Raw genomic sequence first — 71508 nt, 5'->3', positions numbered from 1 at the left:
CAGAGCCATAAAACTGAACCTGTTGGCTGCTCATTAACCTGATTACACAGTAACCTGGTGTCTTCTGCCAATATTTCCTTTGGCTATGTTATATCTGTATGAGTGTATAGTTTGTTTTGACTGAGGGGGATCCTCTCACCTAAGATAACAGATCACAGTTAAGACTTAAGGTCATGTTAATTAGGACATTGTTTCATCCTAAAGTCTTTCAAAAATAGCACTGACCTAGTTATGTTATGAAATGCACCCATCGACTTATCAATGGGTTATGATTGTCTCATTGGTTTCTTCGTACATACCGTATGTGCAGGATCCTCTGGGAAAAGGTGAACTCCTTCTTGCAAATTATTAATCATCTCATGAATCTCACCAATCTCTGTATAAATGACAGAACAATTTGTAAGGCCTTTTGTGTGCAATAAACATGCCGGCGTTCTTCTTTTTGTCATAAGTACGCCATGTAGTCTGTACTGAATTGAATGTAAACGCATCCGCATGAATATGCGACGCTCTGAACAAGAGACAAAGTATGAAATGTAAGAGAAATATTATGGTGGATGGTTCAAATAAACACAGGACTTGTAGGAGACCAGTGTTTGAGACCAGTGTCCCAAAGTGTTTCTGTTTTTGTTAAGTTACATTATTGACTTTAGTGACTTTAACGACGTTTGTGACGTGTTTTCCTGTTATTTGTTTCCGTACACAATTTACTTAGTTAATGTACTTATTTTAAGCCCAACCATGATGTTTTTCCTAAACCTAACCTACCTACGTAGTTTTGTTACTTAATCTGCGGCTATTGCCATAGTTTTGTTGACGAAACATAATCACGCCTGTTCTACAATTGACAGCATTGCGTAATAATGACATGTGTAAACGTGGTGCTATTCATATGCCTTCCCATGAGATCAGGTTGCTTGAATTATCCTCCCAGCAAAAATGCATCTTGTTCCCTTGCATCACTGCTGCCATCTTGCTTTAAGATGAGAACCACCACATAACACTCCACCCATTACTAACCTGGATGTAACATGGGACCCTGTTTGGCAAGACTGCATGGAGCTAAGGAGAAAACCAATATGTGTCATACAGCAGGTACAGCCTTTTTAGGTCATTATTAATGATTGTGTTGTGACGTCCTGATGTTGTGAGTTGGTATTACAGCATTCATTTGTATCAATCAAAATGTGATTGAGGGAAGGACAGTTAAGTACATCTTCTTTCTGTACTCAACACGTTAGTGTTCGGACAAAAAAAGGTTACCGTTAAAAAGAATAGTGTATTCGCTAAACATGTCTGAGATAATTACATTTTCTGACAAAGCACCAGCACCGATATGTATATGAGAAAATAATTATAGAAAGGGTATGTTTTTCAATTCAACTGACTTGAATAGCACAAAAAAGAAAGACATTGAAAGAACCTCATTGAGTTTCCAGCTCACGTCTTTTGATATCAGTACTCAGCCGTATCATTTTCTTTTCATTATTTTGTAGAGGGATGACACTGTCTGCCTGATCTCCAACACAAATACATTTTTTTGAGGGGCTCTGCGTATTCTTACATACTTCATGTATACATCTTGATGATACTGTATGTGCAACTTGCAGCCACTGTGTTGGCTACAGCACAGCACTTGAACTGGCTGGTTTGAAAGCTGCAGTTGCAACAATTCTGCACAGCTCGGCTTCCTTACAAATTCATTCTTCTCATTTTATCACTGAAGAAATGAATGAATAACAGACACTCTTTCTTTGAGACCAAGTTAGTTACAAATGAAATGCATTCAGTAATAATCTCCTGAGGGATTTCTAGAAACTCCTACATGCTCTTGAATCCTCACTGAATTTAAAGTTGTGGTGTTTCTGTTTTTTAAAGTAAAGGCTGTAAAGGTCTTCAGCACTCGCTGCCAGGAGCCAGGTAAATGCATTTCGAATGACATTTTGTCTTTTGCAAATGTCTTTAGTGATCGTTCTACAAGACCACCATCATAGTCTTTTTCTCCTAGAGGGGGATGAATCTGTTAAAACTAAGAGAAGAGTGCACCCATACTTCTTTAGCACACCACTCACAATTGGCCTCGTTCAGACTCCAATAAGAGAAATGATGCCCACTCTCTGCTTTCCAATTTCTACATTCGTCACTTGACCTCAGTGCCCACATCTGTAGGAAGCCTGACTGCCACTCTTTGTCATCGTTTCAAGAATCCAACGACAGACTATACAGCTGCCATGCTTTCAAAGGCAATTGCGGTGCTGGTACTCAAGAGCAAAGCCAGGACATTATGTGGTGTGATAAGTGTTGAGAGGCGTTTTGACATGTTCCACATGTTGCTAAGACATTGCTAGTTTGAAGTGTTCTGCTTACTTCCACAGTTCACACACGTTATTCAGAGGTTTTTGCAGAAATAATTGCCCCTGTTCACATGGAAACCAAAGCTACATCTATTTTTACCAATAAACTGCCATGTGCTTCTGAGCATTGACTGGGTGAGTTGGAATGCTTGACACATTGTCACACTGGTTACATGATCTACATCAGGGGTGGCCAATTATTTCCCCAAGGGGCCACATGAGAAACAAGGACTGTTGTGGAGGGCCGGATCAATAGACTGAACTTAATCCTGCTCAATATTATTCCACCTCTTTTATAAAAAGCAGTAAATTGTATGGTTTTTATAAGCTGTGAGTGGTAAGAGTAAATATTATGGTCAGTGGTGGAATATAACGAAGTATATTTGCTTAAGTACTGTACTTGTGTACAAATTCAAAGGTACTTTACTTGAGTATTTCCATTTTATTCAACTTTGTACTTCCACCCCACTACCTCTCAGAGGGGATTATTGTACTTTAACTCCACTACATTTGTCTGGCAGCATTAGTTACTAGTTACTTTGCACATTAACATTTTTCAAATCCTTCCTAACTACCCAAACCGAACAACAGTGTATACATTTAAGCAGTTAAAATGAGCTCCACCTTAAACATCTGTAGTAGGAATAATGATCCAAAAATGATATGTAATATCAATATAGAACAGTAAAACACTGACAGGGATCATGTTTCTGCAAAATTAGTACTTTTATTTTGTAGTCCAATTACCTAATTTTCTGTTTTTCAGTTCAGTGAACGAGTGCAGGTTGAATGTCTGAGGTGGACATGTGAAGGTGATTGTCAGTGAGAGAGGATCTGGATATGCTTAGTTAAAATGAATAATTAAATAAGTAAATGTAAACTAATATGCAAAGCTCCTGGCTAGCATAAAAAAATCTAGTCGTATATTTACAAATGTTTTATATCCAGCCATGTTCTCCTGAAGGAGAATGTCTTTGTTTGTTTGTTTCTTACATGAAGTAATGGCTGAGAGGTTTGTATTTAGCAGTATATTGTTTGCATCTTGCAATAAATATTGATATGTTCTTGATCACTTTGTGTTGTGTCTATTTGCCTTTTCTGTTCAAAAACTATGGGTTTTGAGGCACTGCTGGCCTTTCAATGTCATTTATAAATGCTTTGCAAGGCATATAGTCCCCACTTTAGATGAGGTCACACAAAATACTTTACTAAGGACTAGTAACTACCTTAATAAATCATGAATTAATCATGAATTGCAGTATTAATATGCATTTATAAAGCATATATTAACATAGTCCCTAACCATTATATATATAAATGCATGAATAATGTACATCTAAATAAATTTATAAATTATCTTATTAATGATACAACTCCTTAATAATTAGTTTGTAAAATATATAATAATTAATTTACAAATGGGGAATCCATAATTTATAAAGTATAAAAACACAATAATGAAACACATAATAGACGAGCTTATTAATCAAGAATAAAACATGTTATGAACTGCATACTAATGAATTATTAATGTAGGAACAATGCTTTATAAATGATGAATTAAGTGTTTACTCGTACTTAACTAATGCTTCATAGTGTGTAGTCATTATAAAGTGTTACCGAATCATTCATTGAATATTAATCTAAATACTGAACTATTCAAATCTAATCAATGCGTATGAACCTGTCTAGATATGCACCTCTATGATAGACACTGTTTTGCCTTAGGGGCAGTCTTTGCTCTACCCGACATTAAATAGCATTTTGATGAGTTGGGGAAAAATTTAAATGAGACATATGCTGAGGTCAACTGCCCCATAATAAACTATGGATGTTAGGTTGTTATTGAGTAGGCATAGGAAAATGTTCTTGAATAACACAATATGTATTTTTCATGAAACTTGTGCTGTCGGTGGCCTTGGACTCAAATCAAATAAATGTCACCTTTCTCGCTCACTGTATAGTTTCACTTTTTTCATCTTATGTTCCAAGAGCCGAAGTTTTCCATCATCACTATGCAGGAAGGTTGCCAAATATGGACTACTGTTCCTCCCTGGGTGATGCCTTTTAAAGTTCAGCTTAGACTTGAAATAATGCAGACTTGCCTATAGCATTTGAAATACATGTGTTGGCCGTATGAGGATAATTTAGTGCCCGTCTGTTGGTAGTGACAGGAATATTAAATGAAAAAAATTGCAATTCTTTTAATCAAAGGATAGTCACAAGTAGTGCACATATTGCAAGGTCTAAATACAAAACCTCTGTGATAAATGGGCTTTGTGAATAACATTAAATGCAGGATGTGGTTTCTTAAATTACATTTTGTGGAACTCAGAAAAGGCTCAGCTGTGAAAAAGTGATAGTGCCACAAGTATTTTTAGTCTGACACCACAGAAGTCGGTTGCCACTGCAACTGTTATTTCTCTCAGTCTCAAGTATGCAGACACCCAACACATGTGTGCAAGTCTATTATTGAGGTACACACTACATAAAGCTGGTGACTCTTGCTGGCATGGTGGACAAACGACACAGATACATACTGCTGGAATACAGTGTTTAATTAAAGTTCAAGGATTGTTCCACGGTAAGATCAGACCTGCAGTCTTAATGTTAAAGAGAAATAAGAACATCTCAGCTCCGTTTGTAAATTGAGCTTGTTTCTACTTAACTTTGACAATGGGCGGAAAAATTGCTGCAGGAGCGTGTTTTCGGACGGGATCGTCTGCTTTAATGCACAGCAGAATTAACGAGAGGGATGCTGCTGAACTGAAACGGCTGTCAGGTGGTGCTCTCCAGTAGCCGACACAATAGGTCGATCGTTGAGACTCGCCGACCTGACACAGACCAACACACGAAAGCAGCCCACTAGCAGTGATACGCGGAAACACCCTGCACATGTCCAGGGGTCTTATATTCTGATTTACAAAACCATACTTGCCACAATGCGTAAATCCGCAATTGACCTTTTATAAATCCCAAATCAACTTGGAAATGTGGTGGTCCCTGAACACCCATTGCAATGGTGAAGAGGCCATGACACAAAATAATAGGGATCTTCAATAACAAGTTTAGGAGATTCAAAATGTTCAGTAAGAACTCGAAGACTTTGAAGACAGCTATAATATGCAAAAGTATATGCACCAATGAAATGAGGCCCTGGAACAAAGAGTCCTTGAACAAAGAGTCTCCATTTTTGTTTTGAAATGAGAAGGAGTGACAAAAATACTAAATGAATGGCTGCCAAAGTCTCAAAGTCTGATGCATCGCATTCTAATCTTCTGGTTGTCACTCATTCACTCAATATCTATTTTAAACAGCCTGAAATATACACCAGGCACCATCATTTCATTGGATTGGAATCCATTCGCTGCATTTGAAGCTGCACAGATTTCATCTTTTTTTATTTTCTCCCGTTTAGAAAATCGAATGGTCTTTTCATTTGTCTTTTGGTCTTGGTTCTGGGGGGATTTTGAGTTGTTGCTATGGTGCCATGGTGATGTCTGTGTGCCACAAATTAATGACAAGATAACATGATTCATGTTCATTTGTAAGTCCTGATAACAAAAGGCATAATAAATGCTGAGCAGTGTATCATAGCTTTTGGTCTTCATCAGGCACATAATTAGTTTAGATAAAGCTTCATGTTCTTTTTTCCATTGCACTGCAACATACATTGCCTGATAGAATATGACACATAAAGCACAGGATCCTTTTCATGACAGCAACATACTGAGCCACAGGTATTCGAAGTGATTACAATCAGTGTGATGAATAGATGTCTGAGTGGAGCACATCTTTTTTACAGAGGTCCTCAGAGACATAAGATAAGTTATTTGAAAGTCAACCCTTTCTCACTCCCAAAGTGTCAAATAACGCAGCTTGGTCAGTGCTCCTCTGCGTCTGATACTGACACTTATGTAGTGCGTGTATGTGATGCACCCACCCATGGCATTACGAGCAACTGGCGTAGTATAACATTCAAAATATGGGTCAAACAAAGACAGGTCATTTGTCCAGCAGACCGTTATTCGTGTCCTGTGCAAAACTAAAAGAAAAGTTGACACTGACTACAAGACCCAGGGCATAACAGGAAATGCCTGGCTGTCGTCTGATCAAAGAGCTGATTGGCTTTTATTGTTGACAACAGCACATTTTGTAAAATAAAAATCTGTGTTATTGTATTATTTACTGCTAGATTGTAGGCTATTGCTCTCATGTTGTTCAATGACACATTTACAAAAAAATATCTGCAAACTACAGATGGATCTAACAGGATGTAAATATTTTAAAATGCCACACCATTTGTTCCAGCATGGCGCTGTTGCTAAAATGAACAGTCCGTGCTGAAAACAACACAGCTATCATGCAAGTAAGGTGCAGTCAGAGAACACAGTCAAACCAACATTTTGCATGCCCACATTTACTCAAGCGCAGAGGAGAAAAACTCTGTGATAAACGAACAAAGCAGGTCCAATTGGCAACTGGCAACAAATTTGTCCGGCTCTGTCAACATAGAAATTAAAGGGGAGCGAAATTTGTTTGGGTATGACCACAAATAGCATAGGCTACTTGCGTTGCGTTTGAAATCAATTGAATACATTACATTTTAGTTTAAATTTATTAGAACTTGATTTATTTGAAAACGTAGCAGCCCCGCTGGAAAGTCACTGCCAAAAGAATGCCAAAAAGTATCCTTATATTTTTTTTTTTTTTTTTGTGTGTATGCGGACTAAACAAAAGATCTAACATGTTTATTACGGATATTTAGAGGTGCTGGTAAGTGGATTTTCTTTACTTTGGACAGAGACAGACTACTTTCTTATCCCTTCCACCCTGGGCATGAAAGGCAATGACCCTATCGAGAGCCAGTGTTTATTTTGTCTGTTCTGGGCTACTGTAGAGAATCCACTCTGTACGTAGATATAATAATAATAGACAGAAATAAGAAAAGCTAAAAATAATAATGTGGGTGTGTATTTCAGTGTGCACAAAAACATTTCACTTTGAAAGTGTTCATTTCATAAACATCAACAGCGTTTATGTATATTTGAACCAAAAACAACATATTTATTTTCGTTTTTTTTTATCTAAAACTCAAGCACTATGATACTCAAAGGTTAACCTAGTATATCAAATTGTGCTAGAGGTAAGTGTGCACCATGTCTACACAGGAGGCATAGCATTAACAGCATGTTAGCAGAGCAGCAGCAGCTTACAGGATAGTTCAGGCACTGTATTGAGTGTAGGTCACCTGTGTTTCAGCAGTGCTCAGAGCCAACACACATCCCTGACCTGAAGCATTAAAATAGGCTACGGGTCATGTGTAGTGCGAGTGAAACGCTTGCTGTTAGATATCATATTGACCACTGGATTGATTGTAATCGGTGCATATGAAAAACACGACTGACCCTTAGCTGCTGCTTCTGTGATCAATTGTATTAATTGCAGTAACGCTTGTTCCTGCCATTTTGCCCCACCCACCTGCTCACCTGTTCTCACACCCCTTGTTACCCCAAGGCTATTTAAGAAGGCTGGGACACAGTCTTGAGCTATGGGGTAAGGCGTAGTGTAACTGGAGCTGCGATGTTTGATGGGTACAGCAGACATAAAGGGAGGTGTTGGAGTTTGATTCATCATAATAGACTAGCCTCATTGATTATATCTAAATGTTTAAAACTCACATGACATCTGCATACAGAAAACTAATGTGAATACAGTGTGGCGTGAATGGTTTAACATATAACCTGTTTGATGTAGTAAGGATTAGAGTTTTTTTTTTTTTTTAAACACCCTCCAGTAACCCTGGAGCTACTGGAGTCACAGCAGGTGTGGGGATCGGCTCCTCTGGGCCAGGGCTGGAGAAGTTTTTCTACTACCAGTAGAGAGATGTTATCTAGGAAAAAGGAGCATTGGAATGATGTATTTAAGGAAAGGAGATATGAACAGGGGAAGGTTTGGCACACTCTGAGAATCCAACAGAATGAGGTAAACTGGGTGTAATTAAAAAATATTGTCGTATCCAAGGAAACGGAGGAAGAGCTTAAAGACCAAAAGGCGATGTCAGCCACACTATATAAGACTGTGTAAAGAATGGAATATATCACTGGCTCGCCGGAGAGTGAACTCGGGTTGAATTCTTTGCTTGAAGAATAAACTCTATTGCATCGAACTCTGTCTGATTCCAATGCTTTCTTCAAACATCATTGGCCCATTTCCACTCATTCCCTGCCAGATTGTCAGCGTTGCTTTATGCCTTTGTTTTCCTGCTCTTTGTACTCTGCAACCTGTGACCTGGAATGTTAATCTGAGCCTTGCAACCTGTTTCCTGAAGCCTGTATCTGGTTATTACCGGTGGATTCTCAATCACTTCTGTTTGGACTTTCAGTAAGCTTAGATATCTTCACCTGCTCAATTAATCATTGAACTGCATTTGATTCCTCCTCCCTCTGCTGCCTGCATTTGTGAATCAGCAGTTCGTTTCAGCTCCTTTCTCTCTTAGAGTCTTTGGTTTTACTGTTATGTTTCAAACTCACTCTCATTATTGTGATTTCCAGCCAAAGCAGTTATCCATTTCTAGTCCAAAAAACTCAAATAAACCGACTGTCCACTAACCTGCCCAGCTCCAAATGGCTGACGTGCAGTTAGTTACTAGCTGGTGAACATAGTGAGAGGAGCATTTAGCTGCTAAAGAGACAGATATTTTTCTCAGGAGTTGGTGAAAACTAAATATTGAATTTATATTAATCTGGTGGCCAGAAGCACAACACCAAATGTCTGGATTGTTGCTCCTGGTCAACTGGATTGGTAAATAGGTAACTGTTTGCTGACACAGTCTCCATATCAACTTTATAAGGTGATTACGTCAGGTGTTTTTCTCGTGTGTTGTATCTAAGCAGGCTGCAGCTAATCCCTATAACTGCTAGACTGTGTAGGAGGAGACCAGTCTGTTGATATGCCTGAATTCCTGGGCAGTCAATGTTAGTCCTTCATTACTAACGCTCACTTATGCGTGAAACTTAGGTAAATAACTGAGAAATTCAATTTCAGATGCGATCCAGTGACCTTTTCATTCCTGTGACAGCACATAAAAGAGCCCATTGATCAGGAATTCAGAAACATTATACAACTGTATGCAGATGTAGGGAATGTAACCAAACATTATACTGTACATCTTCATCTGGCTCAGAGTCCAACACCTCAGACCTGGTTTCAACGCTTGTTTCTCTCTGTTTTATGAAGTATTTCTCTCAAAAAAAGACTGAGACAACCAGCTCCTGTCTCTATTAGATTTCTGATACACATCGATAGCTTTTTCTCTTGTTCGTTATTTGTTTAATTTGATGTTTATGAATTGGCTAACACTGAGGACACCTGTGGTTGAGTCGGCAGGTATAGGACCAGCATGCCCCGGGATGAGCCTATATGTTTTTTTTATTTTTCATTTATCAGAGCACGAGAGGCAGCGATATGGCTTCATTTAAGAAACAACAAAAAATGCTGGAAATAGTTTTTCTCTTGGAGCGTTGGAGGTGTGGGTGCAGGAAATGATGACAGTTGTTGTTTTTCAATTCATATTCTTAGTATTCTCAGAACAGGTTGACTTAGTTCTTGCAGACGTAAAGTAAACAAAACCAAAATAGGTTTGTAGTGGCCGTTTGTCGGAAAAATCACAGGACTAACTAAATACAACCTATTTAGAATGAATGGTCTCTTACTGTAGTAATTTGACAGTTTTTTTCACTGTAAAATCTACAGACATTTTTTACAGTGCAGCTGAATGCAATATTTGTTTTGTCTTTGTTTTCCTGATGGAATACTGATGCTTTTAGTATCTATCTTTTTTTTTTTTTTTTCAAGAAAATATATGACAAAACATTTTCAATTTTTTTTGCTGAATGTCGAGTGCCCAAAAAATAATTACACTTGGCCAAAGGAAGAAGCCAAGTTGGCCTCAGTGGAACTTAATCAATATGTCAGTTCAAAATGTAATTGTAATTCATTATGAGGAAATAGTTTTTGCTCTTATAATAACCCTGCTTGCGCTGGAAGCTATTTATGTACTTCGTGTCAGTGCCGGTAATTGCCTCCCCATGAGTGATAAAATCGTGATGTTTTCTGTTCTACAGGGTCTGACCTGACCTATAATACTGTGGCAGCACCAGAGGCTAAACTGATTCAATAATGCAGTGGTGTTCATACTGTATATAATCTGAATTAAAGAAAAAGACTGCAGTAAATTGTTGTTCCTCGGATCATTCTTAAGGACAAGCATTGAAAAAAAAACAGCCTTCTTACAATCAGAAATCAGAAATGTTTATTTCCTAATTCATAACTTCAGAAAGGTATAGGCTATATACTGCCAAAGACAATTATTAATTCCACTTATTAAAGGTATCTTCTTTTAGTCTTAATAAGCTTTTCTGTCTTAATGACAGACAATGACGTCTTTCACTGACGTGACTGGATCAAGCTGTGTTCTTCAAGGAAAACTAATTAACAGGACATTTAAGAACAGGCAGGGTGAGAGAGATTTCTGTGAAGTCCCTTCTTTTTACATGGACTGTGTTTTATAACTGAAATATTCGTCTTTTTCTGTTCACTCATAAAACTATTTCTGAATCGCCGGAGGTTTGATCACAGACGTTTCATCCATTTTTTTAATGAATTTTGGGCTGAATTTGCCTGAAGGCCATGTGTCTCAAATAGTGATAGATATCATCTATAAAGCTTTTATACCCAACCCTGCTAATTAAATATACATGTACCCTGCTGTGCACTGTGCTTGTTGACAGACTCCATTTACAGAAAACCGTTACAGTAATGGAAACACACTAACTACAACTGTAACTATATGCGTGGTTAGTTTGGGTATTGGAACAGAATTTAAAACATGTAATTGAATTTCCCCAAGCAGGATTAATCAAGTACTTTTACTCATCGAATCCAACATACTGTTTAAGTATCATATTTAAAAATATGAGCGCATTTACAGTGGTGTATACTTACTCTACAGAATATCTGCGCTTACAAACAAAGTCTATGCTTTGTCTGAATGTGCAGATATACACTTTCTTTCCTCATTTATAAACTGTCACTGTGACATGATGGGGATTGGCCATTTTGAATTGTTTGATACTAATGAAGCTCCTACCAGTATTCACAACGGCACCTCGGCTGTGTATTTGCTGCCAAACCCTCTTCATTTTTCAAAAGAGCATTGTGAAAAAAGTTTAAGGAAATTGATAGATTTACACTTCAGGGCCACTTCTTAATCTTTGCTATATCAGACTTGGGTCCAGGATTTATGAATTGTTAGTTTATCGACATCCACTCTAAGGTCATTTGATTATGGATAAGATAAGATCTAACTTTATAATCCCGAAGGAAATTCTTGTTCCAGAGCTTCAACAAGGATTGCAACAGAAGAATAGCAAAAAAACAACAATATAATAAAAATATGACCATATATGAACAATAGAATACCAATTATTAAGTGTTAAAGAAGCAATACAGACACCATTGCAAAATAGAATAGAATAGCAATAAGGTAAATAAATTAAGTAAAAAATGCGGCGGCTCTGACCATTCTTGGTTTTGAGTTGCATGTGATTCAATTCACACCACTCAACAAAGCTGTCCACCCCACGTCTGTACTCGGCTTCCTATTCCCTGCTGAAACAGCCCACAATGGCAGAGTCATCCGAAAACTTCTACAGGTGCCAGGATTTTGAGCAGTAACTAAAGCCTAATTTCACAGGAAAATAAATGCTGGCTGGTGGCTGGAAACCAACTGCATGCAGTAATTGTTACAGCTGCTGTTTATTAATGCTATTGTGTGTTATTTGTAAACTAGTGGTCATACAGATGCCATGTATGCATCCTATGTATTTTTTCTTCCTATGTATACTGTATACAGACCTTCGACCCATTGGTTAGATGTATAGACTGAAGATCTCTTGAGACAGACTGTAGTTTAAACTGTTTATGGACTGCAATGGCTCTACATGTATTGACTAATTTGGTTTAAACAAATAATGTAAATTGTGTACGTTTTGACAAGCCTTGTGGGGGGAAAACGTTTTAATTATCTCCCACACCTAAATCAATAAGTCATTAAAGGTGTGCCTCAAGTCATTTCTGATGTAGATTCTGTACAAATGCATTGATTTTTAAAGGGTACTGCGGGCATATTCCGTTTCATGGATCAAGCTCCATTCTGGTAAAAGAATATCAAGTGGAGGAATGACCTCGATGATTTCATATTACATTTTTTTTTAAACTATGAGTTTATGAGTTATTTGCACCATAGACAAGGGTTAGTATAGGGCCCTACTCTACCTCCTAGTCGGCGAATGGGCTGTAGTATAGACACATGATATGCAGCATATAACTCAAATGAATCATATGTATTTCGCGTATTTCGATAAACCTGAGATTAACATAAACTGCCTTGTTCCACATTAACAAGTGACCAGCTGCAGCGACTACCACAATGTAATTGGCACTCACTCTGTCTTTGCGTGTTATTGTCCATTGATTGAAGTGTATCCCTTGGGTGTGTAACAGACTAGCTTCCTGTCCACTTAAGTGATGAAGAAAATGACAGCGTACCTCTTGGCCTCATTCAAGAACAGCTGTTAGGCTGGTCAAGCCTTTTGCAATTGTTCTTACATATTTTATCATTCAACAGACCAATGCAGTCTTTCAACCGGTCCCATATTGAGTTTCTGTCCTTTGCACACATTCATTTCAATGCACCTGCATCAATATACAAAGAAATCAAATATAGCAGAAAGCAATACTGGACTTGGTGTCACAGCTCTGCCACTACTATCCAGTTTTTTCCATCTCTCACTCACCTAATCAGTTTATTCAGTGCACCTGCCAGTCACACCCACCTCATCAGCTCATCACTCTCACCAGCTCACTCTGCTGCACCCACTTTAGACCCCAGTTACACACACACACACACTGCCAGATCGTTCTCCGCTTTCATGCAAGACCTTCCAGCGAATACCCTTGGACTGATTACCCGCTACCGACCCTGCCTTGCCTCGGTAATTCACTCAGCCTTCTGTCCCCGACCACGAGATCCTGCTGCTGTTTCCCTGTGATTATTCTACCCGTTTTGTGTCCAGAGGAAAATAAAGCTTTGATTCAAACTCTTGTGTCTGTCGTACTGCTCCTGGGTCCTTACTATACCCGTTACACTTGGTATTCAATTCAGAGCAGATGAAACTCAAAGCAAAAAACAACAGGTCGTAGCAGAGGAAAATAATTGGCATTGAGATATAAAAATAGCAGAAGATTTTAAATCCACTAAAAGCAAAGCAACATAAATTTGAGTTTGATTTACAAATAATGTGGCTAACTTGAGTTAGAATGAAAAATAGAGAGACAATTGAGTTTATTCTTTAATGTTGAAACAGCAGTTAACAAAACAGTCTCATCTCAAGCTCCATTGAGTATAGTTCTGGAGCTTTTGATCATATCAAATGATCTTCGTCATGCAGATGGAATTTGCCCAGGTGTTGTGGAAATGGTAACTGTTCACTTCTCTACTGGGCACTTTAAGGACTTGGAAATGTTGTCATGGAAGCTTCTAAGTTTCTGATCAAACTCCATCTGCTGAGAATGACATCACATGAAACGATTGAATTTCCCAAAGCAACTAAATGTTAAATTTCAAGCTTAAGAATGAACTTCCATGCTGAAATTTCAGACGTATACTGGAGTTTTGTTCTTTTTATTGTATGAGTGTCTAACTTGGATTTAAAAAGCTGACATTCTCAAATCACAAATGAAGGATCATTTTCAGTTCACACCATGCAGCAGCCAGCTATTGACCTCAATGACAATATTGTTTGTATAAACCATTAATCCTTGGTGATAATACAATTGGGCCTTTGAATAACATTGTGCAGCTCTCAAAGGTCAATTGTCAATTTTACCAAGTCTTTCCAAAGGTAGTAATTTCATTATCAAGACAGTTCACACCCACCAGAAGAAGAAACTACTCCTGCATGTTTGCACCATAGTTATGATTCAAAGTTGCTGGAACAAACAGTAGCCTCTAAATACTAAATTTGCATACATTTGAAGAGGGAGCTTAAAACTCTCATACTGTTAAATAATTGTATTCTATTGCAGTAAAAAAGGGCTATTTTTAACAAAACGTGCGCCTGTTTGATAAAGAAGACCCTTCACTCTCTTGCTCTCAATTTCATCTTCTAGGATTACAAACTGCACTTCCTGGTCTGTAACCAATAGCGGTACAAGTATTGGGTCACGTGTGCTGCTCCTCCTGCACGTTTTTGACGTTCAATGTGTCGGACCTGACTAGAGCAGAGGGTGAGTTTCCGTGGGTTTTTCGTGGCATTTACTTGACTTTGCAACCTTCGAATGATAGGCTTAATGTACAAATTCCACTGTGGAGGTTGTCACAATGTGTTCGGCTACAACGTGCATTTTGTCCGTGCTGCAGTAAATACGTGTAGAGTTGTGTAGAAGCACGTTAAAATGAACGTTTTATGCACCGATCTGAATCAAAGGAGTGAGTGCAGGCTATCGATCCAGAGTTGTACAGTAGCAGAAAAAACACTCAACTACTCTGGAAAAATATTACTAGTAGATCACAGCAAGCAGCACGTGAGCAGCACTCAAGTCCCAAATCAACATCACTGCGATCAACCTTATTCTGAACTTTACGGTTATATCAATGGCTAAACATAGTTGCGACTATATTTAGACCTTTCTAGATCCATGAATCCAATGTTTTCACTACTAAAGTAATCCAGTGATAGTTGACTGTTACGGAAGCCCTACACGGACATGATTCAAACATTTTAATATACATAATTAATTATCTTTAACGAGAGGACATTGTGACTTTAAAATAAACCCAGCAAAATAATTACTTTTTTTGATCATCTTTGCTTTTGAACCACATTATGTGTTAATAATCCCTCCAAGTGCCACTGAGGCTATCAACTGCAATTCATATCTGCACCGTTACTGCCTCAGTCCAGACCGAGAGCACGACTTCACAAATCAATATAACGTTAATTAGTTGCGGCCCACCTCCTGTATGACATCATTTATACTATTACATTGGCACCTGTTGATATTTATAGCACCTGCATGTGTGGCTATAACAGCTAATGCAGTCTGCAGAGCAAAATAACAGAACCACCTTAATAGGACAAGTATGTGTGAACACGCGAGACATTTGACTCACAAGTCAAGTGTTGAAGTTGTAAACAACAACAATAGTGCTAAGAATTAAGTACCGAAGGGACATGCATGGATACACATTTTGCACCACTGTGTGCAAGATTGTGTGCTTTTTGTTTACTTGGCTTTACTTCACCGGTGTTGTCAGCCCACAAATGTTTGCTTGTTGAGGCAGAAAAGTAAAATCAGAAGTGGAAAAAAAACAACTGTGACATCAGTCTCCAGACTGAAAACACAGAAACAGGGTGAACAGCGCCGCCCTCGGGTAGGAAGGTAAAACAGCAGTGATACTTCAACATACATTATAAAACATTTGGTCATATCAAACATCTATTTGTTGAATGTGAGGACATCAGGGAAATGTTGCTCCTTTCAGCCATAACAAATGTAATAAGGGAGCACTCATATTTTGAGAGTGCCTATTTGCACTGAGTTTTGTTCTGTACACTGAGGTTTATCATAGCTAACATCCATATTTATTATAGAACAATAAAATAATACAGTGATTACCCTGTCCGTGCAGATATGAGATACAATGCCACATTTCCTCTTAAGGCCCGTTACTGTCGGCTGCGTGTCTTCATATTGTAATAAAACTGATTTGCATATTTATGGCTTCGCACTTAAGAACTATTTGTTCCAGTGTACTACAGATTATTGAAGGACTGATGCCCTGTGAATTCAGATAAATAAGATCTGATACTACACCACTTCATCTCCGCTGTAGGTTTCATAATGCTTACTAATGCATAATGGTCTCGATAGTTGGACATTACAACAGTGCACCAGATATTTGGATCAACAAATAGTTTGTCAACATATATCATGAGTTACAGCAAATATCTGTATCTGTATTGTATATATCTGATGAATGCTTACCAGGAGATTTTTTTATTATCGGAAAGACAACCTTTATTATTAAAATGAACCTGAATGCATACCCTATTCTTTTTGTTTTGATTACAGCAGCAGTGCAAGGTGCACGATGGGTCGCCTCGACGGGAAAGTAATTGTGTTGTCAGCCGCCGCGCAGGGAATTGGACGTGCTGCAGCAATAGTAATAAGCTTTAATCAACATTTCTCACTTGACACTTTTCCTACAAAATCCCAGAGGAAAATTGTATATTGAATAGCTTGTGTGTGTCACAGCAGTGCACATTTTGACTTCATTACATATTTCAACCATTTTTTCATCCAAATGGAGGATTTAAATCGTGACAGCCCGTCTTATCATCTGTAGCAGCCATTTGAAAGGGTACAAGTGTACAGTAACGCGGATCCAAAACATCTTTCTTCCAAATGACTGTGCTACAGAAACACATGCTATGTGCATATATTTAGTTGCCTGCTTAAGTTCTAGTTTTACCCCGTTATTATAGCAAAACACTTGAAGTTCACTCGCACATATCCTTGTAGAGATGGGCTCATCATCACATCTATTCCCTTCAAGTGATGTCTTTAAAACCACACCTTGTACTACAGGGGTTTGTGTTTTGTGGAGCAATTCAAATACAGAGAGGTCTACTTGCGTCTCGGATCATTAGGTTCAAATCACATAGTGTTCAAAGTTGTACATGGTGTGAGGGGTCAATTGAGCTTTTTTCCATTCAGTGTTTAAAATGTGCATTTTGCTGATGTGGTCTGCTCTGTGGCAAATGATGCAGTCACTCCATCAGCTAGCAGCTGACCGGAGTAGCATGGATTTAAAGAGAGGGTTGAGAGATTAGGGCTAACAATTAATTTTGTGTCTATAGATACGTAGTAATAAGATTGTGGTGTCTGCACTGTGTCCCGAATTATTGCCTGAAGTGACTATGTGCATTTAGATGGAAAGAAGTTGATCAAAGTTACCCACCTTTCACTGTTCCCAATCTTTTTTTCATAATGAATAGCTTATTTTTACAAAACAGCCATAGCCATTTTAGAATTAAAACAATTTGTTTGATTCACAGGATCATACCAAAATCTTTTAACTGTTTCTACAAGGGAATACCGGCCTACACGTTTCATAACATGTGCAGACATTGTGTAACTGCTTCAAGTTTTTTTTCACCTGTGTAGGCATTTGCAAAGGAGGGAGCTCAAGTCACAGCGACGGACATCAATGGAGAGAAGCTGAAAGAGCTGGACGGCATTCCGGGTAAGGCTCATTTCTCAGGTCTGAGTCTGCCACCTGCTGGGTAACCGGTGTTAAAAGATGAATTTAAAACATCTCCAAAGTCTTGTTTTTCAATATTTTGTAGGGCTGCAACCAACGATTATTTTCATTGTCCATTAATCTGCCTATTATTTTCTTTAGTAATCAATTAATCAGTCGTTCTATAAAATAGTGAAAAGTGAATCACAGTTTCTCGTAGCTTTCTTATGACAGCTTAGCTACTGATAATATAAAATGACATGTTTTAAATGTAAGAGCTTTAATGTGTTGCTTTTGCTTACAGTTGTCACAAACCGGGCCGAACGGCCATGACAACACAGGGAGACGCATTCAATGAAACAGTTGATTAATTATTTATTAAGTTTAAAGTAATATAAAAGACAAACATAAACTAACAGTGACATGTGAAGTCAGTCATTTCAGCAGTGTAAGTGAGTGGGTGCGTGTAAAGTGTATATGCAGGGTTGTATAGTGTAGAAACAAACCATAACCGCAACCAAAACCAAAATGGGTGTCTCAGGAAGGAGAGAGAGAGACCAACTAAGAATCCAGAGGGTTTTTATACTGAGTGCTCTGGCACACAGGGCCAGTGTTGCAAATGGCCTCAGGTGCTTCCACTCTGCCTGACGACCCAAACCAAAAAACAACAAACCAAAGCGCTCTTTCTCTCTTCACCTACAGGGATCAAGACTAAGGTGGTGGATGTAACTAAGAAGGACCAAGTTGAAGCCCTAGCCAAGGAACATGACCGTGTGGATGTGCTGTTCAATGTTGCTGGGTACGTTTTCCCTCTGTTCTGTATGAGGTGCTGAATACCTGAGTAGTAAGACTGACATACTCTGCTTAATGCATTAAATCAGGTGATATTCTATTTTATTTTGTCAGAAAACCTCATGAATCAATGAGCCACACTGTTGCACTGGATGACATGTTCCTTCATTACACATTCAAATCGGCGATAAAGTTTGTTTTGTAAATATTGGTTAGCACACCAAATAGTCTATAACAAATTATTCTCTAATTGCTCCTGTTTAAGTGATATTTGCTATAAGCTACAAGCGGTTTGAGACTGGATGAGGAGCCACAGGTGGGTTGCACAAGATTTTATGCGGGCCGCCAAATAAATCTGCAGAATTTCTCAAAATTTTATGTAGCACTTATATCTGCAGTACACCTTTGAGCCACAGGGGGGAGCCTGAATGTTCGTATTTTCTGATAATTGTAACCTACTTGAAACATTGAATCTAATATGAAAGGTTAGCGTACATCCTGTTGGTTTAACTGATCAGAGGAAATAAACGAGAGCCCGTTAGCTCCGCCTAAGTGCATTTTATAAAGTGTTTATATGTTTTTAGTAACACAAGTTGTGATTTATCAAACGTATTTCTCTTTTGAAAAGGCTGGTTTACCTATTAAAAATAACATAAGGTGATGCAGAAATGGCATAAAACTTGTGAGGAACATTCATACACGCACAAATTTGCTCTTCTCGCTATTTTTAGGGCCTATTGTGAATTGGTCGCGGTGGTTTGTCATTTCTAAGAAGTGGGTTAAACGGTTTGGAAACACCGTTTTAGATGATTACTTTTTTTGGTTTTTAAACGTGACGTTTATATTCAGCACCATTTGTTTAAAAGAAGGAGATGTCGGAAAGTATTGAGCGACATATTTTTGGTTTATACTTTTCATGGGATTTGTTGACAATAACAAATTGTTTTCTTGTTTTTCTGTCTCCTCCTTGAGCACATTTATCCAACCCTTAAGGTTTAACCTCTACTTGACCTTTTGTCAATCTCCTTAACAAAGGTCTCTAAAGTGACACCTCATGAGGCTCAGTAAAATGTTGAGGGGGTTAACGCAGCATTTGGACCAGCATTTATTTACAGTTTAATACTGATATCTCTGATATATAAGTCAGTATACAGTTTACATGTCATCTACTGTCTACAGGTTTGTGCACCACGGCTCCATCTTGGACTGTGAAGAGGCTGACTGGGACTCTACGATGAACGTGAACGTTCGGAGCATGTACCTCATGAGCAAGGCTTTCCTACCGAAGGTGACCCACTTTACCAGACGCTTAACCCTGTTCCTCCTCCTGTCGAGAGAATGGAATAGGTGCTGTTGTAAATTGAGCAACATATGCTTTTAATTTGTTCTCATCCTTTTGTCCGCTGGGATTAGCTGTATTACACTTGAGCCTGTGGCATGATGGGCGGCGACTGCCAAATCACTAATCCGGCTTTAGCCGCAAACTAACAAAACTGTCTCAATGGGGAGTTTTAGCTTGAATCCTGTGGCGATTCTCATTTATCCGTTACATAAAAATGAAAACCGAAGTCCGTTGCACTATTTTTACCAATTACATGCTGTTGATATGCCACCTTCCGCATTTATTTTGTCATTCTAGATGTTGGCAAAGAAGTCAGGAAACATTATCAACATGGCATCTGTTGCATCAAGCATTAAAGGTAAATAAACTTCTGCATATTACTACATATTCTGCCCAATTAAAGGGACATTGAGTCGTTGAAGTATGACCATGTTCATTGTAATCCTCTTAGCTCAGATAATTGCTCTGCGTGTGTGACTTTGTGCGAGTGACATTATGTCGTTTCCTCGACGCAGGTGTTGTGAACCGGTGTGTCTATAGTACCTCCAAGGCTGCTGTGATTGGGCTCACCAAATCTATAGCGGCTGATTTCATTGATCAAGGCATTCGCTGTAATTGTGTCTGTCCTGGTAAGTTTAGAGCGATCTGCAAAAACAAAACCACGTGTCCTTTAATTCTTCATCATGTATTACTCGAGGTTGCTGGCACTTTAATAGATAACAATGTACTGCAGACATCCTTGAAAACAAATTGTCATCAAAACTGTTGTTTTTAGAAAGATTTAAGGGGACATTGTGCATTTCAAAGATATGCAAGCCTTGAGTTTGCCCCTTCAAAGCCAGTCTGAACTCTTCAGGCTTTTATTGACCTGAACTGATCCCAATCATACCTATTTAGTTATCATAATCATTTAATTAGTCAAAGGGTATCTATATTTCTGTATTCATTAGTGTTGTATTAGTGAAGGTTTTAGAAGAAATTCAGGGTTTCTCTATATCTTCTCAGGTACTGTTGATACTCCATCATTGAGGGGTAGGATCCAGGCCCAACCTGACCCAGAACAGGTATGGAAGGCTTTTACTGACATTTTCTCCAATCTTAAAATGACAGTAATGCCTGCATGGGTCATTTAATGGGTACATCTTATATTGGTATCCATTGGAGATAGTAAATGCTTCAACTGTAACTCCTCTCTCTCTTTCTCTCTCTGTGTGTAACTCCTCAGGCTTATAAGGATTTCATGGCACGACAGAAAACTGGCAGAATGTGCACAGCCGAAGAGGTGGCGTACCTGTGCGTGTACCTGGCCTCCGATGAGGTGAGTGCTTGCAGATAATGCACCCAAGTCATTCATGTATATATGTTGCACATTACATCACTAGTCAGGCAGAGCTTGCAGGGCCGTAGCTACATGGTGGTCCAGGCACTTTGTATTTATTCTAAAAATGTGAAAGAAAAACGTGTTTCTCGGCTCCTTCACAGTCTGCCTATGTGACCGGGACGGAGCAAATCATAGATGGAGGATGGAGACTCTGAAGAAACTGTTTCAAGCTCAAGCTTTTTTTTAAGCCCAAATAAAGTGCACCAAGAATGACTTGATCATTTTTTTTTTTTTTTTAGCATATTATGTTTATGATTCTGTAGGGGGGACCCCCCATGTTCAAATTCAAATCAATGCCAAAATCTATGCAATGCCAAAATATTAATATTATTAATATGAAATTGTAATACATTGACTTAATCACAGCTGCAGTGTACTGGTGTCATCACCTTATTATAAATACATCTATTATTAAATATTTGGTATCTGGTACTGTGATTAATATTGAAATATGTTTAATAAACATCTATCAAAACGTCTTCTTCTTCACAAACACCCTTGAGTGGCTTTTCTATGTGACCCAACTCCCCCCCACCCCCCCCCCCCCGCCCCCCAACGAGGCACTCCTGGGCACGGTACTTACTTAACGTTACTTGGCCATCACTAATCCGCCTCATTCCCAATTCCCAGCTGCTCTATCTGCCTCATGACTGCCAGGAACGCTGCACACTGAAGGTTAACACGCGATGACTATGTTTACGATATGAGGTGAGCTGTTTTTTCCCCTTTTAATGTAGTTAACGTTATATATTAGGGTCTCTCTAGCTTAGCTACCGCGCGTGTGGAGAGTTCACTGACAGCTGGTGGACGGAAGCACTCAGTCGGCTACTGGCGAGGAATCCAATATCGGACAAGGCTTCCCTCTCGAATATCGATAATTAAACACGTGTCACAGCAGCAAGTCGAACTGTTATCCACACGTTGACTGTGGCAAGTTAAACTTGATGCTGAAATAGTTTAACGTTAGTGCACGTTACGTTTTAGGGGGAGTTAACGATAGCTACCGCTACCTAAAGCTAGCTGACAGCAAATCAGCCTGAAGACGGTGTAGTACATCGCGACGTTCCGACGCTATCTCCCACCTAACGTGTCTGTGCTGTCAGTGAAACGATGGGGTAATATTGTTAAATGAGTGAACATGAGGGAATCGGTAGTAAGCGTTGGTTAGCTGCCGCTGCTGAGAAAGAACGTCCGTGTCCGATAATGGGTTCAACGTGAGGCGTTGGATTTAACGTCTCCACTAACGTTAACCCTTTACGGTTGTTCCGTAAGTGTACGCCTCTCCAGCAGTACACTGAACCAAACGCAAGGACAACCCAACCTTTGGTGGCCAGCTAGCATCAGATGGCTACCGGTAGCTCTGTTGTTGACATTTGCCAAGATAACCCTAACCTACTTTGCCCCCACATCCACGAGCTAGATGAGCCATATGGTGGAGCTGTAAGCATTGATTAGTGTGCGCTGTTCACAAGTGGATTAGCTAACGTCTGTTGGCATAAGCAACTGCACATTGTAGTAGTGTTAGTTTAATGTATATTGGTATATATAACCTGATTTAATGCTATTAAGAGTTCAGTATTTGTCCATTGTAATGAGGTACAGGTTAAGTGAACACAGCACGAGGTATCCAGCGTGCAGCTATATATGCCTCACAGATGATCATTTAGAAAGGAATCGTGTGGCTTGAAACCTTGTTAATTCCCCCCCCCCCCCCCACATTACACTAAATATAACTATTTGAAAAATTGACATCTTAACAGTAGCGCCTGTATGGTTGGAAAAACAGGCCATGCCATATTCTACACCTGTACCAACACCTTTGTTATTAATCATGTATTAAGTAAACAATCATTTGTTTTCTCTCCTGATCAAACCATGTGCTGTGAATAGGAGCCTGCAGTCAGAGCTGGACATCCAGAAGCAGAAGTGAAGGAACTGCCCATCAATGGCCAACCCAACCCCTCTGCTGGATGTGCTGTGAGAGAGAGAAGTGAGAGGACCAGAAAATCTGTCATGGAGGACACTCAGCCCAAACCTGCTACCCCGGAGCCCATCCTTGTACCCAATCCGGCACCCAGTCCAGTTCCCAGTCCAGTACCCAGCCCACTGCGGGACATAATCGCTGTGCCTGCAGCAAACAATGTGGAGGTATAGTATTTTTACTAACAACTGTTCTCTGGTGTAACCTTCTTATATTGTAACAAAACTGATAATGTGTTTATAAGCCTGATATAATGTATTGTTTGTTGATAGGAAAATGACATAGCCTTTGTGTTTTTTTTATATTCACTAAATAAGATATTTTAGGCAACATATAAATGATGTGGCTCTGCTTCTTTAGTCCGCTGTGTTGATTTACTTCTATGTTTTAATATTCTGCTTTATAACCTTGTAATTAGTTATTCGCCTGAGATCATTTGTTCATCATTTATTGCTGTAATTGTAAAAGTCAAAACTGTGAGTTAATGTACCATGACAGTATGATAATGAGGGTGTTCTGGGAGTCACATTTATCAGCAAATTCATATCTTCACCGTATTATTTGCCAAGAAGCAGCCTGTAGCCTGTAATCTGCTGGTATGCTACAGATAGGGCACGATACTAAATAAGGGTTCGGCTATTAAAACGGCTCCAGGGACGTCTACCATTTTCTAATCTTTCCATAAGAAATGCATTCATATTTGTGTCAAAGTGACACCTTTTAATCTGGTGCTTTGCGTAAGACATCCCATTAATGTTGACTGCTCAGCTACTTGTGTAACGCCTGGATATTGATAGAAATGTACTGCATTTAATATTGCTGTGAATAGGCATTTTTAAGGCATTTTCTTACACTAATCTGCATATTAATCCAGCTAGTGAAGTCATGAGTTTAGTTACAGTTATAAAATATTGAAAAAATCCAATTTAGAATTGAGGTTGTTCAGCCAAATATCTCTTTTATCGTGTGTTGCGTCTCCAGATGTGGTGTTAAGGCATCGAACAAAACATTATGTCCACCGGGCAAACATTGACCTCGTGCGTGTTCTGATCCTCCTCCTGCAGCACCTGACTGTGAACCAGATCCAGGTGGTGGTACGGCGCTGCTCCAGTCCAAATGTCACAGAGGAGACCACCTATTTTATTCCTCGGAACCCGGTGGTGGATGCTGGCACGAACACAGACCCGCCGCTGGTCTGCTGCCCCTTGCTCCACCGATTTTGCCCATGTCCACCAAGAGGCCTGCTGGCCTCTCTTATTACCAAAGGTAAAGCAAGTGAGGTCTCACGTTGGCTCAGTGAGTTCCTGCCCAGGACATCTACTGCAGGCCAATCCCTTCTTTCACACTAGACTGTAAAAACTGCCGATATGAGTATCTTGTATACTTTGAACTACTAAAATTGAGCAATGTTGTCGATAAATAAATACATATACACATACTATTTTATTTTATGTTCACATTACAACACGCAGTCACAGAGAAAGGCAGTCAGTCATCAACAAACTGGTAGTATTTATTAAATGACTTAAATGAAGAAGTTTTAGAGGGTAATAACAATGCCTATAGTGACTTCTGACATGACACAGTAGTCTAATGTCAGTCCCCTGTGTCCTCTACAGTCTTTCTGGCAGCTGTGCTCTTTGGCGCGGTGTGGTCCATCACCGAGAACGAGTGTCTTCCAGGGGGAAACCTGTTCGGCATCACAATCCTCTTCATCTGTGCAATCATCGGTGGCAAAGTGGTGGCTCTCATCCGTTTGCCCAAACTTCCACCGTTCCCACCTCTCCTTGGTAAGGCTGATGCGCAGGTGTGTCTGTACAAGCCTTTCTTTTATTTTGGTTACACAGACAATACACCATCTTTCAGGGTCGGTGTTAAAACTGCTTAATGCCCGTCATATGTTTGTTCAGAACAATTAGCCAGATGACACAAAGGCTCACCTGTGGAATCATTATTTAACACTATAGTTCTACTGTTGGAGCCGATTGATCAGTACACAAAGTATTCCAAATGTACAGTACAAAGAATTGTATAAATAAGCAGTATTAGAGCTATAGTTGATTTTAACAACTGCTTTTCAAATGAGACTCAAATCTGAGTTTTATGAATCACAGTTGAAGCACTTAATCTAAACTAAAATGTCTTTGAAAAGCATTCGATTTACAAGCAAATATTAATGTTGTAGCGTAAATACTGCAAGATATTCTCTGTTTATGAATTGACTACAGGTGTATTGCACATTAGCAGCCACGGGCGTATTTATTTGGTGACTTGTAACAAAGTAATCTACAGACTGAGTCATTTCACCTTTGTCATTGATTTTAAAAAAGAACACGAGGTCGAACCAGAGTTCTTGATTAACTGAACAACCATGTTACTCACTTGTTCCGTCCTTGGTTAAGTACACATTAGCTGCTGTTGGTTTGAATTCTGTTTGTCACTTTTAGTATTTTGCTGGTATTTTGTTATCGTATAGCCCACGGTAGATGGAAGTACAGCGTGGTTGTTTCTCTATAAACTTCATCTTCCTGTGTGGTTTTCCCCTCAAAGAGTATTCTTGTCTACCAGTTCAGTGTCTGTTTCTGATAACAATAGTAAAAGGTTGTGGTGAGACCGAAGTCTTCTCTCCCCACTCATTAACAGTGTTAGATATGTTCTTTATGTATTATTTCCCTGTTGCAGTTCATCATTGTTCTTTGATTTAATTTAAAAACTCCTTTGAGAACCCATTTATCATTGATTTATTTATCATAAAGATCTTAAACTCAGCACAATTTTCACTAGTCTCCATAATGTTTTGTAACTTGGCAGGTGACTTTTTAGAGAAGGTTTGGATATTGTTGAAACTCAAGTTATTCGTGTTCTAAAACAGCAATCGCAGTCCTACAGTGGGTCTCAGTGTCTCAGGTGTCCAACATGAGCAGTGTAAGTTCAAACAGCAACAGGTGGTCTTGATTGTTGCTCTGTATGTGTGTGTGAGAGACGGTCCTAAAGGATCATCTGTCCCTCTCTCGCTCCCTCTGCTGTGTTGCAGGTATGCTCCTGATGGGTTTCATGCTGAGAAACATCCCAGTCATAACACAGGCGGTGTACATTGACTTCAGATGGTCTGCGTCACTGAGGAACATCGCTCTGGCTGTCATTCTGGCCAGAGCTGGTCTGGGGTTGGATCCCACGGTACGCTACATACTCCACTATCGAATCACAGGAATGAGGGAAAAACAAGCACATCTGAGCCTTGTAGAAGATGTTACTAGGTTATACAGCAGTGTTAGCAAGTAAATGTCCAGATGTTCCAACCAAGTAATGACTACACGAAAATCCTCTCGCTGTATAAAAGTGAATTGATGACTGTGACTCTGTAATGATGTCTGTGTCGTCAGGCTCTGAGGAAACTGAAATCCGTGTGTTTACGCGTGGCTGCTGGGCCCTGCATTATAGAGGCTTGCACCACAGCCCTGATCTCTCACTTCCTCATGGACTTGCCCTGGGTGTGGGGCTTCATACTCGGGTAAATACAACACTACTTACTCTCCCACTCCATCTCCACTCTTCATTTTCTACTTACAGTATGTCTTGGACAGACAGACAGGCAGACAGGCACAGTTCCCTTTTAAAGAATATATTTCTTTTTTTTCATGAACCAGTAAGAAATATATTCATTATATAAACTTCACCATAATTTTTTTGCAATTTCTTCTTTTTATTAAATGTGGCCGTGAGGATACAGATACGACATGTAGGGAGAAAGAAAGGAGACTGATTTTGACTTGACTAGGTCTCGTTTTTGTGTCAAATTGAAATACAATCAATCATTTTTAATTGACAATTTATTTGCTGTATGAGCAGACGTCTCAGCTGTTTATTACATTCAGTTACTGAATGGAGAGGACATGGATAAGTTAGACTGAAGCCGGGTTCACACTGGGGGCGAAAGCACCGTGACCGCCACGGTTTTCTGAGAAGCGCTGACCGCATGCTTTTGGCGCCCATGTAAACCAATCGGGTTGCTCCTCACAGAATGCAGCACGGAGGTCCGTGTCTAACTCCTGATCACACTGATAAGCTTCTATAAACAATCTATAGGATGTATTTGTAAAATTGTATATAAATGATCTCACTCAGATAAATGCTGAAATAAGCATCCTGTGCTTTTGACTTTCCTCTCCTCTCTTCTGAACAACATACTGTATGAACAAGAAACATGTTCCCACGAAGCAGACAATAGAAAACTGCTCTCCAACAATCACTAGATCATATTACAGCCTCTTATCCTCTCGATCACTTGTTGTCTAACAGGGTTAAAAGATGAGAAAAATGTATTGACTTTTGACAACAAAATGATTCTAGTGATTTGGATTTTTTTGCTCATTTAACACTCCACAATAAGTGCCGTCATATTTGTGCCTTGTCAGCATTCATGTGACGTCGGTAGGTGGAATGGAAAGTGCAACATCAGGTTTTTGACACAGATGTTATCAGTGGATGGGGGCTGATGCAAATATGTTTGTACTTTTCAGAGGGCTGACATTTTCTGTTCATTCTTTGTTTAAAGATTGTTAGCACAATTTTAATTATGATGATTGGAAATTTCTGAATTCTAAAATTCCGTCTGTATTTCAAGCCCAGCCAAATGATTATTATGAGATAATCAAAATCATTGCGATCACATCTCGTCTGCAGTACAAACCACACGTCGTGCTGCAGGAATTCCTCCCTTTTGCATGTCTCCAAGCCTATTTAAAGGCTAATTAACACTAACGTAACGTAACACTAATGCTTTCCTAACTGTATCAAAGGCAATTCTTGTATCTGTTTTCATCTCCTCCAAACTGCAGCTTTGTGTTGGGTGCTGTGTCCCCAGCAGTGGTGGTGCCCTCCATGCTGCTGCTACAGAAGGACGGCTACGGCGTGGAGCAGGGCATCCCCACCCTGCTGATGGCTGCGGGCAGCTTTGACGACGTTCTTGCCATCACAGGGTTCACCACATGCTTGGGCATGGCCTTCGCCACAGGTAAACCAGTGGCTGTTTGTGTTTGCGTGTGTTTTAGAAGTGAAAGGGAAGAAGTTCTGACTTGAAAACACCACATTTACCTCCAGGGGAGTGGCAGACAGTTCAGTGCAGGTCAGCACGGAAAAGTATACGGAGTAAGTAACTTCTATCTGTAGTTTGTCAGGAGCTCAGCAGAGGGTGTGAGTGGGCCGCTTACTCTCATTAAAAAGGTTTTTTGTGCCGAGTCACAGTGCATTTTGTCTGTCATTACTCCAGTTTAGCACAGTGTAGAGCCTCTATGGGGCTATACTACACAACATAACACCATCAATGATTACCCTGCTATTGTCATGAATGGTAATTGTCTACACACTTTTAGGACTATTAGTTCAGTTTATTCTATTTATTTTTTTCTGCTGATCCTTTTAGGCTCCACTTGGTTCAACCTCCTGAGAGGTGTACTGGAGGTGGGCGGTGGGACCATTGTTGGGATTGTTCTTGGCTTCCTCATCCAGTACTTTCCTAGTGTTGACCAGGTAGGCATGCTCTTGCACACATTACTATATTGCTCAGTCATCCTGACACCACTTGACACCACATTCTGTGTGCGAAACATCTTGGGAAGAGCCAAGAAAGGCTAGTTTGAAAAATCAGTGAAGTGTTCCACTTAAAATGATAAACACTTAAGACTTTTTATGAGAGCACTTTGGATTCATCTAAGTGGGGAAGTATTCAGGGATAACATTGGAGGAGATGTTTTTGTGGGTCACAGATTTCCTTATATAACAGAAATGACTTCACTATCTCAACTCCATCAATGTGTTTTAATAGCCTGTCAGACTTCTGTTTGAATCCGTGTTTGTTAAATACACGTAAACTACATTTAGAGATAAAACACTGGTATAAAACATCATGAACTACCTAGGCCTAGTATCTGCCGACACCTTACAAGTGTTACATAGGGCATTCTGTATTTATAGATTTAGGTATATTACAGTGTTCTATATTAAATTATTGACTGTCTTTTTCACGTAGAAACACTTGGTCATGAAGCGATCCTTCTTGGTGCTGGGTCTGTCCGTCTTCGCCGTGTTCGGCAGCAGTGTGGCCGGCTTTCCCGGCTCCGGAGGCCTCTGCACCCTGGTGTTGGCCTTCCTGGCTGGACTCGGCTGGGGGTCAGAAAAGGTAACAGCGTATGCAATGCCATACATGTAGTACATAGATAATATTTGTCAGCTCTCTGCTCACAATAATCCACCTTTTTAGAGCTTTTGGCAAGAGAAGTACGGTATATTTCACAATTATTGAATTTATCAAGCATATACTTTTGAACAACCTACTGGGTTGTACAGTAAGTCCTTCATTGTCTACACTACTGCATGTCACAGATGTAATCTTCCTAAAAAATGTCTGTGTTCTGTCTGTCTAAAGGCCCGTGTGGAGGAAGTGGTGGGGTGGGCGTGGGACGTGTTTCAGCCACTACTCTTCGGACTTATAGGAGCAGAAATTCGAGTCTCTGAGTTGGAGGGACTCACAGTTGGTAAAACGACCACACACACACACACAAAATAACAAATTCAGGTGACTGCTTTTACTGTGAGAGATTCAAATGTGGTATGGATGTAAATCGAGTATATTTCCATAGGCAAAAAGAGGCCCCAGGAGATTTAAGCTCTCTGTCTGTGTCCAGTAAATACAAAAACCTGATTCTGCATTTGCACTCATGCACTGTGTACTTCCATAGACATTCCCATATGAGAGTTTCCTGGGAAATTTCTCCCCAAAAAAATCAATCTTATTCAAGTATATAAAATATATTTTGATGTTCTGCAAGTAGCAGCTGACCACAACACTGACTCTAAATTGCTGTACTGTCCAATTTATGACAATAAAACTCTTACTGTTCTGACAATATTGTAAATGTAATATAATATCTTTAACAAGTTTAACAGTGTTTATTTTCTGTTACTGTACTCTAACAGGTACTATTGTTGTGCTTCAAAATGATGGCAATCTATTTCTACAATTGTTTTTGTTGTTATTTTCAAACAAAGGCCACATGCATATCTCCTCCACACTCTTGGTTTTATTTCCTTGTATTTTACACTATAAAATGAGTCTGCAGTGTAAGAGGACATGCGGTAGCTATATGAGTACATTCAGCCCCTCCTTGCCCACAGCAGTTAAGGGGAAGTGCTGGTGATGTAGTAATTGTTGTTTTTTTGTATCGCAGTATAACCAATATAGTGTAACACCTCTGTATGACTGTGTGTTTTAGGTCTGGGTATAGCCACGCTGCTCATTGCCCTGCTGGTTCGATTACTGTTCACCTTTGTGTGTGTGTTGTGTGCGGGCTTTAACATGCGGGAGAAAGTGTTCATAGCCCTAGCGTGGATGCCTAAAGCCACAGTGCAGGTATGTCAGCGGTACACTCATGTTCCTGAGAAATAGACGCTCTGCTCCGTTTAGGATTTTTACAGTAAATCATTTTGGTTGTACATAAAAATACGCACACTCAAATGTTTTTTCTTACTATCCTATCATTGCGAGTGAGTAAAGAATAAACCCTCGTGTCCTTTTCCTCATCAGGCAGCGATAGGCTCCACAGCTTTAGACATGGCCAGGGCGAAGGGGGACAAGGAGCTGCAGAAGTACAGCATGAAAGTGCTGACTGTGGCTGTGCTGGCCATCCTCCTCACAGCGCCTGTAGGAGCTCTCATCATAGGGCTCGCTGGACCTCGCCTCTTACAGAAACCAAAGAACTCTGCCTGTGGTGAGCGAGTCAAACAAAATTTATCAGCCGTTTTCTTAGGTAGGTAAAGTCCTACATTCAACATTTCAACTCAGCTCAACACCCCCCCCCCCCCCCCGCTGTGTTTAAATAGTGAATATGCTTTTCCCTTCCTCACCTTTGTGATATTCCTCACCTTTGTGATAGATGCATCCACTCAGAAATGGATTTGCATAGTTATAGGTTGCTTCTGTTTACCCCGTCAGTTATGCCCTCAAGTCTTTTACATTCACACAACACCGGCATTGTTTCCATTGTAGTTTAGTACACGGTGCAAAAGTGCAACTCAAGGTTGCACACCGTTGTATGTTTCCTACTGAATCTGACTAGCATGTCATCGGGCCTTAACCGAAGCGTTTCTCATGACTTTTTCCTCCCTCTGTCTCCTCTCCATCTTTCCTAGGTACTCCAGCAGGAGACGACGAGGACAATGAAACTCCCGTCACCTATGAGAGCACACTCTGACATCACCTGTCTTCGTCTAGTAAGCGAGGACATTCAAAGAGACTTCCGAGGTGCTTACACACTTGGGATATCTGAGCTTTCCTTCAGCCACCGAGTGGCCGCTTCAGTCTCTCTATCTGCCGGTCAGCTCCTGATGTTTGGCGTGCTGCAGGAACACATGAATCACTCTGTATTTATAGCCTGTGGTGCTTTCCAGGCCTCGGGCTCCAAACAAATGACCCACACGGTCACGCTGTATGACAGCATGCAAGAGGCGCTTTTGGTCCCAAATTCCCTTTGAATCAGCTATATTAGTGTGAAGTATGAATATGTTTTACATTTTTGTAAAGGTGGATATTTTCAGTGAATCCACCTTTTTGCCCATTTTTATGACAGCGTCTCCGTTAACTCTTTACTGTATTTGGACTTGAACAGGTAGTAATGATGTTTTTGTACTAGACGCTGTTTCCTTTGAAAGGCTGCACCTTTGAATGCACCGACGGTAGCAATATTTTATTGTTTTAAATTAGACCACAAAGTTGACACACAAGTCTTTAGGTGTTCAGTACTCGGTACGATGTTTGTATTTGTTTTAATTAAATGTGTATTAGCTGCGTCTTGGTGATGAGAAGGGTTTCTGTAGTTAACAAATACTCAGGAGAAAAATAATTCACACCACTTTCCTTTGGTTTACACAGTCTGCTAAATCTACCGAAATCTGCTACAATCACCATGTCGACTGATTATATTCAAAACACTCATGTAAACCAACTGTTGATTGTAAGGGGAAGTTGATTTCACATTTGACTTTTTTTTTATTGCAGAAGTATGCAGTGTAACTTTGATGTTTGAATTTATTTACATTGCCTCATTGTGTATTAGTATTGACTATTTATGATAAAACAGAATTGAGCATTAGTTTTTTACCAAATATTCTTTAAATGATGAAATATACCAAGATCTGTTCTTCTCTTGCATTTTGAATACAATTTAAGTTGTGTAGTGACAAGATAATAGCTTAAATTCTTACTATGCAAAATATTTGTACAGTTAGACTTAATGTGTGCTTTATTATGTCCTTAATTTAAGTCACTGTCCCTTTAAGTTTGGGCTTCCAATCTGTTTGCTTTCTACCCGCGCTAGCAGCCTGGGTCTAGGGATGGCTCAGTTGGTCCAGACTGAAATCTCTAAACCACAATGGATTGGATTGTCATGAAATGTGGCGCAGATATCCACGCTGTCCAGAGGAACAATCCCACTGACTTAAGTTGTCTCCATCACCACCATGAACTTCACATGTGTGGTAACGATTAACACTCCTGCAGAAATATGACCCTGAATGCAAGTTCTACCTGAACAAATGAGTAGACGATTCGATCGTGATTAGTACTGTTACCTCATCACTCATTTCAAATAATTTCAGCTCAAGGTGTCAAAATGTTACCCAGTCGTAATATTGAAAGAAGAGAATGAAGCTACAGTTCTGTTTGCCAAAAACTGTTTGAGTTTAACATCCCGACTGTTGCTTTTTACAAATTAAACAGAGTAGTCGATGCAAGCCATCAACTTACAAAAGTTCACAAAGACAGACATTCATAGGCATCATTGTTAAAGTACAGATCTGACGATACAAGCCGTTCATGTATAAAATAATGCTGATGAATCGAGGAGGAACATTCCAGCAGGTCGTCGACGATGCACAGCTATTGTGACAATACAGAAGCAAGAAGAGAAGAAACGGTACAGAGCTAAAGTCTGATGCTGCAGAAGTTACTTTGTGAAACCTCAACACCGTACTGAGGTTGAAACTGTACGACTGGATATTACTAAACGGTGTAGTGGTTTGAAATGTTTGGAGGCAACAGAGTTGAAAACAAAATTGAGAAAAATGTTTAAAGGCTATGAACAAATAAATATTTGACCATTTCCCATAAACACAATAACTTAGTAGAGAATAAATCACACCCTGAAAGAGTGAACAGCATGTTGATATTTGGCACACAGACAAAATCAAACCTAAGAATCGTCCAAAATGAAGACTTACAGTACAAAATGTTGGTTACGGGTTGGACTACTATCAAGTATTTCATTTTAAACAACCCAAAAAAAAAAAAAAAAACAGTTACTCTGATGGGTTCAGAATATTTAAAGTCATAAGATCATCGCATTTATGTTTCAAGCTTTCCTCTCAAAGTGGTCCCGATGATTTGTAATTGATTCCAAAAAGAGTGAGACATGACTACAGTTTAACTTGGTCATATAAAAAGGCTGCCCTGTTAAAGTAAAAGTAAACCATGAACAAAGGCCCCAAAAAGAAACAGAAAAAAAAGCTTCCTTGCTGCTTGATATCATTACAGAACCTACAATACCGTTTTCACACAATACAACTGGAATTTTATATTTGTAGGTGTTTTAGGACCACTTCAAATAAAGACTCTGGTCGTCCGCATTTCTGAGCAACTTAAACACAACACCAAGACCAAGACTTTTGTTAACAACAAAAGACAGAAAACTAGCTGTGAACTATGAAAACCAAAGACTGGGGAGGTGAGAGGAAAACTCCCATCAGCGGCCAATTATAGTATCATCTTCTTCTTGAGTATGAGCGGTCCCACGTTGTCTCCAGTTAGCTCGTTGTGCTTTAAGTGCGACATGTCACACACAGGAAACTAGAACAGGGAACAACCTAATATTAGCTGATAGGCACGATTCAGACACATTGAGCTCCTTCTTATCCTGACTGTAAAAAGAAATGCCTACATTTATAAATGACTGGGTTCAGTAATAAAAGTACAACTTATTGATCAGATATGTAGCAAATGAAAAATGACTGCCAGTGTACCGTTACCATGAACGGGGATATCCCCATGCATAGAGAAGAGGTACAACTTACCGTTTTGGAGCGCCAACAGCGACAGTAACACACCCTTGGGCTCTTCAGGTCCTCGATGTCTATCTCGTTGACCACTTTCGGGTTCTCTTTCTGGATCTTCAGGTTGATCAGACTGTCTTTCTGCTTCTTCTTCTTAGGCATGAACGGGCGAATGGTCAGATAGCCCAGCAGAGCCAGGATACCCAGGAGAGGCAGCAACCGGAGCCACTCGGACACTACAGACACACCACAGACATCTGAGCAAACAAGAACTACAGCGTGGACACTGGCACACCTTGTGGGACTACAATATAAACTGAAACCAGCGTTTGCTTCAGGTTGAAATGCTGTTGAGGGGACAGAAGCTCTAAAGACCAGACGCCTCAATTCAGGGCAGAAACGATCAGTTGATTAATCAACTTGTCAACTGACATAATTTAATCACCAACTATTTTGTTGTGTATTTGTGGAAACCCTTTGTACAGTCCACATGGAGAGGACGGACAAATGAAGTGAGGATTAAGCACAGTTATGTAATTTTGCTGTTAGCGATGCGTTACACCCCACCTCCAGGAACTTTTCATAATACTCTTATGGCAATTAAAATACTTTCCGTAAAAGGATTTGATGCCTAATGGGACGTCACTAATCCTTAATCTCTTTAAGGAATTATATATCACATGTAGGAGCGCTTGATGAGTCGCCCATCTTCTAATCTGCACTGACTGACTAAACTCATTTTTGACACAAAACACAACTTCAGAGACAAGTTTTAACATCTGGCAACATCTTAAATCAAAGCAGACATATCCGGCTCATTTTCAGGTTTATACATGTCTTTTTGGTTTCTACTAGAACATGATTTCAAGATTAATGACTCACTAGCTGCGTTCCAAATCACCGCATACTTTCTCTTTTTACTTTTAGTACAGCGGCTGCTCTGACAGAAGTACTTACTGGTGCATGCTGGCTTGCATACTGCAAAGTGTGACCAATGTAGTAGAACATCCTGGTATTTTTTGGCATACTGCATTTGTCATATAATGCATTGGGACATACTAAATCTTTTTTTCTGGCATTCTATATAGTATGTTAGTATGGGTTATTATATTGAGTATGGTAATATGGATTATTATATTTAGTATGGTAGTGTGGACCCTGACGGCTCGATTTAAAGGCACAGTGTCTGAATACGACCTGTGTGCATATCTCTGGATGATTTGGATTGAGCATTTTGATACGTTCACAGTATTTATACAGCACCTAGACCTGCTTTATTTTACATTTAAGAAAATCTCACTTTCTACATGTGACTTGTATAAGACTTTCACAAGCCTAATCAATTAGTACTAATTAACTCAATCACTGAAATCTTCCATCTGTTGCGTTTCATCTGTGTTTTTGCTACTCAAATGGTTGTCGCTTGTCAATTGTCACATGGAGCATTTCAGCAACGCAGGGCTAGCTCAGCTTTTCTATACATTTTGGGGCTATTTTTAGGCTAAATGTGATACTTTGCACAGATCTGTGTTGGCTGTAAGGTCAAATTGAAGTGGAAAATCTGCTTCAAGACGGACTTTCACTTAGGTTTTCTAAACCACTATTCTTTACTTCCTTCATTTAAACTGCACACCTGCGCTTAACTAGAAGCGGAGCACATTTGTTCTTCAGAGTATGATTCAGTCTCGTTGTTAAAGAGTTGCAAATAACCAACAGCTCATGATGTTGTCCAGTAGAGGCTTTCTGAGAACACAGTTTAGTTTCAAAAGAATATCAAAGTTTGCCATGCTTCAGTTTAGAAGAGCAACTAATGTTTATTGTTTTTATATATTTGATTAATCATTTCATCTGTGAAAACACCAGAAAACAGTCCACGCCCAAAGAGACATGCCAGGTTGGTAAATCTACTATAATGTGATTTAAGAATAAAGCAGCAAGTTCTCACATTGGAGAGGCTGGAACCATTACAGGTTAAATCATTAGTAGATTCATCGGCTAAGAGCTGCAACTCTGCTTTAACTAATGTGATTACATGAACATGTTCTCATCTGCAGGGACCATGAGAATGAAGTCACAGTTGTCAAACAATGAACTTGAAGTAGTTTGTATGTTCCCTTCTAGTCTAGGACTACCTGTGCATCCTTTGATGGCATGAACTGGTTACATATTGCGATAAACAGCAGAGGACAGGTTGCAGCTTGTAAAGATGCTACACTAAAGTGTATCAACATTCAACCACAAAATCAAACTTAATTGTGTCGAGTATTGCTTTACAAGTTAACGTCATTACTGAGTTTACGTGGTTCCAAAAACAGAACAAACTAAACGACGATAAAGAGTTTTATTGGAGCCAAAGCAGCCCTCGATGACGTGTTGAAGGACAGTCCTAATTACAGCGCAGGCTAGCGTTAGCTAAAGTAAGTTTGCACTGTGCCTGAAAAAGTGAGGTGAGAAGTCATCTTCACTTGACAGTCAGAAGTTGACACACAGCTACAGTTAATTACCTGTCAACCTCGCAAATCCGCCGATCGTCTCCGGAAGCGGAAGCTTCTTGAGGTAGGCTGGGAGCTGGACTTTTATTATCCTTGACACAGATTCTAAACCCATCTTGAAAAGCTCAATGTTGCAGGTTTTGTGTTTGACTTCAGTAGTTCCTGGGGCTCGTTTGTGTCACTGCGTTCATTTCTGAGCGCAGCTTGTCACCGGTACGTAAAACTCACACCGTGACACCGGTTGAAACACGGAAACGTCCGGAGAAGTTATGCGTTGAAATGTTAGTGAATATACGTAACGACGACCTGTGACGCTGGAGTGTGTGACCAATCAACGTTGGAGGAGTTGGTGGCTCATGATTGGACAACTTGAATTCAGCTTGAATGAGGTGGTTTCTGTCTACTTCAAGTGCTCCTCGTGAAGTTCGTTTTTATACACACGTAGATAATGTTTAATAAATAAAGCAACCTTTGAAAAAATCTGTTTGTGACATCAGATGGTAATATAATTATACATATCTCTCTCTCTCTCTCTCATACATTGTGAACATTTTGGGCACTGGTCCATCATCTGGATGCGCTAGACAAATAGTTTGTAAGAGAGACATGTTCTCAAGTATGTACAATTGCACCTTGCAGCAGTTATGGTTTTAGAGTCAAAATTCCTGTTTTTTAAATAGCATTTGAAAGATGCACAGCCTCATGGGACAACCAGTTATACTGTATGTAATCAATGTTATGGTGTTGTGAGTAAGTCTGCAACACAACAATTGTAGATTTGCTTTTGATAAAACTAAATATCCAATGAAAAGAAAAAGGAAAAACTCAGTATATTCCCGCTGTTCAACCTCGAGGAACAAGGAGATGACAAACCAGCCACGCTAAGCTTAAGAAACAGGACCTGGGACTCCATGAATTTCCGGAATAAATTGATAAAGAAATACATTTTACCATTTTGCTTATGGGTAGTGAAGCAGGCTTCTCACATTTTCACAAATTTGCAATACCCTAACAGAAAAATGCTTCCATAACAAGTAAAGGTCAGGTCACATCTTCACAGTCAATTCCTTAAACAAATATTTACAAACAAAATGTAGCTCTGTGCATTTAAAAGTAACTTTGTAACTCACTCAGGTTATAATCGCTCAACATGTTATATATGTTGTTGGTAGGTACGGCAATGCATTGTTTTCTAGAAGTATTGGTAAAAGTTGAATCTACATGAGTTACCATTGAATACATTTAGTGAAGTAAAAACTGCAAAATTGCCCCGTGATGGAGGAATAAAATCTATTTACAGTAAATACAGTATCAAACACTGACTCAATAATTGTAAATACAGCTTATGTGGCCAAATAGTTTCCTGACAAACTCTAGAGAACCCTCTTCACTTGTAAAACTCTCGAATATTACATGTATAGCTTAATCACAAGAGGAGGTAACATACAAAGTGACAGTTACTCTTCAATTAATCTGTCATATAGGCTCATTTAATGTATCCAAATTAACGTGATGTGTTTCATTATATCTCTACGGTAAAACTGTATATTTCATTTTTGATATAAAGATAAATGAAAAGGACATAAGTATTATTTTAATTAAACAAGACAAAGTATAATTTACAACAACTATGGTCGAGTGTGTTAATTATTTTTGAACCCATCACATGCTGCCTGGTGTAAGTACTCCTTCAACATATTTACAAAAAAGGAATATCTTAAAATGAATGACTAAATATATTTCATTAAAATGTACAACAGGCTGTTGAAAGCTCCAATAAAGTAAGTGGTCGTTGCAGTTTTTTAATGACTTAAAAACTGTTGTCAATACCAAGAATAAACTTTCAACTAAATTTTCATTTTTTTGCTTATGGCAATCGAGGTGACATTTAACCTACTAAAATGATCCATGTGGTTAAAGCGACCTCTAGTGCTAGCAGGTTTCACGTACCCTGTTAAGAACTACACTACCCAGAATGCATTGTGAATTGAAGCAGACAACTAATTTGCCTGGAAAATAATGCGATTCCTGTGTCTGTTTTATACCCCATATTAAAAACTCATAGATTAATCCATCAGCAGGCAATTACCAATGAGAATTGAAAGCTTGGACGTTATTATGAAACAAGCAGATGTTTTCAAACTCATTCAATAATCCAGATGGGGATATTTATGGTCAGCTATAATCCTTGTGTCGGGTCCTCAGCCTCTGGTGTCATTGGTGAATGACCGAAGATGTCTCACAGCAGGTTGTTTGCCAGGCTGCTTTGTAAGTATTTGACTAAATTCTAGTTTTTAATCACTTGGAATATTTGACAGTTTAGTTTCTGTAACACAAGTATACTCGTTGGCTTTGTGCTACATAAGCAGAGCTTTGCTGGCTCGCTTAATCTTGCACTGGCTAGCAAAGCCTCCCTTGGTTTGCTGTCAGTGAGCTTCCAGGCTAGTTAGCCACATTAGCCTACCAATAATGTTGTAGTAGCTCACTCACAGTTAGTTAGCCAGCCAGCTAACTAGCTAGCTTTTGCTAACGTCCAACTGAAATGTAACTTTACCCAGAGCAGCCTGCTCCCAGGCCAGAGCAAGTATTGATCTATGACCTTCCATGTCCTCTCGACTAAACGAAGCGCGTCCATGTACTCTGCTCAAGTTGTTTTGTTAGAGTAAGTTAACGTTAGCTCATGTTATTTGTCAATAATTTGAAGCAGCTAAATTAGCTGTTCAATCAGTCTGTCTGCAGCATACGTGGTTAACGTGACAGCTCTGAGCATTTTTGTAGATATCTGACACCTACGTTTGCTGTATACGATGCATTGGCAAGCTACAGTTCTAGATTATTATGATACAGCCGTGATTTAGTAGCTGTGACATTGTTGGGACATTGAGCTAAAGTGGCTAACTGAACTTTGTAACTTTACAGTGTCAGCTGTCTCTGGACAGAAGACCAAAGTTCATTGTCAGTGATCCCAGTTAGAGTAGGGATGCACTATTTGTCCACTTAGAAAATATGTTTTTAAATACATGCAGGTACCTGTTGAGGGTTACAAGCTTCTGTTTTGATTGCCCATATTTAATGTGTTACGGTTACTTTGTTGAGCTTTGAATAAAGTCGAGTGACAAGCTTCAAGACCCCATAGCGAGTCACTGGTAGTCATCAGTTATTTCTATCTTCTTAGTCCTTATTTTTACCTCTTTGTTTGTTGCTAGCAGGCATCTCTTGTTTGAAGCCTTTTTCTTACGGGTTGTATCCACTCACATGTGATGGGTCGAATGTATTAGCTTAAGGTTTCAGAACATTTGTGTGTCAGACTAGTGCACTGAAGAGAGGCAATCGGATTTAGTGTAGTGTTCATTTAGGTCATAGTGTCATATCATCTGTTCAAGGAGTGAAACCTGAATGCAGTTAACAAGTTGCTTTTCAATTACTTGTTGATTAAGTGGTTTACAAACTCTCAAAGTACTGTAAAAAAAAAAAAGGCCATTGCAAGTTCCCAGCACTCTGAATTACATTTGAGAAGCTGTGTTAAAAAATGTGGCCTTTTGAGTAAAATAATACGTAAAGTTACAATCCTGGTCCGTACCATTGTCTTTGGTGCCACCTTTGGCGATGAGCAGTACTTGCAGGCATGTTATTGGATCGTGCATTCGAGAGGTCATCACAATGTTGCCACAGACACCCAGTTGGTAATACTGCAAATGTAAGCGTTTTCCTCAGTGGGCCATAGGCTCAATCACCATCGTTCTACCTCATTCGGTGATAGATAGTGAATTAAAGTGTAACTTCAGTATTTTTCAACCTGGACCCTATTTTCCCATGTTTTTGTGTCTAAGTGACTAATTTGGGGATATTTAAAAAAAAATTTGGTTCAGTATTGAGGGAGAACGGTAGAGTTATGGAAAGGACCCTACAGAGAAATAAAACGTTTTTCTTACCTACACTTTGTGTCACGTGACTTGTTGTCGGATGACAATGGAAGGAGTTGGAGCGAGCAGTGTTGTGTTTTACTCGCTTGGAGTTGGTAAAACATGTGAATGACAGTTATTTAGATTAAGAACTTCGAGAATATTACTTTAAACCATTAATGGTTCATCAAACCTTTTTTCGATACATTTTCTTATGTTTAATTTTTGGAAGTTGATCAACTAAATGAGTCATTATTCAGTGTGCATATATTGTGTATTTTTTATTTTCAACCCATTAATATCGTGATTGCAGCTTTATTTACAATGAAGCTTTATTTTGAATCTATTTTTAACTATGCTTACAGTTAGTAAACAAATGTTCTTTGTTATGACAATACTGTTGTACAACAGTAAAACATACATACGAATAAAAGCAATTTTGAGAGAATCTTCTATGATTTAATACCTATGAAATATCCAACCAGTCATTCTGTCTATAGTATTCATAATGAGGTTGTGTAGCATGTCGCTAGTGCTACCTGTAGGGTAAGGTTGTTCAACAACTGTGCTCTTTACACAGCTCTTTCTACAGCTTGACAGAGCCGTTTCCCTGCACTTTGACCTGCATTGCTTCTTACTACAGTGTGTATATATAAACCTGATTAAGCTGTCTGCAGCTGCTTAAAACGGAGTTGATAGGAGCTGTGGGACTGAACCATACAGTAAAAGCATCAATCTGCAGAGCTTAATAATCGAAATATTGCCGAGCTAAATAATTCTTTGTTTGTCCCAATGACTACATGTGGTCTTATAATTCAATGTCAGTTGTATTAGATGTAGTGAAGCACTTTTATTCCACTTTCAAAATATACATTTAAACACAAGCAGTTACGCTGCAACTTAAGCTGACGGTACACAAAATGTGCTGATAACAGCCTTGAAATCGATGGCATTATTATACATTTCCTTCAGTAGTTGACAGCATTACAGCCGCACAGCACAAGCATAAATAACAAATATTAATAGAACATCTTGGAAAACTAAGGGGCGGCGGTGGCTCAGGAGCAAGTCGTCTTTTATTCACAAGGTTGGCGGTGTGAGCCCCTTGTCCTTGAGCGGGACACTGGAAGAAAAATGCCCCCATTGTGCAGGCCAGCACCTCGCTCCGCCACCATCGCTGTGTGGATGTGTGTGTGAATAGGTGAATGAGAGGAAAGATTGTAAAGCGGTTTGTCTGTTAAGGTAGAAAGATGCTGTATATGCAGACCATTTACCATTCACACTGAAGAAAAGCTGACATTGTAAGTCAACAACAATAAAAGATGATTGCAGAAGCAAAGAGATTATTCTAAAGTCTTGGAGGAAAAGTGAACAGACATTATTATTATTTTAACCTTTTTTTCCTTTGTTCGGTTTTTTTCACCTTCAAACCATTATTAAATGGCCGCTTATCTTTATGTATTTGCACACGCATAACAGTACAGTTGTAGAGCTCTGCCGGGATGGTGTGTTGTTTTGTTGGCCAACCCGGACATTTCTATTGCACTGGTACCCTTGACGGCATGCCATCACGTTACCGCCACCAAGCTAAAGGCGTGGTGATGATGTTTCGTAGTCTCATTTAGCGTCTTATTAGCAATCACTTTCTTTAGGACACGCAAAAGCTTCAAAATTCACCAGTGGGATAGTTAGACGTATTTCGTTAAGTAGAACAAAACCTTCAAATCTTTCAATTTGTGTTAACCACAGACTTTTTTTAAATTATCTAACTAAAAACCTCATTCACAAAACGCATTGATTTACAAGGAAACCGGAAGTGCACAAATAAAGAAACTAAATACTCATTCCTGCAGCACTCTAGAGTCCTCCTTTTCAGTGGATAGGAATTTATCATTTTGTAAGATTTTGATGATTTCTATTTACATGTGTTTATATGTATTTATGTATATGGGTATTTGTTTATTTATGTTTTTTTAATTCCTTCATTTTTGACCCCTTTCCTCTTTCTCCATCCAGTGCAGCAGAGTGGAGTCAGGCACTGTTATACTGCATCCAGACAGAACCTCTACATCACCAAGAACACAAAGGTCATCTGCCAAGGTTTCACCGGGAAGCAGGTTTGTACGGCAACTTGTTACATCAACTTACTACGTACACACACACACACACACTCACCCACAAACACACACTCACTGACACACACTCTGTCTCATTCTTAGGTGATCTGTAGAGGTCATGCTAAAAGGCTTTGATACACAGAGAGGAGAGTTTATAAGAGTTTATTATTTCCATCACTTAATATTTTTACAGTTGATGTCCACCTTGATAAACGTGGAGTTAACTAAATTTATATACATTTTTTCAATTCAAGTCAAGTTTACTTAATCTATGTCGGCCAACAGCACAAGTTTGTCTGAGTCTTTTAAAATGTGTCTAATTTACAGCAGCCTCTATCCTCAGACCCTCAGGGAAGAACAGCACAATACCTCCGACAGGACTCCTTCACAGCTGAAACATGTGGCTGAAGGACGTCTCTCAGGGCAGACAAACCTCATGGATTCCGTCTATACAGAGTAGACAGAAGTGGCATTAGTTGAACTATAATGGAGAGAAAAAAACTGAATTACAGAACAAGGTCCATTTAAGTGAAATATTTCAATTATAAAAAAATTAATAAATGTTTCAGGCAGTAAATGTTTCTGGAGGAAAGCCAAGGCTGGATCTGAGCACAGAATTACTATTTATTTATATATTTTATTTGCAGTATTATTCATGATAATATATCAAATAGTTGTTTTTATTTCTGCTAGTTTTGGAGAAATTGATTTTTCCTTAGACTTCAGTTTTTTTTTTTTTTACCCTTTGTGACTTTCCTCAGTCACTGTTTTAGTCCATGATAATACCTTTCCAGTTCTTTTTCAATAGCGTGAAAATTCTCAGGTGATTCACTTTGAACCGTGTTCAGTCGAGGAGAATGAAAATCTTGGCAAGTGTGCTCAACACGCCAGAAATGTGGACTTTATAGATTTATAATCCCCGTCTGTCCTCATGCACATTCCATCTTCCATTTTCTCTTCAACATAATCAAAGGTTGTTAAATATAGTTCCAGTGAACACTCCGGGTAATTAGAAAGGGATGAGAAATGAATACGTGCTATTGAGTGCACATTGTCGAGTTTTTCTGGCTTGATAAGCAAGCAATTTTGCAAATTTAGTGTCTCACTATTAGCGATAATAATGACTGGCAAAAACAGCAAAGTTAGCAGAAGTTGAACGAGTACATTATAATTTGGGGAAAAGATGCTGATTCATAGCTTCTAATTCCTCTTAATAGGCTAGTAATACTTTTTACATGAGGATCATTCATTTACACGTGTGGTTATGACCCGTGGCGACTTTCTCTCTGTTGTTTCAGCATCTTCAGTAACATTTCACCGACTACAGACGTATATGAGAAAATGAATTTACACTGCCTTCATCAACTCATTTTCTGGAAAATTCCAACTCTGATTCACTCACAAGATTTAACCTCCTAAAATACAACGTACTCCCTTTAGTTTTCGTTGGTGCTTTATTGTGTTTATTTTCATTTCAAGTGGTGCCTGATGGTGATATTTGTACCAGACACACCAGCATCAGTGTCCCTCTCTTTATCTACAGTACATATATGAACCTCTTTACATCTTGTTTCCACATTTTCCTCTTATTAATTCTGTATCAGCTTGTCATTGTAGCTCTATGATGTTTACGAAGGGGGACATATTCAAACCCTGAAATGCATTTTGAAGCTGAAAGCTTAGATCCCCTAAATGCTGCACACACTTCCTTTTTTAAAGCTAATCTGTTTGGAATAAATTTAACTTTCACTGCATCGGTCCTGCACCTTTTTATAGGCATGGTCACATTCATAGTGTCTATGTGGTTGATTACTTCCATTGGTGCTTACTGCCACTCCACATTGTGAAGGTCTTTACCTCCATACTGCCACCAGGTGACAAATCGGAAAAACTTCTTAATGTTTTTGTTTGGTTTGAAGCTAATAAAATATTTCAGCCGTGGCAGCGCATGACAGGTACCCAATAGCCCACATGGAAGTGACAGTATGTGAAATAAAACCATCTTTCTTGGGAGATATTTTACACTCTATGTTGGAGAATATCCAAAGCCGCTTTTTTCAATTTGTTTTTCGAATATTCTGCGAGGTGATTAATCTTAACTTAAATCATTATTTATCTGTCGAGAACATTCTTTTCTTGTCATCGAATATATATATTTACCAGTAGCCTCACTTCTGTATCCTTCCCTTTACTCAGCGGCACAGGAGATTAATCCTGGATGGCAGCATATTCCCTCCATCCTCTCTGTCTGTGATGATATCTCAAGGTTGGCGCTCCAGAAAGTGACTTGCACCCCACTTCATTACACACTCATAACTCCTCCTCTTTCCTCTTAGGGAACGTTTCACAGTCAGCAGTCTCTTGACTATGGCTCCCGGTTAGTCGGAGGTGTTTCCCCCGGCAAGGGTGGTAAGACGCATCTCGGCCTGCCAGTCTTCAACTCCGTCAAGGAGGTACGTATCACTCCTTATCGGTCTGTTGTCCTCTTTCAACATCTGTTGTAAACATATTGAAGCTGAAATATGTGATATGGATCTGACAGATTTCCTGTAATATCCTGCTAGGGACTGTGAAGCTTTTGAAGATGCATTTAAAGAAACATTAGGTGGCACTATTGCATAACTTTAGAATTTCCATTTTGAATGCACCACCGATACCTTTTTTTATTCCTCGCCTCAGGCTAAGGAGGGCACAGGGGCAGATGCCACTGTGATTTATGTACCGCCTCCGTTCGCGGCAGCGGCCATCATTGAGGCCATCGATGCCGAGATTCCCTTGGTGGTGTGCATCACTGAGGGCATCCCCCAGCAGGACATGGTCAGAGTCAAACATAAGCTGCTGCGCCAGGGCGCCACCCGCCTCATAGGCCCCAACTGCCCAGGAGTCATCAACGTAAGCGCTCACACACACATATATATATACACACACACTCACACACGCATATACTAATGCGTGTGCTTTCTCTTATGCCAGTGCTGTTAACAGCCACGGTAGGAGGCATTATGTCTACAGATTGTCTGTCCCATCTGTCCCTCTCTCATTCCCGCAGTAGCTCCGTAATGCCTGGAGGGAATTTCATTACATCTGTCACAAACATCCACTTGGACTCGAGGATGAACGGATTAGAATTTGGTGGTCAAAAGTCACTGTGACCTCACAAAACATGTTTTAAAAAGAACTAGTTACTTATTTGATTTTTGGTTGTGGCTGAGAGTACAATGTTCCTCTCAGGGATCCAGTAGTTATCAAGATTTAATGCATTAATATTCTGTTACCTTTTCAACAGTGAATTTAAGGCAACTAGAACCTTAAAGGAGCACAATTTAGTTATACTGCTGTTTTTTTTTGTTTCTGTGTTTTTGGTAATAAACAATGTTAGTTATTTGGGTTAAATAGCCCAGCTGTTCCTGATTTAAAAGATTGGCAATCTTTGCATTTTGATAAAGCAAACTAGAAGTTAAGTAGTTCTCCTCACTTATGGGAATCTTCCCAGTGAATATCCGCTGACTTTGTTCTGGTTTATTTAAAGTGAGTTTATGGTGTATAAAAAAAGCTTAATAATAGATTTTCTACAGGAGAGACAAGTTTGGGGAACTGCTAATTCAACATTACCAGTGATGCAGTATTTAGTAGTGGTTGTTAAAAACAGTCATATATGTGTATGTCAAAGTAAATATTCTTTTAATTAAAAATGTAAAATGTAATTTGTCTGCAGCCTGGAGAATGCAAGATTGGGATCATGCCGGGTCACATTCACAAGAAGGGAAGAATTGGTGAGATTTCCTAATTGTTTTTTAGTTTGAAATTCATGACTTATGATTCATGAGTTTTTTGTTTAGATCTTGAATCATTTAAATTATACATGGGAATACAAGTTACTTCTAAAAGCTTAGTTATTTCATTAAATAATAGTTCTCCAACTGCAATCTTTAAATGACTGAAGTGTGATGGAACAGAACATTAATGCCTTACCTTCCAAATGAAACACTGTCCTTGAATTGTAGATTGAGCTTCTGCTGTTGACAGCCTGATAAGCAGAATGTGCTGCTGTTAACCAGTGAACCTTCACAGGAAGTCTGTTTTTATAGTAGATCACCCGTCATCATTCCCAAAGCACAGACGGAACAGCTGTTACAGAGCTGACATCTCTTTTGTTTTTTGCTGTCATGATGAAACAATTCAGTCAGAGTTGGACAGAAGATTACAACTTCATTATATTTAATTTCTTTACACTTGAGTGGAGCAGTGTTTTTAGTTGGTAACTCGAAATTCCTAAATAAAAAAAATAACAAAGTTAATATTTCTTTCAGGCATTGTGTCAAGATCGGGCACCCTGACGTACGAAGCTGTGCATCAAACTACACAAGTCGGCCTGGGCCAGTCACTCTGCATCGGTAGGTACTACTGACCTGTGGCATGTACAACGTATATTTATCACACTGTAACATTGTAACACAGCTCCTAGTTTTATATCCGGACGATATTGCAACAGGCAGTTAACTGGGACTGAAAGATCAAATTGAGCCTGATACAGTGTATTGCTTTATGGGTTGTTGGAAGAAAACACTGAGGAAATTGAACAACGGAGATTTTAATAGTGTGTAGACGGGATGGTCACTTCATACCAGGCACTCATCATAAGCCTTCATTTACTCTGAGCCTCTGTTTTAAGACATAATAAGGCGGCTGTTGTGATGTTTCTATACTTCCGTCTTTAATAATTATGCTACAGGAGATACAAATAATATTTTACTGCACTTCTTAGAAATAGGAAGGTGCATCTACTAAATTCACATTGCACTAAAACTCATCTGATTCATTCCAGTGAATAGCACAAACGCTTTGTATTGAAAAAGCATTTACCAACTTTCTGATCATTGCTTAAAATATTCCTGTGAGATCTGAACATCACAGTTGCTGCCATCTTTTAAAGGGCACCATTGAAAATGAACAGAACGCTCGATGGGCTCAGAGGCATGTGGAAACTGTCAACTTGCACATTTCTTTGTCCTTAAAATCTTGGAAGAAGATGCGTTTCATCTCCTGTGGTCCTCTGTCACATTATCACATGATACAAAGAGGTTCATAACGAAAAGACCTTGCGATAAAGTAATGCCATGAATATCCTTAAAAAGGAGAGCCGTTCAGAGAGCGTGGATTTCATAAATGTCTCCTGTCTTTTAAATCATGATCCTTTTTTGACGAATTTGTATTCCCTGAACCTAGATACATACTCTGTTCTGTGTGACTTGCAGGTAATACAGTCATTACTGCAATATCAGAGTACAGACGTGGAACTTTCCATCGCCTACTCATCGTGCTATTACCTCACTTTTCTTCCCGACAATTGTTTCTGTAATTTACGGACTTCTACTGGGGTTTAGCGACACATTCAGTTTTAGAGAGCAAGCTGACGCTGGGACATTATACAGAACAATGTTTGTAACGGTCTTCATGTCAAAGAATTATCTCACAAATTAAATGTATTCACTGATCAGTCTTTACCGTCATTCTCAGTGAAATGATCAGTTGAGGGCCCCCCCCCCCCCTGTTGTTAATGCATCTCTACGTACTGGAACTGTCAGCCAATCTGTTTTAATTCCATCAGACCCTCTAGACTTACTGTAATAACACCATTATACCGAGCACGTGTGCGTCTTGGCAACACAGCGTGTACAAAGATGAACTGTTTTACAAAGACAAATTCCTCTGGCAAATGTAGTGCCCACAGGAAAATCCATATTAGAGGGCTTGCTGGATGCTGAAATTAACTGAAAAACAACTTGGCTTCATTATTATTTAGACATTTTAATTACGGAGCGTCGTCTAGCCAGACTTCATAAAAACCGTATTAAATATTGTAGAGTTCATTAAGGAGGTTTATTGGTGGTTCTGCTCGTGATTTCTTAAGTCTGAGCATGACCTTGGGACTACAGCGAATTCCAGTTAATACAATATTTAATATCGATGTCGTCTTTGTTGCAGGTAATGTGCTTCTCTTTGATTATTATTCATGTACTTTTTTTTTTTTCTTCGTGTTGCCAGGTTTCTTCATGGTGAGGAGATTTATGTAAGATTTATCTCAGGAAGGTTTGCCCATGCTTTTATGGATGCTGGTGTAATTTGTTGTGGGAATCATTATTGAAAATGATTATTGGACCGTTGTGATTTGGAAAAGCGTCGCTCGTCATGATTCTTGGAACAGAAATGTGTCGTCAAACTCCAGTGCAGAGATAAATTGGGATTGTTATGAGATGAAACAAATGTTTAGTGACTTTGAAGTGAGATTGAAAAGTTCTCAGTCCAGTTTTCCATTATTGCGGAAGAAAGTGTTGCTTATCTACACTTTCTATAATATGTTGTTGTGTTAGAGACTCAATGTATCACAGCTATATTCAATCTTTTTGTATAAACAAAGGGATCGCTTGAAGTGGCAAACCTACAGAGAATTCTTCCCCTCATCTCTGAAGCGTTTCAGCATTTTTCAGCTCATTGGTTTGGATTTTCGGGCCGTAACGTCACTGTTTTTATTCTCTCTCGCTGCTCTAATAGAGTAGTTTAAAGAAGCAGCTGGTACACAATAATAAAAGCTCTACAAACCCACTGGAAACAACCTGCTTTGCACCAATCGCCAGCCAGACACAATCAGCTGTTAAACATAGAGCATAGAGTGCTGCAGGAATGACGTATTTCTGTTGGCCAAACCCAGAAGTTATCAATCCAGTGGGATTTTTCCATTGGATTTTGTATTATGCAGAAAATAAGCTCTGACGCAAACACAAGTTTACGTAGAAAGTTAACGTTAGACTGTATGCGAACGACACCAACATACACACAACAAGGCTGTGAAGTTGACATGATGACATCGTATCGAACAAAATCTCGCTTGTGTGAACCACAGACCTTCAGGCATCAAACCAAAACTCATTCAAAAAAAACCACACAACGAACCAGAAGCGCAAAAATGCCGACTCATTTAGGGAATTTAGGACTCATTCGTGCAGCACTCTATTTAGAAGGTAAAAAAAAAAAGTTATTATGAAAGTGAAACAATTCAGTCATTGCCAAATGGATCGGCAACCCCAGTGAAGAACTGTGAATAATTCAAATTCTGATTATCAGCGCATATTAACAGAAAGCTATGTTCCATCTGCTTCTTATTCCACTCTCTGAAAAGACAAATGTGATCCCTTTAAATATTCACAGGAATTATCCTTACAGGTTCTTGATTAAACAACAAGTGTTTGCTTTGTCTCCTGCAAGGTATTGGCGGGGATCCATTCAATGGTACGAACTTCATAGATTGTCTGGAGGTGTTCCTGCAGGATCCCAAGACGGAGGGCATCATCCTGATTGGAGAAATTGGAGGCAATGCTGAGGAGAATGCAGCGGAGTACCTCAAACAGCACAACTCTGTGAGGAAATGACACACTGGACACGTATTACTTTACCTCACTCACCTTGCAATACAGTCTGCTACAAACAGCGCTTCACCTCTGCAGCTGCATCTGTTCCCACATAACATGTTCTGAATTATATCTTAGTTATGCCTTTTCAAATCCCTCAGCTGTAGTGAACACTGGGAACCATCATACGTCTAGATCAAAGTGTCCTTGCTTTTTGATCACAGCCTCAGGCTGTCTCTCACTTTCGTGTGTGTGTGTGTGTGTGTGTGTGTGTGTGTGTGTGTGTGTGTGTGTGTGTGTGTGTGTGTGTGTGTGTGTGTGTGTGTGTGTGTGTGTGTGTGTGTGTGTGTGTGTGTGTGTGTGTGTGTGTGTGTGTGTGTGTGTGTGTGTGTGTGTGTGTGTGTGTGTGTGTGTGTCAGATGGGATGTAGGTATGATGTTCTAGAAACCCGCTTTGTTAAAGAGCAGTGAACCTTTACTGATAAAAAGCAGCAGGGTGATAATTAGCTTATGTTGCTAAGTGGTTGCAAACTCGGAATTGACATTTTCAACTTCACCAGGCCAGTACATCGCATTTCGCTCCCCGGAGATGATAATCTGTTAACTTTGTCAGTGTATTTGTTTGTTTCTCTGCATGTGCGCGCTCTTAAGGCGCTCTTGAGCTGAGAAATGGATTGGATTTGCCCTCGGCCGCTCTAATGCATGCAAATCCCCTCGCTGGCGTCTCAGGAGCATAACTTCTCTCACTCAACAAATAAAGCACAAACACCCACCTCTCCCTCGCCCCGAGTGGTTGACAGCAAGGGACAGTTCAAATAAAACGTGCATGAAAAAGGCCAGCAGAGCGTGGGATTAAGCTGCAGATCTTGCATTCAAGGTTAGTTGTGAAGAACATCGTACATATACAAATGTACTCGACAGTAGAGAAGAGCAGAAGGTAGTATGGTGACGTTTTGACAGTTAAATTAGCATCACCAATACTGTAACCTGTTTTAAATTATTATTATTATTATTATTAATGTGAAGCACAGTATGGCTGGAAAGAAGCAGCAGGTGAACTCATTGAAAATATGAACTACTACAAAATAATGAAGACATAAATTGATGAGATTATTTCTGCTCTCTGATAATCAAGAAGATTTAGCCAATTCAGAAGCATCTTTAGAAGATCAAGTACATACAATAGATCTTTGTTGATCTGTTTTATATTTACAGCCTAAAATAAGTCTGCCAACATGTTGCACACTCATACATAGTCAAGACTTAGCTGTGCTTTTGGAGGGCAAATGTAGAAAGAATTTGGTCAATAGTATCAAAATTGATAACTACATTGTTGAAGAACTATGTCATTCCAGCCCCTGGACACTTTGAATCTTAAATGTTTCTCTCTAACTTATTAAACATTCTTCTTGGGTATTATTTATTAGTTTAACCCTCACAATGTCAGATCATCTGCTTCATCAGCAGCCTCCAGACTTCTAAAAAGCAATTACAAATAGGGTTGGTTGAAGGCTATTTCCACAATGAACCAATCGGAGCTTTGTGGGCGGGATAATAAATTGTGAAGTAATTTTCCTTCAAAGCTAAATGGCCACTTAGCTACATCCATAAAGAATAGATAAAAATGCAGGCATTAGAGCTGCAGCTGTACAAACTGTAATGATTATTAGAAATAACTCAAATCAGCGGAATATTTGACCTTCATTTTAAAAAAGCGTTAACTGAAAATGAAATCGATGGGATGGATAAATCATTCGCTGCTGATTGGTTAGGACAAAGCAATGTGAACACACTCCGGCTGAGTGAATGAAGACAAACGCATTGTTACTTCAGTCTGATTATCGGGCCGCATCTTTAGATTTTAGTTTAGATATTGCTAAATCCTGATTGGTCCACGGGAGTACATGACATGACCCGGAGAGCTCGGCCACTGCAGCAAAGACGGAAACACCTCGTTGTGAAATACACTGAACTTTGACAGAAAACCGTGTTCATGTCCTCTAGGACGCCGTTAATCATAGAAAGAAGTTAACGGAGAAAACGAGACGCTGCTTTTCATATCAACCTGACACATTAAGTTCAGACTGCTCAGCAAATTAAGGGCCAGCGTCGTGATGGATTTGTGTCATGCTACATTAAATATATTGAACTCCTGTTTGAGAACGACACATTATACCAAAAAGGGTGAAGGAAGTATTGATTTCCTTGCTCCGTCAGTGTTCCAGTTAAGTTACTGCAGACTGTTTATCTACCGACGACTTAATTCTGTAAAGATTCAAGAAAACAAGTTTATATTTCCCAGAAGGCTCTGCTGTCAGATTTTATGATGCAGGGCATATTTCAAGGTTCGTCTTAATCAATGCCAACATAATATGGTCTTAAAAGTCACCTGAATCAAAGGTCTGCCTATCATTGCCAGAGCTTCACAGGCTTTCTGAAGTCAGAAATAGGTTTTACACAGAATATCCATATTGCAATTTGCTTCATGCATATCAAGTAGTTCTTGAGTATTTGGCACCTTAGCTAGAGGTTTACTGAATTTATTTTCGATTTCAGCCCATTTTTTTTTTTTTTTCCTGTCTCCACTGAGCTGAGTTAAACCCCTCGTAACTCTGTGGCATAAACACTGAGAAGTGGCTCCTGTAGTCTGGAGGAAGGCTGTTGGAAGGAAAGTGTCGATGAGCTCCATGTGTGCGTGCACATGCCACTTTTATTCATGCCTACCTGTCATGTTTATAGGGCCGGATAATTGTCTCCGCCTGGCTTTTTTTAAGCTAGAGTACGATTGCTCACCTTGGTGCAGTGCTGTTTAATGTTGATAGAACAGAGATGGGTGAACTACCCTGTTGGTCTCATAATTAAGGTAATCTATCTGAACGGCTAACAGTGGAAGACAAAGGACGGGTAAAGTGAATGATGGTGTAACTCCCCTCCCTGTATGCATTGCTAGTACTTCAATGGAGGCAGGGATTAATGGAGTAATTAAACCTCTTTCGTTTGAGGTAGATTCAAGACTCGATTCACACGAGGGTGGTTTGTTTATTCACAACGTGATTTGACTTTTGAATACCGAGTGGGGGTTTCAGTGTTACTTTGTTTTGTGCTAACATTTTTTTCAACACACAGAACAGATGCTTGAAACACATTTAGAGCACTTTAAAGTGTTATTCCCCTCTCTTCGTTTCTATATTAGATGTGCAAGTGTTAATGTCTCATTAGCAGCGCATTTCTATCCAAGGCCCTCAACATTTTCCTGGCTGATAAATGTCCTGCTCGTATTAATTATTAAAAGTCATCTCCAGTGTATATTAGCCAGACTGCCATCTTGTTCCTGCCAGTGAATTTGGAGCAGAAGTAGTGGGCGTCTTTGAAGGAAGTGTGTGTGTGTGTGTGTGTGTGTGTGTGTGTGTGTGTGTGTGTGTGTGTGTGTGTGTGTGTGTGTGTGTGTGTGTGTGTGTGTGTGTGTGTGTGTGTGTGTGTGTGTGTGTGTGTGTGTGTGTGTGTGTGTGTGTGTGTGTGTGTGTGTGTGTGTGGTGAGAAAGCCGTCCCTTACAATTATGTTGTTATTCCTAAGTATGAAATATTAGCTGCTGTACACACACACATACATACACACACACTCACTCACTCCGTCCCTCTTGCGTATGATGTTATTGCTGAAGATGAAATATTGTCTCTCTTCACCTTGGAAGTGATCTTAACTGTTGAACGAAACATCGATCAATGAGCAAGCAGCACAGACAGGCGCTGAGCTAATCAGTGCCTTCATGACTAATTACCGTCTCAGAAATGAGATGATATGAAACGGCAGGAGCCGGAGCCCCTCTCTGGTCATACACCAACCCATGCAATTAAATGGCTTGATTGACCCTTTGTTTTAATAATGCAGGCTGAAACAGAGACGGCTGGTTAGACCAGCCTGTTATTATCTGTAATGGGAGGACACGGGTGTTTAATTTCTAATGAATGGATTAAATGCAGGTGCAGAAAGCTAATTCCCTCTATTGTTATACAATCCTCTACCACCGTTTTGCTTCTTTCCTTCCTCCTAATCCACTTTGTTGCTCTGCTAACGGCACTCGCATCCTCACACCTTCCCTTGAGTTTATTCATTTTTTTTTTTGGTCCATTTTAACCTCATTTTACGCTTCCTTTTTTCTCTCTCTCTATCCCTCATGTTCAGGGTGCCAATTCAAAGCCCGTGGTGTCCTTCATCGCGGGGCTAACTGCTCCTCCCGGCCGTAGGATGGGCCACGCTGGCGCCATCATCGCTGGCGGAAAGGGCGGAGCCAAAGAGAAGATCGCAGCCCTCCAGTCAGCTGGAGTTGTTGTCAGCATGTCCCCTGCCCAGCTGGGCAGCACTATTTTCAAGGTGAGTCCACAGAGGCTTGAGGAACAGTAATCATGCACAGCGATGGTTGAATGTAGTGTAATAGTACATTCACTTGGGTATTTTCATTTTATGCTACTTTCTGCCTCTACTCCACTACATTTTCGGGGGAACCCCACTGGCATTACTTGTTACTTTGCAGATTAAGATTTGACATAAATGTATGATCAGTATTTAAATAATACGTTTGCCAAAAGTGTTACATAAAAAAATTGTAAGTAGTTACAAAAAGCTCTGCCTCAACCACCTACAGTGTTAACATTGTGCTTACATGATAGTAGTAATAACTCAATGATATAAATTACATAATACTATTTGATAGGGGCAATTTTGCTTGATTACATTTATTTTAGTTACTTAAGTATGTTTTGTGGTAATATTACATACTTTAACTTAAGCGAGGTGTTGAAAGCAGTACTTATGATTGTAATGGAGTATTTTTCTGTTGTGGTATTACTCTTACTCAAGTTAAAGTTGTGAGTACTTCTTCCACTACTGATGCTGATAATGTGTTAGTTTTACTGTTTCATTGGACAGGACAGAATAAGTTCTTTCAAAGGTTTACCAAGAAATGTATTAACATTAATAGTAAAAAACAAGTAACATTTCTATAACTACTTATCTTCAACCTCTAATGGTCCTGATTTATACTTTATTTACTAAAACCTCCAGTATTTAAATATCACATGTTGTGTTTTGCATTCTCATTATCACATACATGCACTTTAAAAATGCAGTTAAATTGGTCCAAGTCGATCATCTCTTGCTCCTCTTGTCTTGACCCCGGCTTCAGTCTTCTGTCCAATTCATTCATGAGAGATTTAAAGAATTGAAAACATACAGGGAAAATGTTTTGGAGGTTAATAACAAAAACACAAAATCCTATACAAACAAAGTAAATACTCAAGGTCACGTTTTCATGATGATTATTCCAAGCAAGCTAATTACAGTTCCCATTATTTAATCCTATTGTCATAGCGCTGTAGTTCTAGTGGTGATTCTGGTCACTCGTAGCGCCATCTTTCAACGCTGAGCGGATACAAATGTGAGGTTTACTGTGAACAAGAATTTCATTTTTCTTCTTCTGGGAGTAGCAAGGTTTGGGATTGAACTTTTAATATGCCGTGAAGAGAAGGGCAGAAATTAATAAACACATGTTGACAGTGGCTGACTTGGTCCCACTGCCTTTTTACTTCAATTTATCTCCAGGGAAGCACTGTTAACAAGATGTATAAAAAGTGAAAGCATGTATTGCACCCATTCATCATCTTATACTTTCATTACCACTGCTGGCACTACTGCACGCAGATATAGATTTGCACACGTTTTTTCCCCCTCAAAGTTTAATTCATAATCATTGCGTGTAATGATGAAAAACGTGCGACGCGGTTGCTCATTTTGCTGCTCGTTGTGTTCATACATCTCTGTTAATCTCATTGACCGCCATAATCGAAGCAACAGGAGCGAGTCGGCATCCTTTTTTTCGGATGTGGGCTGAAACGATGACGACCCCCTGATCTCAAGTGCTCGGCGTGGTCGATAATTCGCTCACCTGCTCGAGTGATGAAAACATGAATCGGAGGTTTATCAATCATACATACAGCTACAGTGGATGCTTTTTAATAATACACATAGTAAGCGGAACAAAAGGACCTCCTCGTCTAGACCGTACGTTCATTCGATCGTTTGTCAAGTGGCTGTACGACGTGCTCATCCTTATTAATAATTGCAATACAGCACGCTCATGCATCATCGAATTTATATTTTGAGGATTTTCCAATAAACAGACCAGCCAGTAATGGGGCTCTTACTGCTCAGTGGTATTTCATCAAATTGAACAAACTCTGCAGAAGATGCTTTTGTCCTCAAAGTTGCATAAGCACGTTCCCGCACACTATTCATCATAATAATAATTAAAGATACACATTGCCAACTCTGTTAGTATAAGCAGGATGCAGCAAGCTAGTACTCCTCTGTTGAAACTATAAGATTTTCCCTTCTAGCCGTTTGACAAAATAATACTTTAGCCTTAGATCTTGTTTAGTTTTTAGTGTTTAATCCACACCTGGTTCACGGGTACATAGGAAATAAAACCTTCAAAAAGACATTTTGAATATGCTCCGTCAGCACAGGGTTTATCAGAAACGCAACGTATCATCTGGAAATCGAGCAAACCGAAATGCAAAATAAGTGATTTTTAACAACAAGAAAAGTACCACGATAAACAATGAAGGGGGGAAAGATCAGTTAATCTCTCACATCTAAACCAGAAATATCTGCGTGAACTTAAAAAGTTTAAAGTGTCAGCTGTCATCTATATTCCATGTAAAGCAATGTTGATAACGTTGCTTTCCCATGTATCGATGCTACATTAGCATTAATTGTTGCAGCCTGTGACTAATTTAAATACATAGTTGTTTCATACTGTAAATTTAATGCATTTAATACAGTGAGAAAAGCAAAAACACAAATCTATCAGGTGAAATAAACAAAGTCTATAAACATCCTATTTTATCGAGCCAGGCAATATGATTTCAGGACCGTTAATGAAAATGGCAAATAGTATAACATTTATACATGCAGTGCTAGGAGTGATATCTAAAGGAATCTTTAGTGCAACTGGTGCATGGACAAGATATCAAAAATCTTTTATTTAATTCATATGCACAGTAGAATAATTCTGACCTTTTTTTACTCCTTTACATAATATCTGGAACTCCTAATTGCAGCAGCAGATAGTATTATTGTATCCTGCTCAATATATGCAAAGAGGAAATCGTGCATGCTCATGTGTTCAGATGTGAGCAAACAAACAGAAGCACAACACATTTAATCGCAAGATCTTGTCTGTGTAATAAATTCAAACGTGGAAGGCAGCTCACGCAGACTGTATTTACGATGCCCGGGCCCCTCGTACATCTGGCCCTCGGTGTGTTAAAGCTGTCGTCACCGCTAGCTTGTAAATGTCTGGCTTTTTATTCGGATGTTTTCACCCATCCCTTTTGAGTGGCAACCTCCACTTTCCTCATTTCCCTCCCTCCCCTCCTCTTCCTCCTGACTTGTCAGGTGTCTGAGTGCGTCTTGCACAAAAAGTTTTTTTTTCCCCTCTGTCACAAACGACTCTGCTCTTACCTTGGCGCTATGATTCTTGTCTTGTACCCTTGAGTTACTGCCTGCTTATGTCACCAATAGCCTCCTTCTGTCTTGTCACTCTTTCCATCACATTACTCCTTTTCGCTTTGTCCTCTTATTTCCTCTACAGATTTGTCCCTAATAATAATTTAACCCTCTGCCGCTCCCTCTTTTACCCCACATCTGTAAAGCAAGAATCTCCCCTCCACCCGCAACGTCTCCTCCATTTATTTCCCCCTTCCCAAAAAAAATCGAGATTAGAGAGGCCAAGGTTGCCATTTCAGAAAGGTGAAAATCTTTCCTCCTGGAGGTGGCAGTAGACCTTCATGTATCCAGAAGCCTCAGAGGAATGGGCCAACATGTGCAGGAGTGCTTGTGTGTGCTGCAGACCTGATAAATGGCATTTGAATTAAGTTACTTTCCCCCTGTGGAATGGAAAGATTCTTGGGGAACGACATATTCTATCATCCTCCGGTTTGTATGATATTCCCCAAATTGAATATGTAAATAGCTACATCCTTCTTAATGGCTAACATAATGCGTTCTCATTTGTCGTCGCATGGTTGGACTGTGCTGATTGTAACCTCGCGTAACTCAGATATTTGCAGATGTGTAGCCTCCATCAATAAAAGGAAGTGAGCTGTTTTTAGTCTTGACAACTGGAACTTACTGACACGTATGACGCTACATGATATGCTCTCTCCAGGAAAAAAAAAAAGAAACAACGGGCTCTCCAGAGCTCCAACCGCCTCTGTTTCCCGACCTCAACAGCAGATCTGATGCACCGGATCAAAACAGAGGCTGCGTGAATCTTGCATGAATAAATCATTCACTTCCATCTCACTCGATGTCTCTTCTTTCTTTCTCTTGTCCGTCTCCTGTAGGAGTTTGAGAAGAAGAAGATGTTGTAAATCGTGCGGGGAAGGCAACCAACCTTTTTACCCCCTGCCCTGAACAGCCTGATTCTGGTGGTGGATATGGCCGACAGCATCCGTGAACCCTGATTATCTCAAGTACAATGCCCCACATGCAGTGTTTATATTGTAATTTCTGCCATGAACTTGTACCTTGCACATAACAAAAGAATAAAACATAGTGTTCTCATGGTATCCTAAAGAACTCGTATACACTGTCAAAGCTTTATAGATGTTGTTCCTCCTCCACACACTGTAGACAGCCGAAGGAGGGTAACCTTGGCGATCTGTTTCATTCTGTTATACTCCTGCTTGTAAGACCGTCACTCATTTCACTGGCTGTCCACCTGAATAAGAAATATTTCTCATATCATTTCCCTGCTGTGTCGTTTCTATCCTTTTCGTATGGCTCATTTGTGAAACAGATGTGATTACTGAATGAGCTCGTCTGCCTCCAGTTTCTCTAACTGTTTTGAAGTAACTTGACATATGTGAGAGAACACAGGGGGATACAACAGGTGGCGCTTCGGTTATGTAAAGAGTCAGTTACTATGTGAGGAGGTGAGATGAAGCTGCTATAGATCTTATTTTCAAGATTGAAAAGAAGTCACTTTCTTGCATTTATAGTCCTGCCTATACACTGTAACAAGAATACACTATTAAAGAGATAGTCGGCTAAAAGGGAGCACAGGTTCACGTCAACTCCTGTCTCATAACTGCAAACCCTTCCTCTTTTGTGGAGCAGTTAAAGCTTCAGAGGATGGTCAGTAAAACGAATGGTGCATCACAGCTAATAAGCTTCCATTTTGGACTCTGCAGCCCTCGTAGATCAGCACCGACGAGTCAACAGCATGAATTTGAGTGACAAAGGTCACAAAAGTTGTCTTCATTTCAATAGAATCTCAATTAAGCTTCCGGTAATCTATTGTTTCTGCTCTTCATTAAGCAACAATTTAAGTCCCTTTAATCTCGAGAACCCTTCATTGAATCAAATGATGCTCAATCCTGAGAACAAAATGCCAGGGAGGAGTTAACACAATCAATAGTTGCAGTGCTACTGTTGGTTGCATAATTCAACAATATGGTATTTTTCCTTTATTCATTTAGTGTATTTCATCAAGCCTCACAGCTATAAGACCTTTCTAGTGAAGTATACAGTAGGTATTGTTCTGAACACTTTGTTATTCACATGTAGAGAAGAAGAAAACGGGAAACTAAAGGGTAAAATGACCACTTACATCTCAGGTTGTAAACATGCAGCCTGTGTGAATATTCAGAGCAAAATTTCAGGTTGGCCTCTAATTAAGACAAATCATCCTAGTTCCACGAACAAGCCATGGGTTAGATTAACACCTCATTACTGTACACAAGGTGAAACGGGGCTGAGTGGAGGGAGAGATAAGGTTACAGTCGGTTCTGCTCCGACTGAATCTTTTTAAATTAACACGCTAGGAATAAAAGTGTGTAATGAAGCATATAATAACCTCCACTGGACATCTCCGCAGCCTTTTCTTATCTGTTCCACTGCAGTCAGCCAAGGCAGATTATTCTGTGTACACATTGTTAACAATTACTTCTTAATCTGCATTAGCGAATTAACATAATGACTGACAGTGGAACAGAAAGCTTATTTGTTTAGAGGCTCAGAAGTTCCTTCTACTGAAGTTGCCAAGCTGTACTCTGCTTTACTTCGATTCAAGATGTAAAGCAGGCCAAAGTTTGCCTTCTGGTGGTGTTTAGCTGCTGCTTTCTGACTAACTTTAGTGCAACTAATTGCAGATTCATAATGAAACTTTTAACTCTGTTGCCAAACTTTGTCCTGGAAATGAAAAGTGTTTTCATTGGTTGTGATGGTACAGGGTGGAGAAAAAAAAAAGAAAGTTGATTTGAAGTAGCATCACATGATACAAAAGTGATTATTTCCGTAATTTCATCCAACCACGAGCCACACAAATCAAGACATTTTAAGATTCATTTTTGAGCTGAAGATTACACATTAACTGTGTAATTATCTCGTTATTGTTAATCACGTCACAAAGATATTGCTGCGTGCCACGGTAGGTGATCCTTCACCCAGTTAAATTAAATTATCACAAAGTTACAGATGGGGGTTATTAGCCAAAATATTATTAAAATGTAGCACTTGATGTATCAAAGTTTGGAAATAGCATACAGTATATGATGAATCGACAGTGCTACAAATGTGCTGTCCCTATTCAATGCTTAATGATAGCATTAGTGACAAAGTGACACAATTAAGTGTCTCAAAAAAGTCTGCATGTCTGCACTGAGGGACACTGTTTTCCCACAATGCATGTGAAAAATCCTTAACTGACAGTGGCAAAAACAGTAAACTATGGAAATCAATGTTTATCAAATGGTGAGTAGAATTAGAAATATGAATTATCATAAAATACTATGACATGCTACCATGAAACTCAAGACAGTTGTGTGATTAGTTGGTCTTATGAGGGTTACAAAATGTGCATTAACAATATTCTATTATATCTACTAAATATGAGCATAATATAATAACTTATAATAAATTGACTTTTGCTGAAGTCTTTGCCTTTAAAGGCAGTTTTGTATTATCAACTACCGAGTTAGATAAAATACCTAAAATTACGACTTCAATGAAAAACGCTGTTTAGAAGTTGGAAATGGGTAATTATGGGATCTCAATTTATGACATGAACGTGGCAACAAGGTTGATTGAGATTCAATTATTTAAAAACTAGAATTAGGAAGACAAAGCGTGTCAAAACCTAAGCTTCAGCATATTGCACGAAGTACAAGAGGGATTTTTGTACCGCATGGAAGACCAATAGAAAATGTGAGATCACTGCTTTAAAAGGTTTTGTGTCACAAACCTACCACCAAATACTCACTAGTATCTGATACTAGTGTCCACGTTAAAAAGAATACAGTTTGTCAATGTGATAAACCTTTCAAGGTTTGTAATTAAATTGTTAATATACAGGATTCAAAGATGGCAGCAAACAACTATTTGTAAAGATATTGCGCAGTCATTTATTTTCATAATTTAAATTCTATACGCATTGTATAGCATTGCATTAGAAAGGCTGTAAACGGCAAAGGTCGATAAAACTTCCTCAATAGAGAAAAAAGCGTTTTCATACTCGCTTGGGGTGGTTATCGCCTTTGTTGAAAAAACTGTTGATGCGCTCAATGGATCATGGAAACACCTTTGCTGAAAAAATTCTGACATAGTGAACATTTAACCCACATAGCTGTTTCTGCTGCGGTCTTCCTGGATATTCCCACGATGTGGAAATGCTTGTCTTCGTCTCTGGACAGCATGAAACATAGCCGATAGTAGCTGACATGAAAGAACAATTAAAACTTGCCCTATTGAAACCAATTGGTGAAGACCTCTCCATTTTTCTCCCTCGAAGATGAGCTGGATGTCAAAGGCGACTTGTTTTGTTTCCAGTTTACAACATTTCATGGTTTGCATCGCAACTGTCTGATTCCCAGCGTCCCTGTGTGAGTCTCTGTTGTGCTCCACTGGTTAGCTCGGGACTGTCGCTCTGCACTGCTTTCATTCAGTGGTTACGAAGCCATCCCGACCCACGGCGGCGTCGTGGAAAGTTAGCGCCTGCCACCCACCCTCCGGTTCCCCCTCAGGTAAACACTGCTAGCTGTGTTAGCACTGTTAACTGCTAGCCGCCGGCTCAGCCATCGCCATGTTGAGAGCCGTGTGCTCAGCTTTAAGAAATGTTTGTCACATTAAGTTCATTCATTCAAACCTTTATTTAAGCCCCAAAAAGTTTAGCTGAGTTATCAACTTTAAAAAAACAACAACTGTATTACCATCATCATATAATAGGCACATAAATAAATTTTGACCTCTGCATTTAACCCGTCTTTAGCATTTAGGAGCAGTGGGCTGCTGTTAATAAGCACTCGAGGAGCAACCTGGGTTCAGTGTGTTGCTCAAGGACACTTGACACATGGTCAGTAGGAGTCGGTTGGTGAATCGCCAACCTTGTGGTTAAAGGACAACCCGCTCTACGCATTGAGCCAAACCCAGACATTATTACAGTCTACAGATCCACGTGACATTTGACCTTTGCATTTAATCTATTTTAGCATCTCAGGCACAGTAGGGTGCTGTGAAGCGCCCCGGGGAGCAACTTGGTGTCGCAGAATCTCGCTTGAATGCAGACAGTATAGGAGCCCGGGATCGACCCGCCAACCTTGTGATTAAAAGACGACCCGATACTATTTGCAAAAAAATTCTTAATACCATTTTCAACCTTGGACTCATACAACAAAGCAGCAGTGATGACAGCTGTATTCAGTTTTGATGCCATTCCTTTGGACAAAAGAACTGAAGACCTTGGGCCGGCAATTTATTCTCTCAGACCAAAGAGCTAACTTTATTCATGAACCCATGAATGGCCGACTGAGACCCACCCACAAACCAACAGCAAAGGCCTCATTACTAAAAGAGTGCAGACTTGAGCCAAGTCAGTCGTCTGAGATGAAGAAACAGGAATATTCCACATAGCAGACGAGAGTCCTAATGTACTCTGCAAGTGCCCCTGCACACACCGCAACACCTTACGACTAATGTATGTGAGGAGAAGTTGAACAGTGCTCAAGTGCCCAGCATGTAAATCAGTCATTTAATTAAATGGTTGCTAATGAAACCGACAAGATAAATCTTATGTTAAGAGGCAAGAGCTTTTTTTTTTTTTTTTTTTTCACAGTGTTCAGGGATGAGGAGGGGCTAACATGCTGTGTATGGCAAGTCATTAACATTGCCACTGAAACGTAACAATAGCACAGGCTGCCACCTGCCAATTAGGTTAATTATGTTGCTGTACCAAAAAAAATGTGCGATCTAGAAGCTGTACAGCTGCCAGGTTAGATTTGTTGCCCCTGTTTCTGATTACCTGGTTTGCTGGCAGCAGCGCTCAATGAAGTGCTCATCCATTCAATCCCACATATTGCACCTTTTAGCCTGAAAGTGGCTGCGATCATTGTCAGATTGTCCTATTGATACCATTGATTCTATTTGATGCTGCGCAGTCGGGTTGGCGCAATCCCCATTAAAGCATTGGAGAGCAGCAGCGAGAACAAGAAATAAAACCAGGGGGCTTGACAGTGGCAATTTGCATGAGGCAGTATTGTTTTAATAGAACCACTGACTTGAGATTGCTTTGGGAATTGAGGGCAAGAATGAGGAGCGGATGTATAGGGATGTTGGAGCGGAGCCCCATTCTTCTTTCAAGTTTTCAAGTCAGCTGTGGATTGGTTTCTTCTTCAGATAGGAACGGTTGCATTTGTCTGTCTTATGATGATAGAAAGACACAAGACAATGCCTCACACAGAAAATGAGCTGCTCCTTTTAAATACTTGACATTTTGGTGTGAATGTGTGAATGTTATTTGCATCAGTTCAATGACAAAAGCAAATAGACCAACGGTGTGTGAAGTTTTTTTTTTTGGTACCACTTTCTAACAAGGCACCCTTGGGTTTCCATTTACAAGCAATGTTTTATAAATGGTAAATAAATCCATGGCTAATGCTTTATAAATCCGGTATAAGCCATTAACAATACTTAAAGGAATCTTAGCTTAGCACAAAGACTGGAAATGGGGGGAAACAGCTAGCCTGGTTCTATTGTCAGGTTAGAAAAAAGAATCCCCCAGCAACTTTAACTTAGATTTAATTTTCATGTCTTCTTAGCATTGATTATAATAATTGTACACGCAAAAGCTTTTAAGATCTTGGAATGCTGCAACATTCCTAAAAGTAGGTACAATGGGGCCAAAGAACAAAAGTGATGAGACAGTCAAACAGTGTAAACTCATTTTATCTGGAAGTAAAACTTAAAATAAGTGCACACGTAATGTCGTTACTAATCTCTCTTTGCTACATGAAAGTCTATAAAGTGATAACTGATAAAAAATGATACAATTACACATATGAAACCTAAGTTTTGGAAGACTAGCTTTCCCTTATAGCGCCTGAAAACTTGACCTCTTCACAACATGAAATATTAATTACTAAATAAGTAACAATAAAAGCAAGAAAGACAACATCTTTACGTATTACTTATCAAGAGTTTAACACTCAAAACACTGCTGACAGTAACCAAACAACCCTCCAACAAATTCTAGTGTTTCAAAATCCCGATTGGTACACACAACTATATGACATTACATTTTCCAATCCATTTCAAACAAGTTAGCTCAGAGAAAAAAAATACAGACATGTGTGTGCATGTAGGACCACTAAGGAGCTGATGAAGATATGCTTTAAGAACCTTGAACGTCTGGAAAAAGGCCGCCGAGCATCTAGACCAAAATCCATTCATTACCATCTTATTAACATTTGCAACCGCAGACTTGATTGATTTCCCTTTAACAGCAATGAATGACTTATCAGCATTTATAACTGCACATAACCTGCTGATGGCTCATCGAACATGTGAAACCTGTACCCTTTATTGATTAGAAAGTGGGAAAACTGGTGAGGAAAGCCATTTTTTTACAACCTGTATCTTATTGACTGTTTCTTTTATGTCTCATCTTAATGCCTTTTTATGTGTACTTCGATTTGTCTTGTTGTTAAAAAACGCTCTGCAAATAAAGTTGCTAATGGCTTATTAATGGCTAATAACTCATCTATAAAGCTTTAGTAAATAATTCAAAGGCATTAGGTACAATTTATAAACCCTTTGTAAAAACCCTTTGCCGTGTGTTTTTACCACACGGCAAAGAGATGCAGGAGGAATGAGTTCACATGCTTCTCTGTTGGTGGCCATATAATGACTGTAATGGTGTGATCACATGCTGGGTTATCATATCCGACCAGTCGATGGTCTCGCTGGGACTGACAGCAGTGTGGCTTAATCCCGGGGAGAGATGGGTTCTGATGTGCTGGTGTATATGTTGTGATATGAACACGGGTGGCCTTTAGTTTGCAAATGGTGTTTGCAAAAATAGGAACAAGACCGATAAGAATGTGGAATCTAAAAAGCAGAACTAGGCCTTGACAGGACCATCACAATTCCATACAATGTTTGCATTGATGTCATTCCATGAGCAATCTGCCCCCAACACCACGTCTTCCCATCATCTTTATTCATGCCAACAACATTCATTTATTTTTTCTTCCGATTGTGCAAAATACTCAAAAGCATGAGCCTGGTTACACAGGTAGTCATGCTCTTCATGTTGTATGTTGAATGTCATTCTGCAGAAGTGACAGAGGGATGTTTAATGAATATAAGTTCTTCTGATCCTTTAATGTTTATTTAAATTTCAGGTTACGCGCTGGTTTGTTTGTCTGCAGCCGGAAGATGGATTTATCTCTTTACTTGTCATGATTAGCAGCTCCGGGCAATGCCTCAAGACTTGAGATGCTGTGGAACATGATGCACATTTTAAAGTGCATTCATATTTCAACATTACGGATGTAAACAAAATGGAACAGTTGAACTTCTGTAAAAACCCTTTCTAACTGTGTCTTGTTGCCGTTCTGTCGTCATTAATAGCCAAACTCGGACCTTCCACCTGCTGTCCTCTTCAGGTCCTGTCTGGGTCTTCATAAACACTCATGATAGAGATACCGTTACGTCTATTTCACCAAAAAAAACAGAAAAGACAAAGTGAAGGAGCTGCCTCAAGCCGTGAATGTCTCTTGATTGATGTATTGATCACGGCCATGGAGTTCCTCGCAGCAGAGCAGTGAGTTTACTTTTGCTTTTCATAAGAGTTGAAGATTGAAGAACATTGCATTTCGCCGCATAATGGATTCCCAACAGCCCGGAGTCTCATCAAAAAGGCAGTGATCTCCTCCTTCAGCACACTCAGTCCCTTATTGCAGAGCGCTTTGGAGTGCCTACTCACTGCTGCCTATCCATCATACCCAGAGTGAACACAACAGATCCAGTAATGTTAGACTTAACACAATTTAAGCTTTTCTCTATGTTGTGCCTTTATTAAATATAGTGCCAGTGTTGGGATGTTAGGGAGTCTCTATGGGCAGGTTGATAGGAAGACAAAAATCCAAGGAGGAAACGGCTCCTAACAACACTTTGCAAAAAAAAAAAAGGCTGAGAGACAATCTCCTGTCATTTAATGGTTGCAGGTTTGATGCTAACGGAAGACAATTTGAGCATTTTCATTGGCCTTAGACCCCACAGGGAGTCTTATAACACCAGAGCTTCTTGGTGAGATATACTGGAGCAATAACTGACGCAGCAGTCTGGACTCTGGAATGTACTGTATGTGGCAGTTTGTTGCTCCAAAAACTCAAATAATTAAATAAAGCAGAGTTTTTCCCCTCATTCTAGTCTTTCACTGTACTTTTTCATTCCATTTTGCTATAACCAAAGCTGGCCAGAGACCCCCAGTGGCCCTCAATACACTCAGATTCACTGTGTGGCAATTGGTTTGTGGTAATTTAATATATTGTAACTTTATTTGGGGCGAATGGGAATACTCTCCTTTAACAGAATAACAGCTGCCTCAAGGACTGTCCTGCTTTTTTTTTTTTTACCTGGTCTTGAAGCTGTGTCAAAATCTAGTTGTGAAGGTATAGTTTACAATATTCTCATTTACTTTCTTGCAAAGAGTTAAATGAGAAGATTTGATACCACTCTGACATCTAAAAGTGGTATCAATTTATCATTTAATTCACAAAGAAACCAAATTAGCATAGTTTTTAACACAGAACAATTTCTTCATTATTTCAACTCATCTTACATAGTAAATACCCATAAATAAATTTGCATTTAATCAAATACTGCACAACACAAATGTTTGTCCCAGGGCCCCAAAGCAGGTTAATGCAGCCTCTATATAAATGAAATAGGAGTAGAGCAGACATTCCCATTCAAGTCAACGTGGCATTTTGATGTGTACCGTTGCAAAGCACATTGCTATTGTCGGTGAGTGACAACTCTGTTCGCTAAAGCATACAGCTGGCTAGTTAGCTAACTAGCTACCATGCTTTAACGCAACACTGGTTACAACAAATGAGCAGAACAGTGGGATGGTGGCCAGCGGCAGCTTTGGGTCTAACAGTTCCTCCGCCTCACTCCCCCGTCGCTCCGGAGAAGGACAAGCTACTCTGCTAACTAGCCAGCCTTCCTTCTCTGGAGCTGCGCCCGAGCTGCTCCCGGCGAGCTGCAACAACATTTTACGGCCCCACTGACCTGTGCTGGCACCGTATTAACAAAGAATTGCCATTGTCTTAGTAGAAAACAGTTCAATGGCTCTTCTTTTCCTATTCTACTTCTATGGCAGTCATGGCTACCACACAACTGTTACTGTGACATCTCATTCTTGTTGTATGAAACTACTGGCTGCTGGAAATGCAGCATCTAAACCTCCTCCTCCAGAGCCACACACTGCTTTATATTGTGAGGTCATTGTCCAAGCCTCAACACTGGAATCAAACAGCAGAAGATTTATTTTTATTTGCAAAATTCTGATTTCGCCGTGCTTTAACCTTTTGATTTCTTTTTTGTTTTTATCTCAAGTGTGACAGCTTTGTCTCTATATTTGCACAGGTTTTGTAAGCCCTTGCTGAAAAATGACATATCTTTAAAATACTGCAGCTTTTGATTTTCTTTTCTCTTTTACTTTTTTTCGTATCTTGGGGAAAGTCAGCAGAGCATGCTTGCTCCTTTCCAGCTATGCCCTGCTTAACATTCATGGTACAGTTGCACACATTCACGCCTGGGAGCAGCTCAGTACAGCCGCAGTCTTCAACTGTTGACCACTGAGCGGCTCCACTGGAGCAACTGAGTTAAGTGTCTTACTCAAGGGCACATGGACGAAAGTGGTGACAAGCCCTCGAAGGCCTGACATGACCCTGGTGTGTGCTTTTATTTGATCTAGCTTCTATACATATAAATACTTGAGGGAAGGAAAGTGAACATTCCCCATCCCAAAAATAAAAAGCAAAATTCATATTAATATCATTTTAAATTCTTGTAGAGGGTAGACTGGCTGTTCTTGATGTTCTCAACCCTAGAAAACCTCAACATCTCTCAAGCATTGTCTGTTTATTCATCTTTTTTTCCCTTTGCTCTCTATATCTGCCATGTTAGTACTGTCCCTGAGGTTTTGAGCCAATTTTTTCACAACAGCTACAGCAATAATCATCTCTATGGTAACTCATTGAAAATGCGTGCTGCATTCGAAGCAGAGAGGACAACAAGCAAGAGCGGGAGGGAGGAGAGCGAGACAGACTCAGAGCTTTTCTTTTCATTTTCAGCTGTTTTTTCCAGCCATCAGTTATTCATCCATGTTTTAAGTCACTCACACTCACTTAAGAATCCCCAGATCGCATCAAAAATGGGTGACTGCTATTTTCCCTGCCAGTCTTGCTCTATAAATTTTAAACATTTTAAAAATAAAAAAAGTTGTGCTGTCAAAAATAATTTATTCCAATGGCATGTCTGACTTCTCTATGCAGTGCTGTCCGTGTTTATCAATAGCAGTTAAAGGGAAAATACATGTTCTGGTTTGATGTAGATGTGCAGTCATCTTTGAGGACAGTGCATTTGCCTCATAAATATCTCACCCTCACCATCAATCAGCGAGCAAGTTGAAGTCAGTTTTCCATTCTGGTCTGTTAGAAATAGGGCTGTAAATTGTTGTGCTGGAGTCACAGATGAATAATCTATGTGTCCACTAAATTCTGCTCTCATCCAGCTGGGAAATGAATACCAAACCAGCAGTGCTCAGCGAGGTGTGGGACTCAAATCCCCGGCTCTTTACTTTTATCTTTTGGTGCAAATATTTGTCTCGTGAATTTCTCTTCCAACTGTTCCCAGAGATATTATATCCCCCAAGATAGAGCACAGGTTGTCCCCAACATTTATTACAATCTTTATTATCAGTTCAACCTCTGCTTAAAGCTCTTAGCTCAGGGAGTATTGCATTCATGCGTCTGCTGGTGGAATATGGACATATAGGGTTTCAGTGCTTTCTCCTGGTGTGAACTGTATTCGTCTGAGATGGAGGGCTGCTTGCTTTAGGCGTTGCTTCACCCTCTGAATGTATCACTCTGCTCAGATTAATTAGAGCTGCAGGTCTGATTTAAAGGTTGCAGCCTGGGGATCAATAGGGACAGAGCAGCTTTTGGACATCTCTGGACAAATTAAATGAACATGTAAGGGTAGAGCAGAGTACTGAGAAGCATCCAGGTGCTAGCAGTGTGTGTGTGTGTGTGTGTGTTTTACCCATCTTGTGGGGACTTGCCTTCTTTTTGGGGACAAAATGGGGACAAATGGCACGTCCCTATTACGTAAATTATTATATTTTAAAGTGAAAACTTGGTTTAAGGTTAGGTTAAGGTTAGGGTAGGGGTTAGGATTAGGCTAGCAGCTGTTATACTCAGTATGTTTATTTGCTCTACAGTAAGCTCCAAATAGTAGGGTGTCCGGCTAACTATCTTACTACCTACAGTAGTTATGGGATGGGTATCGTTTGGATTTAATTTTTTTTATCGATACAGCTTATCGGTTCAGTTCCTTGTTGATACTCTGATCGGTTGTTTTTGATTATTTTGTGAGAAAGAAAAGACAATTAATTAGAAAAGAATCAACATTGCTTTATTATTTGTATGTAAACAAATAGTGTTTATTGAGCAGCAACAGCAGCAATGTGGGGGGGCTGGGTCATGGCTGCAGCCTCAGCCAGACAGACAATCTACAAAAAGTTCCCAAATCCTTAAAATACAGTCACAGCTATACACAATTAGCTGAGTGGTTAGCTTTCATTGATTAGCCTGTTCTTATCATCAAACTCCATATGGCATCGCTAATGTTAGCTGCAGTAAACGGAGGATGGACGGCTGCTCGACAAACAGTCAAAACTTTTTGCAGATTTATGCTTTGCGTGTTCGCCAAATTTTGTGATAAACTGTAGGTGTTACCTGTCTTACTTGTGGGGGTTTTATTGCATCTGAGACAACGAGAGTTCTACTGGAGTAAAATGTAGCCACACTTTGGATTTTTTTGTTCTCTCTGCCATTATATGTGTCTCATGCTGTACTGAGCCGGAGTCAGGGTGTTTGTGTCAGAGAAAAGCACGACTCCGCCCCTCAACTTCTAAAGTACCGATACCGTTAACTCCAGACCTTAACGATACTCCGGGTTTTTACTACTGTATAATCGGTTCCTGATTAGAACCGAGTTTCAGGGTGCATCCTTTGTACTTACGCTAACATAGTATATTATTTGGGGATTTTTCCTTATCACACTATAATATACGAGGACTAGCTCTACCCTGCAATACAAGAACAATGCGGCTACTTTATTTTCTCGTCCTTTACATGGATCATCACCTGGTGAGGAGTCTGACGTTTTGCCTGGGGCATGCAGCTTCAGCATCAGTCTTTTACAAGGTTAGCCAGTCAAACGTTAATTAGCAAAACTGACCAACTAGAAATGATGAATGAATCAACGACCAATAGTTTAAAAAATCCTGAATTTCATCTGCTACGGTTGTCACTCTAAACTGCCAACACATTCTCATACCACAGCGTCAAATAATGAAGTACGTCAGTCGCGTTAAGCTTCGCACTATGACGCTCTTTGTAGCCCTCTAGGGTCAGTCTTACACGTCTCAGTGATGGCAATATACACGTGTTACATGCATAGCTTCTTTTCAAAATAAACTTTGTCTCCCGTCTTCACATGAAGTTAGGTTTAATCAGCAAAGGTTGGGTTAGGAAAACCTAACTTCACTCCGTATGTGAACGCCGCACATGAGTGAAGTGACTTACGACACTATGACTCACGTGACCAGCGACTCACGTGACAACATGGGGAACGAACTGCG

At 39.6% G+C, this 71508-nt stretch overlaps 4 protein-coding genes across 8 annotated transcripts; 3 read left to right on the top strand and 1 right to left on the bottom strand.

The window, feature by feature from the left end:
- The first annotated feature begins 14673 nt into the window (after window positions 1-14673).
- bdh2 (3-hydroxybutyrate dehydrogenase, type 2) lies at window positions 14674-21717 on the top strand. Of its 4 annotated transcripts, none has more exons than XM_076091248.1 (10): window positions 14674-14705; window positions 16554-16644; window positions 17649-17727; window positions 18427-18523; window positions 19696-19804; window positions 20156-20216; window positions 20374-20487; window positions 20864-20922; window positions 21084-21176; window positions 21341-21717. In XM_076091248.1, exons 2-10 carry the CDS (start codon window positions 16573-16575, stop codon window positions 21392-21394), a joined length of 738 nt encoding a protein of 245 aa, XP_075947363.1. In that variant the 5' UTR covers window positions 14674-14705; window positions 16554-16572; the 3' UTR covers window positions 21395-21717. The 4 variants fall into 4 exon arrangements, with proteins under 4 accessions (XP_075947363.1, XP_075947366.1, XP_075947365.1 ...); XM_076091250.1 differs by having other exon boundaries at window positions 14685-14705; window positions 16557-16644; XM_076091249.1 differs by lacking the exon at window positions 14674-14705 and adding an exon at window positions 16143-16310.
- A 76-nt stretch (window positions 21718-21793) lies between these two features.
- On the top strand, window positions 21794-32366 carry LOC142949542 (sodium/hydrogen exchanger 9B2). 2 transcript variants are annotated; one of them, XM_076091246.1, is made up of 13 exons: window positions 21794-21947; window positions 23130-23387; window positions 24285-24486; window positions 24840-25010; window positions 26255-26397; window positions 26604-26731; window positions 28059-28234; window positions 28643-28749; window positions 29249-29398; window positions 29645-29753; window positions 30492-30628; window positions 30803-30986; window positions 31408-32366. In XM_076091246.1, the coding sequence occupies exons 2-13, from the start codon at window positions 23253-23255 to the stop codon at window positions 31467-31469; spliced, it is 1704 nt and encodes a 567-aa protein (XP_075947361.1). In that variant the 5' UTR covers window positions 21794-21947; window positions 23130-23252; the 3' UTR covers window positions 31470-32366. The 2 variants fall into 2 exon arrangements, with proteins under 2 accessions (XP_075947361.1, XP_075947360.1); XM_076091245.1 differs by lacking the exon at window positions 21794-21947 and adding an exon at window positions 22542-22679.
- Window positions 32367-32929: 563 nt separating this feature from the next.
- cisd2 (CDGSH iron sulfur domain 2) lies at window positions 32930-37089 on the bottom strand. The gene is made up of 3 exons (XM_076091247.1): window positions 36825-37089; window positions 34342-34556; window positions 32930-34117 (listed from the first exon to the last, which is right to left on the bottom strand). Exons 1-3 carry the CDS (start codon window positions 36925-36927, stop codon window positions 34025-34027), a joined length of 411 nt encoding a protein of 136 aa, XP_075947362.1. The 5' UTR covers window positions 36928-37089; the 3' UTR covers window positions 32930-34024.
- Window positions 37090-39004: 1915 nt separating this feature from the next.
- On the top strand, window positions 39005-59049 carry suclg1 (succinate-CoA ligase GDP/ADP-forming subunit alph). Its single transcript, XM_076091244.1, has 9 exons — window positions 39005-39080; window positions 42731-42831; window positions 45168-45284; window positions 45511-45723; window positions 46547-46604; window positions 47142-47225; window positions 50095-50246; window positions 54420-54608; window positions 58643-59049. Exons 1-9 carry the CDS (start codon window positions 39047-39049, stop codon window positions 58667-58669), a joined length of 975 nt encoding a protein of 324 aa, XP_075947359.1. The 5' UTR covers window positions 39005-39046; the 3' UTR covers window positions 58670-59049.
- Window positions 59050-71508: the final 12459 nt, after the last annotated feature.

This window comes from Anarhichas minor, unplaced genomic scaffold (assembly GCF_050575085.1).
Source record: "Anarhichas minor isolate MPS153535 unplaced genomic scaffold, ASM5057508v1 ptg000014l, whole genome shotgun sequence".
NCBI classification, from domain to species: domain Eukaryota; kingdom Metazoa; phylum Chordata; class Actinopteri; order Perciformes; family Anarhichadidae; genus Anarhichas; species Anarhichas minor.
Note: the sequence above shows the minus strand (reverse complement) of the source record. Positions and strands in the feature narration are given on the sequence as shown.

Excerpts from the sequence above, each read along its gene's own strand:
- cisd2 (XM_076091247.1), bottom strand. The coding sequence starts at position 36,927 with ATGGGTTTAGAATCTGTGTCAAGGATAATAAAAGTCCAGCTCCCAGCC. Across the intron at positions 34,557-36,824 it reads CGGATTTGCGAGGTTGACAG|TGTCCGAGTGGCTCCGGTTG; the intron begins GTAATTAACTGT and ends GTGTGTCTGTAG. Across the intron at positions 34,118-34,341 it reads GCTGTTGGCGCTCCAAAACG|TTTCCTGTGTGTGACATGTC; the intron begins GTAAGTTGTACC and ends TCCCTGTTCTAG.
- suclg1 (XM_076091244.1), top strand. The coding sequence starts at position 39,047 with ATGTCTCACAGCAGGTTGTTTGCCAGGCTGCTTT. Across the intron at positions 39,081-42,730 it reads GTTGTTTGCCAGGCTGCTTT|TGCAGCAGAGTGGAGTCAGG; the intron begins GTAAGTATTTGA and ends TTCTCCATCCAG. Across the intron at positions 45,724-46,546 it reads ACTGCCCAGGAGTCATCAAC|CCTGGAGAATGCAAGATTGG; the intron begins GTAAGCGCTCAC and ends ATTTGTCTGCAG.
- LOC142949542 (XM_076091245.1), top strand. The coding sequence starts at position 22,584 with ATGGCTACCGGTAGCTCTGTTGTTGACATTTGCCAAGATAACCCTAAC. Across the intron at positions 29,399-29,644 it reads TCGGCTGGGGGTCAGAAAAG|GCCCGTGTGGAGGAAGTGGT; the intron begins GTAACAGCGTAT and ends GTCTGTCTAAAG. Across the intron at positions 30,629-30,802 it reads TGCCTAAAGCCACAGTGCAG|GCAGCGATAGGCTCCACAGC; the intron begins GTATGTCAGCGG and ends TTTCCTCATCAG.
- bdh2 (XM_076091248.1), top strand. The coding sequence starts at position 16,573 with ATGGGTCGCCTCGACGGGAAAGTAATTGTGTTGTCAGCCGCCGCGCAG. Across the intron at positions 17,728-18,426 it reads AGAGCTGGACGGCATTCCGG|GGATCAAGACTAAGGTGGTG; the intron begins GTAAGGCTCATT and ends CTTCACCTACAG. Across the intron at positions 19,805-20,155 it reads GCAAGGCTTTCCTACCGAAG|ATGTTGGCAAAGAAGTCAGG; the intron begins GTGACCCACTTT and ends TTGTCATTCTAG.